The 72,089-nt window shown below is 41.0% G+C and overlaps 1 long non-coding RNA gene across 1 annotated transcript; it reads left to right on the forward strand.

The window, feature by feature from the left end:
• Nucleotides 1-20,154: 20,154 nt before the first annotated feature.
• On the forward strand, nt 20,155-57,202 carry LOC140128997 (uncharacterized). The gene is made up of 5 exons (XR_011855238.1): nt 20,155-20,233; nt 47,926-48,116; nt 48,305-48,503; nt 52,648-52,692; nt 53,780-57,202. It is a non-coding gene; the product is annotated as an uncharacterized lncRNA (long non-coding RNA).
• Nucleotides 57,203-72,089: the final 14,887 nt, after the last annotated feature.

The raw sequence follows: 72,089 nt of genomic DNA on the forward strand, positions 1-72,089 counted from the left end.
GCAAGTATGATGGAGATCCTAAGTTGTGCAGGGGCTTTATACCCCATTGCTCCCTGCACATAGAACTCACGTTCTTCGGAGAAGCGTCCCTTGGTGTAAGCAAAGCTTCTCCATGCCTGACTATTCCGGTGCTTCTCAGCATTGGCACCTGCATCCAGATTGAGGTCGCTGCTTTTCTGGACTTTGGTTCTGCAGGGAACTTCATGGATGCTGCTCTGATCTCCCGGCATCACATTCCTGTGGTCTGCCTCAAGAAATCTCTGGTCATCTCCTCAGTAAGAGGACAAATCCTCTCTGACCCGTGTCCGTTACCGCATTGAGCCTATCTCCATGCAGGTCGGAGCTCTTCATAAAGACAGACAGTCTTTCTATGTTCTGCCTTGCTCCACCTTGTCTCTCCTGCTAGGCCTTCCATGGTTGTCCTTGCATTGTCTATGGGGGTCTTAACAAGGTCATGATTAAGAACCGGTATCCTTTGCTGTTGATCACGGAGCTATTTGACCGTCTGCGTGGAGGTTTTCTCCAAGCTGGATCTATGTGGAGCCTACAACCTCATGCGGATCCGCAAGGGTGATGAGTGGAAGACTGCTTTTAACACTCGTGATGGACATTTCGAGTACTTGGTGATGACGTTTGGACTGTGTAACGTGCCAGCCGTATTTCAAGAATTTGTCAACGACGTCTTCAGGGATCTGCTTTATACTTGTGTCATAGTCTATCTTGATGACTTTCTGGTATTCTCCCCGGACTTTGAGTCCCACCAGTCCCACGTACGGCAAGTTCTTGGACTCCTCCGGTTCAACCGCCTCTACACTAAGCTTGAGAAATGTCAATTTCACCAGCGGAGTCTACCTTTCCTCAGCTATATTATCTCCGACAGAGGTCTCCAGACGGATCCAGCCAAACTGTCTGCTGTTCTACAATGGCCGCTTCCGAAGGGTTTACGTGCCATACAGAGGACCCCGGATTGGACTTCACCTTACATCTCTGCTGCCTGCCCCGATCCTGTGCCTGAACCTGACTACGAGACTGTCTCCTGCTAAGGTACCTCGACCTTGGCTGCCACCGCGGGCTAGTCGCACGTGTGGAATGACCTGGTGGTACCCTGCCGCAACAAGTACATCACGCTTTGCTGTGGGCTCTGGTGAAGACCAAGTGCCACTTAGACTCCAGTCCCAAGTGTCGGCTTGTACAGCACCAGAAAAAAACCCACATTTTCGTAACTTAATACATGGTAAGATACAAATAGCAAAAATACCGCATATGAATCATCCTCACTATGTATACAAAGCACCAGAATCTGCCTAATTGTATAGATACTGTACAATAGCTTATAGTAAATAACAGGCACATTTACACTATTACATACAAATATGCCAAATCATGGCACAACCATGATTTGGTTGGTCTGCACCAAAAATTGACAGTCCCCAATATTTGGAGTAAACATATTTCTAAAGGTGTTATCACCATAAAATTCAATCAATAAAGGTCCATATTTCATGAGACAAGATAGACATATTTGTATAAATTTACAGACTCTTACGCACATTTATACACTTATGCACACACATTTGTGAACGGATATATACATTTATACACTTACACAGATCTGTCTCATTAGCTGCGACCACATGGGACAAGTACACAGCAGGAATTAGGGATGAGATATCCCTAGTTCTGTCATTCTGCTGCCCTCTCCTCCAAAATTTCATGTCGCATGTGCACTGGGACTCATTTACTAAGGGTCCCGAGGCCGTATTTTCGTTGGGTTTCCTGACTTTTCGGGGATTGTGTCGCAATCCCGTCGGCTTTCACGCAACACAAATCGGGGGGCGGGCCGTCGGACGGATTCGGACTAAGCGCGGGATTTAACATTCAAATTTGTGTCACAAGCCAAGCACGTACATGCAACGGGAAGAAGAATGTGAACTCCGCCGGACCTGAGCGGAGAAGCGACACATGCAGGATATCGGGTGCACAATCAACATGGATCACGGTACAGTGCATCAACATCGTGGAACACACCTCGGGGATCGCGACTCGGACAGGTAAGTAAATGTGCCCCATTATGTTGTAAAATGCCTCCTCCATTCTTTAGTGTCTCAGGTCAGATGCTAGGGCCCACTGACACTGTGGGCCCCATAGCAGCTGCTATGTAGTTACGTTTTGATACCATAACACACACCATGTTTGGAGGCCAAAAGACAATGGGGCTCATTTACTAAGGGTCCGCGCACTGAACAACGTCGGATATTCCAACGATTTCGGATTTGCGCCACATTTAAAATGGTATTGTGTTGCACGCAATCGGATTTTGGCGCAATCGTGTCGGCTTTTATGCAACACAAATCGGGGGGCAGGCCGTTGGACGATCCGTCGGATTCGGACAAACCGTGGGATTTTACTTAAAAATTGTGCTGCAAGCCATGCACTTACATACACAGAGAGGAATATGGTGAACTGCAGCGAACCTGATCAGGGCAGCGACACACTCAGCAAGTCGGACAATGCACTTTCGGGATCTCCTCCGGACCGGGTAAGTAAATGTGCCCCAATATATTTTACCCCCAAAACACCAAACCAATGGTGAAATTTAGAGGTGAGAGTAATATGTGTAACTGCTAGCTGTACTTCTTACATCTAGCACAAGTCCCCAATCACTTTATATGGGCTTGTGCACAAGGTTGTGGATTCATGGGCTGCAAAAGATAGAGTAGGTCCTATTTCTGCTTGGACTGTGGCCCATGCAGTCTTCTATTATTGTCATTAAGGCGGGATTGGCTCCCACCCTTCCCCCCTACGACGTGCAATCAGTGATGACACCATTCGCTGTTGTTAACTCTTTAAATGGCGCGAATGTCTGGGCTCGTTAACCCGAGCCCTGACACAAACTACTAATGAAGTTCGGGGTCGGGTACGGAAAACCCAAACCCACAAAGCATTGTGAGTACTCCAGTGCTTTGCCAGTTTTTGGTGTAGAAGCCCTGATAAATGTTTCCCACTATTTGAAGGAAATTAAAGAAACTTGTGACTATTTGGGGCTTTTGGCTTTTTTGGGTGCAAATAAGAAAATTTGCATCTTCAAGTATTTAAACTGTATTCAGTAATGTTTCTACAATGATGACGATTATTATTATTCAGCAAATTGACAACCGGGGTTATAGCTATAAAGCAAAACCCTGCCACTCCAGCTGTTTTCTAACCAAAAGTGGCCAACCTAATTTATTAATTTTACCATTTTTTGTGACAGCGTTTTAAATGCATTAAAAAAGTCTAAAAACACAATTCTGTAAATATTTTCCTCCTCACAGAATTTGAAAATATATGCAAGGAAGCAACACTGCTGAGAAGTTTTGACAAGGGCAAGATGCGACATTTCATCTCCTCAATGGAACAATTTTCAAGCTCCATTGAGGAGCTGAAATGTCACATATTACCTATAGATGAATAAACCTTCACAACTTCTCAGGAGTGCTGCTACCTTGTGTATTTTTTGGAGATTGTCTACATTCCCATGAGTTGGATCTGATGAAGTCTGCACCCTGGCTGGGACCTTGATGCCTCTGCTCTCTGTGCTGCTCCATCATTTGTTTTGTTTTTCTGGCTCATAGAATTTGATATATTATTGTATATAGCTTAAGGCTTTTAACAAATTCCTAGCATGCACTTGCCTTCATACTTCGGGACAAATTAAAAAAACGTTTGTGTTGCATCAAGAACTCAAAAGGTCGTAGTATAATGATACAGGGAGAAAAGAAATCCTGTGACCTCCCTTGAGCATTCATTTAAATGGTGTCACTTCACATGGCTTCATTTTTTGGATCAGCAAACAAAAATGTGAAATTAGTCAATTTGGGTCACGATACCAACTACAGGCCATTAGATAACTGTGGTTTAGGGTCCCAAATCACCCTATATGAACTCTATCCATGAGAGCAATAAAAAATACCAAGGTTTATATTTAGATGGGAGTCTGAAAAGGCACATCTGGATCACCCTGCACAGGCGCCTCCTCTCACGATGCTTCATTGAAGCCAGCATATTGCTTCATTGCACATGCACCTAGGGCATATGTGAAGTAAAGCCTGGGTGTACTATGCCAGCTTCACTTGCGGCATCCTGCAGGTCCCAAGAGCTCTGGACCAGGAGCATAACTTTAGGGGGTGCAGTCGCAACAGGGCCCAAGAGGCTTAGGGGGCCCATAAGGTATCACTTTCCCAAATGAGAAGACTAGTACTATAAATCATACATTATATTTGTGGGTGTGGCACAGATTTTGTACTGGGGCTCATCAACTTCAAGTTATGTAGTTGCTTCAGACCCTAGTGAGAATAATGCAGTCATGTAAAAAGCTCCTATAGGGTGATTTGGGACACTAAATCAAAAGTTCTTAAGGACCTGTGAGTGGTTAAGTGTCCCAAATCTACTTAACAGGTTCTATTTAAGCATTATAGAGGACAAGTGAATGATTGGGAATAAAAGAAAATGGACTCAAGGGATAGGAAAATTCTAAAAGTAAGTTGCACGGTCACTTTCTCTCAATCTAGTACAGTAAGTTTGGTATGCGGGATAAAGGAGATTGATGGACCACAACCTGGACTGAGGTTAGCAGCTTGCTCAATTCCCCCCTTTTGCGTCATCTTACCCATTGGAGGCCTGTAGCTCATAAAGTGGCCACTAGGTGTGCTTACTGCTTATGTAAAAAAAGAACCATTTATATTAAGAAGCACACTCATTGCTGCATAGAAATAAGCACATTGTGGTGGAATAACGGTTCTTCTTTAGTGATGTGATGCTCTTGCAGGTTGCCATGGCAAGTCCTTTGAGTATTGCGTAGGTCCTCTGTTTAGATTGCACAAAGAAACAGTAGACACATCGCTCCTTATTGGCAGGCATCCATTATAATGTCAAGAAGTTAAAGAGCAGAGTATAAGCAGAAAGAAAGCACAGTATATGACTTTTTTTTATGTTTGTGAAGATCTCTCTGCGTGAAATCTTTCCTTAATCCTAATATTTCGTAACAGCAACACTGACTAGAGTGGTTTACGTGAGTCACCCACACGCTATAGTGAGGTATTTTTTTTATGATTCTATTGCCTATTAACTTTTGCTATTACTAAACCTGTTGGACTTGCATTAACTCCTGGAGTTGGAGAGGGGTATGACAAATCTCCTTTATGAGAAAAGATGAAAAGAATTACATTTATTTAGTCTGGAAAAAAGACAAAAATATAAATTTTGTACTTTCCATAATAATTAACAATCACTGAACAATTATCATTTTCTTAGTACAGCATCCTTAAATTCTATTTTAACCTTTCCCTCCCTATCCCCATCCCCTGCCTAACGGGTGAGAGAAAAAAAAAAAAGATAAATAAATTAAAATGAAAAATACATTTTTAATTTTTTTTACCCTTCACAATTCCTGAAATTTTTTCCCTCCTACCGACAATATCTTCCTCCATCTACACAAAGAGCCTTGTCTAGTGTAGTTAATTTTTTCCCAGGATTTAACCATTTTAATCAGCCCTATCCACTCCTCATATGAAGGACTTTGCACACTACCCCATTTCTCGCTAGAAATAAGATTTTACTTAGTACCTGTTTCTTCCAGACATCTTGTCTTGTCTGTCCAAATCATATACACCCAAAATAGTCACTTGGACTGACCCTGGTAGAGATATACACAACTCATCCTTTATGAATTGAAAAATTTCCCTCCAAAAAAGCCCCAATTTTGGACAGAACCAAGCCACATGCACAAAATCCGCCTCCTCTTCCGCACATCGACAACAAGCAGAGCTTTGTTTAACTTTCATATTATGTTATAGTTTGAGTGTATAGTACAATTGGTGTACAAAGTTAAACTGCACCATTCTGTGATTACATGATAAAGATGAAAGAGGTATTCCCTTATAGCAATTTTTCCAAAAACCGTATTTACTTTTCCAATATCCCTTTCCCATTTTTTACAGGAGGGAAGGCTTCCTTTTCCATCCATACCTATATATATATATATATGATATTACTTTCTTAGTGACCTTAGTGTTCCTCAAAAATTCTATACAATTACTTACCCCTAAAATAAATCTCCTCTTATCCTCTGTTTTTATATATGTATAGTATTGCTGCAAATATCTAAAGAAAAAACTCCTATCCCCTTCTGTGCCCTTTCTGTGCCAGAGACTCTTCTATATTTATTATTCATGCATCCAATATATAATATATATCACTCCCTTCTGTGTCCAATAAGGCTTTCCCGACATACTTCTAAATTTTTCAAAGTTAAAATTGTCCCAGATCGGTGTAAAGTATAGGATTCCCTCCAAATTAAGTATCCCTTTTAATAATAATCTTAAAAAAATAATAATCTAATGATATTGCAATAGCTGAACCTCTATGCAAACCATGTGTTAATTCCCCACTGTCCAGCAAATTGAAGATCGTGTCACTATATCCAACACTAAAATTAATAAGCATATGGAGCGCACTAGAGTTTCTTCTGCTAACTAAATATTTCTATTGTGATGCAATGTAATATCCAAACACCCAAGGAATGCCAAACCCCCCTTGATCCACTGTCTTTCTCCCCTAGATTAGCTCATTGAAAATAGAGTCAACTAGAGTCAAAAACTTCTTTGTGTACATGATGGGCATACCGCTAGCGGATACAATAATTGGGGTAATAAAATCATTTTGATCAATCCAACCCTATCCGCTCTCGAGAATGGCATTTCAACCAGCTGGAGATACTATGTCAAAATTTACTCAGGATTGTTATTATATTCAAATCCACATACCTACCAGGGTCTGCTGTTACTATCACCCCCAGATATTCAAAAAAAATCATAAAATGTCCAGTTCAATCCGAGAAATAAATACTTCACCATCTAATGCAAGTAACACAGTTTTCTTTAATCCTGAAAACTGGCCAAACGTATTCACCAGCTTGAAAATATCTCCCAGCGTTTCTTCAGGTCTCTGTATAGTCATCAAGATACCTTATCCCTCTCTCCCCTGCTCTACCACCCCCTAATCCACTCTGCTTCTCTTATCATAATAGCCAATGGTTCTACAAATAGGGCAAAGGGGAGAGAGAGGGGGTACCCCGAGATAAATAAAAGGCATTCAACATCATACAATTAATACTCATTCTGGCCTTTGGGGAGCTATAAAGAGTGCGAACCCAAGCTATAAACCCTTTTCCAAGACCAAATCTCTCCAGGACTTTCCACAAATATCACTACTCCACCCTGTCAAATGCTTTAACAGCATCCAACAACAGGATGGAGCGGTTTTCTCCTCTTCCTAACTGAATATCGGAGAACAGCCTATGTAGGTTGTAGTCCGAACCCCTCAATGGAATAAATCCATTAGTAGCCAGGAGTTTTGCTAATATATTCACGTCACAATTTAACAAGGAAATAGGTCTGTAAGCACCCATATCTAAAGAGTCTTTATCCTTTTTCAGGAATAAGACTATAGATGCTTCTGCCATTGACTTCGAAACCGACCCCTCCCCAAGTACTGCAGAGAAGACCTGAACTAAAATAGGAATCAGTGCCTTCTCCAAGCATGTATAAAATGGAAAAGGTAGTCCATCCAGCCCCGGAGAGGAATCTTTGGAAGCCTCTCTAATTGCTTGCTGGATTTCTTCCCCCGACACCGGACCCCCCAATGATGTCGAGGAAGTAATCCAATTCACCATCTGACCTATTCAACTTTGATTGATATAGAGTGGAATAAAACTTACTAAAAGATTCTAAAATATCCCCTTCCAAAAGGATCTTTCCCTCCTGGCTTCGTATGAGGAATATTCTATCATTTTGTCTACTCCTAGCGAGCCTGACCGAAAGCAATTTTCCTGGTTTTCCCCCTTTTGAAAAATTTCTCTGTCCAGAAAAAAAATCTTATGTTGGCCTTTTTTTGTGCAAATATGTTGTACGAATTCTGAGCCTTTAATAACTCGTCTCTGTTCTCTAATGATGAAATTTCTACCACCATAACTTGTTTCAAATCTACCTCGTTCTCCAATCGTACTTCCTCCCTCCCAGACCATTAATGGATTGTTAAGAACTTTATTTAGTTCCCAGAACTCTGGTATGAGTACCGACATCCTCTCCTCGTGCTGTCCAGAACCACCAACCAATGGGGGTTCAGCTGGAAGGGCCTAGGCCCTCCCGTAGACGCCCATTCCCCCTTATTCACTACTACATTGATCGGTGCATGATCAGATATAATGATAGACTCATAATTAATTCAAACAACATACATCAGAAAATGATCATTTGCTAAACATAAATCTATTCTGGACAGCGTGGAGTGTGTTCGGCTCATACAGGAAAAAGCTTTTTTATCTAAGTATTTTATTCGCCCAACATCTTTCAGATTCCATTCATCACAAAACTCCTTCAGCACTGTTTTCCTTCCTGCTGTTTGGGATCCCTTCATACTCAGCCTGTCTAACGAGTTTTCCATACAGGCATTAAAGTCTCCTAAAACCACTCAGGGGCACTCAGGCTTATCTGCAATGATTTGCATTAGCAAATGTAATACCTCATAGGAAAATGGGTGTGGTATATAAACAAATGATAAAATACATAGTGTCTTACATCTTACGTGGATAACCTGCATTTACAATCATCCAAATTTCCTCTCCTTTCATCTGTATTGGTGTCCTCAAGATGCCAATATGATTGAAAGCTGTGCACAAAGCAATGGGGCACATTTACTAAGAGTCCGAATCGCTCTCTTTCGTCGGGTTTCCCAAAAATTACCGGTTTGCGCCAAATTGCCCTGGGTTTTTGCCGCACATGATCGGATTGTGGCGCATCGGCGCCGGCATGCATGTGACGGAAATCGGGGGCCGTGGCTGTCGGAAAACCCGAAGGATTCAGAAAAACTGCGGTATTTAAAAAAAAATGTGTCACTTGACACGCACTTACATGCACCATGAATAGGTTGGTGAACTCCGACAGACCTTGGCACAGCAGCTGCACCTGGTGGACATCAGGCGCATGACCTTAGTGAATCACCGGAAGACCCGAATCCTTGGCAGAGAACGTGCCGCTGGATCGCGCCAGGACCTGGTAAGTAAATGTGCCCCAATATGTTGTTGATTAAATAGCTGTGATGGCACTGTGTGATAATTAAGTGGGTTTTTGGCTGCAGTTTGGGCACTCTTCCTCCAAAAGGTTCACCATCACTACCATCATAGTATCATAGTATCATAGTATATAAGGCTGGAAGGAGACGCAAGTCCATCAAGTCCAACCTTGTGTTTTATCCCCATAACCCGTGATATTTTTTCTCTCCAGAAAGTCATCCAGGCCTCTCTTGAACATGTACATAGAGTCCGCCATAACAACCTCCTGCGGCAGAGAGTTCCACAGTCTCACTGCTCTTACAGTAAAGAACCTTTGTCTATGGTGATGGTAAAATCGCCTCTCCTCTAGGCGTAGAGGATACCCCCTTGTCCTGGTCACAGGGCGAGGTATAAAAAGATCTTTGGAGAGATCCTTGTACTGTCCGTTCAGGTATTTGTACATTGTAATGAGGTCTCCCCTCAGTCGTCTTTTTTCTAAACTGAATAATCCCAAATTTTTTAATCTGTCAGTGTATTCTAGTTCCCCCATTCCCCTAATAATCCCGGTTGCTCTCCTCTGCACCCGTTCCAGCTCTACTATATCCTTTTTATACACTGGTGCCCAAAACTGTACACAATATTCCATGTGTGGTCTGACCAGGGATTTGTATAAGGGCAAAACTATGTCTTTATCATGAGAATCTATTCCTCTCTTGATACATCCCATTATTTTATTTGCTTTAGCAGCAGCCGCCTGGCTCTGGTCACTAAAATTAAGTTTACCATCCACTAATACCCCCAAGTCCTTTTCAGCTTCAGTTTTACTAAGTAATTGACCGTTTAGAACATAATTATACTTTTTGTTTCCATGGCCCAAGTGCATAACTTTACATTTATCTACATTAAACCTCATCAACCATTTCTCTGCCCATCCCTTTATTACTTTACACAGCTTAGTATCATCTGCAAATATTGAAACTTGACTGTGTAAACCCACTACAAGGTCATTAATAAAAATATTAAAAAGAAATGGCCCCAATACTGACCCCTGTGGCACTCCACTGGTAACATCAACCCAATCTGAGAATGTGCCATTAATGACCACCCTCTGTTTTCTATCACTAAGCCAATTACTTACCCAAATACACAGATTTTCTCCTATTCCCAGCAGTCTCATTTTATATACCAACCTTTTATGTGGCACGGTGTCAAATGCCTTTGAAAAGTCCAAATATACAACATCTACAGCGTCCCCCAGATCCAGTCTTGAACTTACCTCCTCGTAGAAACCAATCAGATTAGTCTGACAGGACCGATCTCTCATAAACCCATGCTGACGCTGGGTTATAAGGTTGTGCTCAGTGAGATACTCCAGGATAGCATCTCTAATAAACCCCTCAAATATTTTCCCCACCACAGCAGTTAGACTCACGGGTCTGTAGTTTCCAGGATCGCTACTTGATCCTTTTTTGTATATTGGTACCACATTTGCTATGCGCCATTCCTGTGGAACATAACCAGTCCTCAGTGAATCTTCAAATATTAAAAATAACGGTTTGTCTATCACCGTACATAATTCATGCAGAACCCGGGGGTGTATGCCATCTGGCCCAGGTGATTTATCTATCTTAGTGGTTGCGAGGCGGCGCCGTACCTCTTCCTGGGTTAAACTGTTGACATTATAAAAAGAATTAACATTATTCCTCATTGTGTCTTCCACCAGGGGATTTTCCTGGGTAAAGACAGTTGAGAAGGCGACATTCAGTAGATTGGTCCTTTCCTCATCTCCTTCCACCATGACCCCCATGTTATTTCTAAGGGGACCCACACTCTCTGTTTTTAGTTTCTTATCATTTATATACTTGAAAAATAATTTGGGATTATTTTTGCTCTCCCTGGCAATATTTCTCTCAGTCTCTATTTTTGCGGCCTTTATCTGCTTTTTACAGGATTTATTTTTCTCTCTATAATCCTGTAATGCCTCATCGCTACCTTCACGTTTTAGCACCTTAAACGCTTTATCTTTCTCGCTTATTGCTTTCCTTACAAGACTAGTTAGCCACATAGGGTTTTTCTTGTTCCTTTTATGCTTTTTCCCATAAGGTATGTGTTTCTCACAGGACTTTTTCAGAATATATGAGAAAAAGTCCCATTTTTTGGGGGGGCTTTTGTCTTTGAGAACATTATCCCAGTCTATGCCTTTAAGGTCTTCCCTTAGTTGCTGAAAATTTGCCCTCCTGAAGTTTAGAGTGTTGGTTGCCCCATCACTAACGCTCTTAGTAAAGCGTAATACAAAATCAATGATATTATGATCACTATTCCCCAGGATCCCCCCAACCTGTAGTTTTGATACCCTATCAGGTCTGTTGGTCAGGATAAGGTCCAGCAGTGCCCCCCATCTTGTTGGCTCCAGGACTGGTTGCGACAAGTAATTGTCTTTTGTTGTTGACAAGAACCTGCTGCCTTTGAAGGACCTGCAGGTTTCTGCCCCCCAGTCGATATCTGACAGGCTTCAGCTGACACGTTTCGCTTACATCTGTTAGTAGATTACAACTGTATTACAACTGATCAACCAGTAGGATGAGCAGAGAGGTAAGTCTTTAATTAGTCTATATTTTGCAGGACTTGGCAGCCATTTGTTCCTCTGAAAGGGACTTATACTGAATGTTTTCACCTTCGTATATAAATATGTTAAGCCTTTTAGCATGCTGTGTATTTAGTGCATTGCATATTCATGGTGATAAGTTCTTAAATTATGTAATTTTATTTTTTATTTGCAATATGTTCATCGATTTTATGTACAATATATTTTCTAATACACTAGAGTTATTTCATAGTGTTCCAAAGGTGGTTAAAAATCCTATTTAAGAGTGGACATTTATTTCAAGACTATAATAATAGCAATGATTTTCAAGGATCACAATATGTCAAATCACATACTGAAAAACACTTGATTGATGATGTAAAAATAAGTGCTACAGGATCACGAACAGTCAACAGAACTATGCTGTCAACAGCCGTAAACTCATACAGTATGCAAGAGTGAACTGGAAGTCCTGGCTTCACTGAACATCGCATACACAGGACCCAACTCATGGTCTGCAAAGGCTCTCTTTAATGTTTTTATGTTAGGAAACAGATCAAATTGCCAAGAAAATGTTCCCTTGTCGGTAATCATGTTTTTTTCAATAAACATGATGTCATCAAACCTTGCTATGTGAACATGAATATTGCTATCCGCTTGAAAAGCCTCCTATGTGTGACCCACACGCTCTGTTAAGTGGAAGCACATACACACATTTATATGTGACACATCTTAAAGTTGGCCTTGTGATAATTGTTTATTTTGGAAGTCTGCGAAAATTCAAGAATGATAATGTATAAGGCTTTGTCAAATAAAACATTATTCATCCATTGGTGCACCAAAACACAGAAATTAAGCAGCTATTTGGAAGTCCTCAAAGGTCATTCATTGACTTCAGGGATCCACAAACAAGGAAACATTGTTGTATGTACAATTTGAATGTAAAAAAACTGAAACTTGAGTATCTTAGGGTATGTTGTGTTCATGTGTCATACATGCTGTGGTCATGATGTGGCTATAATGTCCATGATATGGACAAAAAATGGAGTGGTCATGCCAATTACCGGAGACTTCCATTTACTCTTTACAAATGTATTGTTCCAAGGTAATAGCAAATCAGTTTTGCAGGTTATTAACTAGAAACTCTTATTGAAGAATTTTTGCTAGAATTGCTTTGGGAGCCATTTTTTCATGTGTGCAATATTTTAGCATTTATTTGATATATTATTTCACATTCAAATTTGAAATATCTCTTCAAAAATTTGATGTATGTGTGTCTCTGAACTCTCCGAATAGGTTCTTGGTGCAGTGTTTTGAAGTTGTAAACCACACCGAGGGCTGTGGATGTAGAGTTTAGTTCTCTTGGCTATGCTTGGTGTATATTCTGTGGGGTTGTTTCCTCATAAAGCCTAGTGTGTGTGTACGGTCTGGTTTGAGTAATAGCTGATTAAATCCAGAAATTCAACCAATACTGGCTATATTGATCTCCTTAACCCCTTACCGACGAAGCCACTTTTCACCTTCCTGACATGGCCCATTTTTTTCAAATAAGCCCTGTGTCACTATAAGTGGTTATAACTTTGGAACGCTTCAACATATCCAAGTGTTTTTTAAATTGTTTTCTCGGGACACTTTATACTTCATGTTAGTTTAAAACGTTTTTGTAATATGTTTTTGTTTTTTGTTTATTTATTAAAACACATATATATATGGTGTCAATTTGGAAAAATTCTCGAATTTCAAAATGTTCTACTTTTTCAACACATAGTGATAACAGCAAAATTACTTTATAACTAACATTAACCAAATGTTTGGTTTATGTTGACTTGGTATTTTATGCATTCCATCGGAACCAAGGACCCACCCCTGGTATGCGCTGTGTGGGGAGTCCAAATCAGTACATATGGCCCTTACATGCTGTGGTCATGTGTGATTGTGGCGTGTAAGGGGTTAACACCCTTGATCAGAGGAATCTTCAAACGGTGGTGTTAGCAATGTGTATCGGCCAATATATACAGCCAACAACCGCAGCTTCTAATTCATCAGTTTTGCTATTGCTGTATTTTAACCCTTGCTTCACTTTATGAGTAGTCTTTGTCTTATCATTCCGTACTTCGCTACCATCTTGGTTTTGACTCATGTATCTTGACTTTGCTTTTGTCTGTCTATCTGTTTTTCCAGTCTGTCATCCAGTTTTGTTTATAGTGTGATTGTGTGATCTCATGCGTCCTGACTGCACCATTACCAAACCATAACCCTAACACGTGGATGTTCCATTAAAAAACAACATTTTATTGAAGAGAAACAGCACAATATCTGACTTCAAACAGGGGGGATTGAAAGTAACTAATCCATGAACTAGAGTCCAGCATCAATGTGCCATAGTTTCCTAGGATTATGTTGTTTCACATTCCTAAGTCTCCAATAGCTCAAAGAGTTTTCATTTTCTAATACTTGAAAATAAATGTAATACAATTTTTTACAAATAATGTTGGCAAATAATTTGGGAGGATTGCCTTTATATTTAAACATTTTAGACTCAATTTTTAGGCATTTTCATTTGTATCCAAACTGCTGTTTTCATATTATTGTAACAAAGGAAAAAAACAGGGAGCAGATTTCTGCACTTTGTATGTAGTATGTGAAGCTAGAAATCCAGCTCTGTCAAGCACAATGCCTTTACTGGAATTGTACCATTGTATCCAACTTTAGAGAAGTAAGGACCAAGTAAAAGGAGATACATTTTATTTTCCACACCATAACATGATTTACACAGGCTCTTCAGCACATTTCTTTTAATGGTCTTTATGCACTTTAATGGTCACAGTGGTCAAAGTCCTATCCGAATAATATCTGATGCTGAACTATGAAATATACTTTGTAAATGGTTTTTCAGTTGTTTCCCTTTCTTTTTCTTTTAGAGTCATCTTTCCCTCCAATACTCACACAGAAAGCAAAGAGTTAAGATGAAACTAAGAAAGTTTATAACAACTTAATGATGACATTACTTCATAGATGTATCTCCTCACAGAGCTGAATTATCATCTGAAATATTCTCAAGCTATTTAAATACCTTTCCTTATTGTCTGTATGTACAAACTTGAGAATGATTTCATTAAAAACTGCTCACTGCTGTATAAGAAAGGAGCAAATAAATGGGACAGAGGAGCTTTCTTCTTAATAAAGTAAATTGCAAAGTTAATAATCAGCGCCTGCACTACACTAAAATTTATTATTCCTGCAATGGAGGCGTCATGTATAAAGAATTCTGGCATTCAACTCTAGTCATGGATTGACTAAACCAAACAAAAAGGATGTGCTGATAAGTGGGATTTTGTTTCATTCTGTCCTTACTAGACTGAACAATGGTTTACTACTATCCTAGCCGTCTCAATTGATTTTCACCCATCCCATCTGTCTCCTGTGGATTTCTCTATGTTGCAAAAAGTTAATTTAGCTGAATGGGCAGACTCTTCCTCCACTTACATTTCTGCTCTGTTTGATCTCAGAGATCACAACCAATCATCTTCTAGATCGCAACTCTGACATCTCATAAAAGGTTTGCTGGCTATTCATTCCTTGCTTTCTATAAGGCTTATTTTGAACTGGAGAAGTTTATATTAACTTTAGTATTTTGGATTCTTTGACCATTTTTCTGTTTTTTGAGTGCCTGTGGATTCTGTACTGCATTGTTCACTTTGTTTTGCACATATTTGGTAACTATGCTTCCATGTTTGTACTATCCATTCTTTGTCTCCTTGTTTCCAAATTGGTGTAGCAAGGGAGTGTTGACCAGTTGTCATGTACCACTTAGAGGAGTCTGGTAAAGCTAGGAAGCAGGTTTTAGTCTTAGGGCTCACTGGCATTGTCTGTCCTCTAGTCCCTCCAAGTAGTTATCTTACAGGTGCAGGACAATGTCATTGCTTTAGATTAGAAGGGATAATAATCTGTGGATGACTGGGATTGTGTGCTGCTATTATTCTGTTCTCATCTCTGCTTACACATAGTAAGGCATAAAATGTATCTGATACAAAATGACCTTGTTCCCATAAACAAACGAGCAGAGATAATGAAAGCAAAACTCTGAGATATGGGCTGTAAAGTTATTTTTATGTGTCATTGTATGAGTCATATTGTGTATCCTTTTGAACAAGAAGTACAAGAATGAAAAAAATGTGTATACTATTCATTTTCATTTAATAAAATATATCACAGCTCTGAAATCAACCACATCACTTTTATCTTACCGAATAACAACTGGTGTCCAGCCTTTGTTAATAATGTTCCTACAGGACAAAGGCTGTTACTTATCAAGCTGCACGGCTGTGATTTCAGGGAACATTGGCAGAAAAAGCCTGTTCAAGCTTACAAATTAATATGCATATTTTGGGCATTTGGTGCTATAAGTCGTCATAGGAGCTTACTGGTGTTTATCTTGACTTCTGTATCCTGGATTCCTTGACCCTGACAATCCATTTTGCACTGCAATGTCCTTTTGGTTTTGAGCTGTATTTGTCTACTCCTCTTCAATGTTTGTACTATCCAGGCTTTGTCTCCTTGTTTGCACTTTGGTGCAGGAAGGAACATCGTCCAATTGTCATCTACCGCTTAGCATTGGCTGGGCAAGTAGGTAGGGACAGCTGGGAAGGGAGTGTAGCCTTTGGGCTCAGCGTCCTTTTCTTTCCTCCAGCCATTCCAAGCCATTTCATTACTGCACAACAAATATAAACATAACATGTGCACTAACATCAAAGCATAAAATACATAAAAATATGAATATATGAAATGTCGCAAAAAAGTATTTTATATTGGGACCTGAATTTATAAAATACATAGCAAGTGTTCTTCCAAATGTGAGATGAACATAAAAAGCAAAAGAAATAAAAAAAAAAGCTGAAGTTTTACAACAAACAATTTATATATATGGATTTTATATATTTCTGTAAGTGTTCCTTATTATAAATCATTATTCGAAAGATTTGTTTAGTCAGGGAAATAAAGTCCCAGATTTAAGTTTTCTATGTTTTTTAAAATTGACAGTACATTTCCCTTTGGTTTTATTTCTAAAGAACAGTTTTCTTCAGAAGTAACATTGCAAACCTAAGCCATGCATTCATATATCTTAAGGAGATCAACTTCTTTGAGTCTAAGGGATCATTTATCTTTAGTCTGGAAACTTGCTGTTTGTTTTTTTAAAAAAATTGGTGGGGGTGACTAGTTTGATTTATCATAGAGGGTGTATAATAGGGTATATGAGTTTGCAGATTTTTAATAACCCATTGTAAAGGTTTTGTGTGCCTTGTGGGACTTTTTACAAGCACTATGCAAAAATAAGTGACCATCTCAAACCAACATCTGGATTCCAAAAATAATTCAGGTGCAACACTGGAAAACTCGGTCACAATGAACTTTGCTGGGATGGTGAAAAAGTTGCAATATAGACGCGCAAATCTACTAATGTGCCCAAAAACATCATAAGAAGTGCAAAACAAAGAGAAAAGAATGTGATGAATTCCCGCCTATGAGAGTATTTCTTCAAAAACAGATTGATTTTCCCTATGGTGCAAACCTCCTTTTTTATTCGCTCTGATTATATACCAGGAAATCTCCTGCCGTTTACACTGAACATATACTGAGCGGCGGAGACAAAGTTTTTGCTTCCATCTGCACAGTATATGTGATATACAGTGCAAAACACAGGATGGATAACGTAGCATTTTACCATCCTGCTGGCTTCAGCTGAGAAGTGTGTATACAGCGGAGGCAATTGAAGCCGATGGGAGACCAGCCTCCTCTGAACGTATGCACAGGCATGTTCCCCAGTGATGTCACTGTCCATGTGAGTACAGTGACATCACTCGGGTGACACCCACAAAATTCTGGTGTCAATTCCGGTGTCAATTCAGACTGTGCGCCACATTTATTACTGCGGCTCAATAGAATTGTGTCTTACGCCCATTAAACTGAGTGTATCAAAAAACCGTCCATGAGCCAGTATTGAATATTCTGTCACACTCTGCATGCAGTGCAGTTTGCATCACTATTGATAAATCTGGCCCTATGTCTACCATAGCTTCTAATGCCTGAATTCAACCTGTATTGTCTGAATTGTCCTTGTAGGCAACTTCTGTAGTCCACATATAGATAGCTGATGCTTTAAGTGGCAGAATTGAATGCACTATGCAGATAAAATGTGAGTGCCATGTTTTGTTAGACTGGAGCTGAAGTCATTTATATAATAATAGTACTTTAGAGGAAGGCGGGAGGATGCCACTGTGATTACAATTCCGTAACTTCTTCTTCTGAAAAGGAAAGATCTTGACAGTACGACAAGAGCTTCTGAAAGAACCCCCAGTGATTCCCTTCATCCCTCACAATGCACTGAATAGCTGATTGAATAGAGCTCATCTTAAACTTCCTTTGTCATGGCCTGATAAAAAGCATTTGAAATCCTAAAATCAATTTTTCTTTTCCTCTTACTTCACCAGTTCTATCTCCAGTTTTTCTTAATATTTAATAACTTAGAAAAACATCCTTGTAATACTTGTATGCCTACTGGTAGCAAAACATAACTGTATACTAATTTGAACTGCATGGAAACAGATGAGATTTCATTGATAGAATAGCTAATTCAGGCAGTCCCCGCGTTATGTACTAGATCAGTTCTGTTGAATTTGTGTGTAAGTCGGAACTGTATATTTTAAAATTGTAACTCCAGACCAAATTTTTTTGGTCTCTGTGAAAATTGGATTGTCGTAAGAACCAACATTAACAATAAAGCTTAACTGCACCTTTGATAACTCTTATAGCTGATCAATGAAGCCTGGGACTAAAGTACAGTACATTACAAAGGGACGTTTGTAACAAGGGGTCGTCTGTAAGTCGGGTGCTCTTAAGTCATCGACCGCCTGTATATGACCCCTGTAAAGCCAGTAGGATCTTGTCATGTATCAAAAGTTGTATGGACTCTCGTGATAGGGATATAATATTACCACTGTACAAGGCATTGGTTCGGCCTCACCTGGAATATGCTGTCCAGTTCTGGGCTCCGGTCCATAAAAAGGACGCCCTGGAGCTGGAGAGGGTTCAACGTAGAGCCACAAAAATGATAAGGGGAATGGAGGAGTTATGAGGAAAGATTAAAACAACTAGAGTCTGGAAAAGAGACGTCTACGAGGGGACACGATAAATTTATATAAATATAGGAATGGTCCATACAAAATCAGATAGGGCCTTTTAGTTAACTCCTTAATTACACTAGTTTAAGTGGTGATTTGTGTTTTTTTTTTTTTTCCATATAAGTGATTTCACGCTGATGCAGTTTGGGCTTATGGACACATACAGATTGGTTTTCTCTTCCTGGCTCCAGTGATTTGGCACTGATGACCCTAATGAACCATTATTTTCAATGGGCTTTTTCACGCTTCAATTTTTCTCCACTAATCAATGGTCAGTGGAAAAAAATGTAGAGCCAGTCTTTTTTGTCTACACCAACAACATTGGAGCAGTGGAAAAAACTGAAGTGTGAAAAGGTCTGTTAAAAAGAATGGATCAGTAAGTCATCATTGAAAAATCATTGAAGCCTGGAAGTGAAAACCCATCTGTATGTGTCCGTAGGCCAAAATGGGTTCAGGGAAAAATGTTGTGAAAAAACTCCAATGTGAATCTGCACATTATTGTTAATAAATAGTGATATGAGAACCCGAAACAAAAATCAGACTTCAGCCAGAAGTTAGGGATTCTGGTTTGGCTCAACCACCGCCAGTAATCACAGGTGCCTTCGGCAAAGCCCAGACCGATAAAGGATGTTACTGGCAAGGGTGAGCATTACCTGAGAGTACTGAACCCAGCCTGAACTAGAACAGGTCCGCTCATCCCTATTAATAAATAATGTTGTTTTTTTTTTTATTTCAAAAGGTTTTAAATCACTTAAATTATAACAAAGGACAATTTTGAGCAGCAAATTTAAAAGAACTGAATAAAATTAATGAAACTAAACCACAATTGAAAAATTCATATTCTTCCACTTTCACCTTAAAAGGCAGCTGAAATCAGAAGAGATAATACAGGTGAATATTACAAGAACCCGTTGCGTGATTAGATCACTTTCAGCAGCTGTACTATAGAAGAGATTACACACTGCCCACGTATAAATGGGTGCCTTCAGGAATGTGTCTGCATGTTCTACCTCTTGCTCAGGCCATGGGTTAAATTCCAATGTGCGTTCCACTGATGGCTGATCTATTTCTAGTGCACTTACTCCGGGTAGTGAACGGGAATTAATGTCCTTATTACTGTTCAATTGTGTTGCTTCCTTGAACTTATTAGCCGACATAAGTAATGTTCTCCTAGCTTAATACCACTGGAGTGTTTGAGTTGTGAGTAAATGTTCAGCTGTTGGGATTTGTCCGTCACTGGTAGAGTCTGCAGTGACGTTATCACATGGGTTATACAAGAGTTTCTCTGCAATGTTTACTCTGTCCTAAGAGGTGATGACATTTACTTTCACTTATCCATATCATAGTGTGACATTAGCAGAGGCATTTTCAACCACACTTACAGTGAGTACTTACTTATTAGTGATGTTTCCCAATATTCCACTATATCTATCTATCTATCTATCTATCTATCTATCTATCTATCTATCTATCTATCTATCTATCTATCTATCTATGTCATCAGCTATGTATTCACTCAAGCTGTTTGATATCTGTCTGTGCATCTATGTCACAACCATCCAACTGACTTTCATTGTGTACCACTTCTGCATCTCATAACTATATATGCATTTATGTATCCCACATCTATCCTAACTGTTTCTTATCTGTCTGTGTATTTATGTGACTATGTATGTCATCGACCTAACTGTTACTTTCTACTACAATTCCCAATAATTTATGCCATATCTTTGCATGTATGTATGTATCTATCTATCGGTAAAAGAAAACAGCACTCCAGCATTCAAAAGTCAAAATAGGGTGAGATTTATTTAAACAGTGGCAATGTTTCAGTTTGACACTGAGCACTTACAGATTCATTACATTAATATGAATTTGATATAGATGAAAACTTATAGAAAAACTTATAGAAAACTTATAGATGAATACTCGAGCATAAGCCAACCCAAGTATAAGCCGAAGGCCCCTAATTTTACCACAAAAACCTGGTTAAACCTATATTTTTTTTTTTACTTGAGTACAAGCCGAGTTTGGGTTTTCAGCACATTTTTTTTGTGCTGAAAAACTAGGCTTATACTCGAGTATATATGGTAGATTGTGAGATCTAAATATGAATTGCACATGAAGTACATTATGAAGTTAACATGTATTTTTATATGAATTGTCAATATTATAAGCATGTGTTTGTGAAATGTATACAAATTATGCACTTTTCATTTTAGAACACGCCCACTGGTTTAAATTTTGGTATGATGTATTTCCTATAAAAACCCAGTGATATTCATTTGTTAGCTGCATAATAAAGGTGGTTGACACCGAAAGGTTGCCACTGTTTCAATAAATCTAACCCTGATTTGACCTTTGGATGACTGGAGTGCTGCCAGTGTTTTTCCTACCATTATTAATAGAGGACATAGCCGGGACCTTTGGAGGCCTTGCACCCATGGACTTGAGTATAAGCCTAGGGTGGGAAATGCGGTATATAGCTATTTTGCCCCCTGCCCCCCAGTATATTGCCAGCCGGCCACCTGCCCTCAGTATATACCAGTCACAGCATTTGCCCCTCAGTATATTGCTAGCCAGCCCTATGATTCCAGCATATAGTGAGCCTCCTGCCCCCAATATATAGCTAGCCAGCCCCCAGTATATAGCCAGCCAGCTTCCAGTATATAGCCAGCCCGTAGTAAAAAGTCAGTCCTTGCCCCAGTATATAGCCAGCCCCTTCGCCCTGTATATAGCCAGCACCTGCCCCCTGTATATAGCCAGCAGCTGTCCCCTGTTTATAGCTAGCACAAGCCCCCTGATATATAGCCAGCCCGCAGTATATAGCTAGCACTACTCCTGTAAATATTCAGCACCTGCCCCTTGTAAATAGCCAACCAACCTGTCCCAGTATACAGCCAGCCCCCAGTATATAGTCAGAACCTGCCTCTTGTATATAGCCAGTCAGCTCGCCGCAGTATATAGCCAGCCAGCAAGCCGCTAGTGTATAAAAAAGTAAACTCAATACTCACCTTTCTGCCACTCCTGCAGATCCTCTTGTTGATTCCAGTGCCCTGGCAGTGGCAGGTCTGTGCATGCCGGCGGCGCACATACTATTATGTCAGCCACTTGCTGACATCATAGTGTGTGCACCACCAGTGACTGGTCCCTTTCTGGCCATGTACCCACCATGATGTCAGCAGCGGTTGACATCATAGCGTTTGCGCGGCCAGCACACACGGACCTGCTACTCCAGGAAGAAGACTTGCGGGAGGGAGTTGGAAAGATAAGTGCTGGGTTGATATTAGGTCACATAGTATTTTCCTCCAAAGAGTTGACACATCCCACTACAGTCACTGCATGGTTTCTAAGCTGCATAAAGCCGCATACACATCTCTTCACGTGCATGTGACCTTTGGCAGCTGCGGTAACTTAATGAAAAGAAATAAAATAGAAGAATATGAAAAACTATCCACCTTTGTAGATTAAGTAACTGCTTCATTTGTGTAATGTAGTTGAAAAGGCATTTAGACATTTTGTATTGTCTTTAAACATCTGCATTGTATTAGATTGAGTGGAGATAAAAATGACTCTAAACTGAAAGTCTATGAACATTTAATGTGCAATTAAATTTTAATAAAATCTGTGAGCGGCCATCTGAGACTGAACATTGTGTAATTATAGACTACAAGTTCTGACCAACCTGCCCCCTCCAATAACTGCTTTTCCTCATGTATCTTAAATTCTGGTGATAATATCAAAAAAGCCCAATGAAAACATAAAAACACATAAAAGACATATAAAAAACACTTTGTGTGAGCCTATAATAATTCTATGAAACTTAAAGGGGTATTCTCCTCTGGGCATTCACATTTAGTTTGATAAATCTGCCATATATAAAAATTTCTTCAATTAGATGTTATTAAAAAAAATGTTCCTGTGTGAAGATAATTTCTCATAAATATAGTCATTTTGTCCCTTAGAAACGAGATGGCTTCCTCGGATACAGCCACCTCTGCCTGAGAGATTGCACAAAGAAACAAAAAGGTTTTGTATATGAAATGTCCGGGAGTTACTGCAGGTCCCACAGCCGTCCTGTGGTAATGATCGCTGAACCCAGGTGGTCAGGAAGGACTCTATAGCGCAAGTCTGGCCACCGCTGCCAGAGTGTGACGTGGTCGTAACCGAGGAAGCTATCTCGTTTCTAAGGGACAACATGGCTATGTTTATACGAAATTATCTTCACACAGGAACATTATTTTTAATAACATTCAATTGAAGAAATGTTTATATATGGAAGATTAGTGAAACTGAATGTGAATGCCCAGACGAGAATACCCCTTTAAGGTTCATTGCTCTTTAACAGGAAGTTATCCACGATAAGAGGGATCTTCCAGAATGTAAAAAATGTCCAAGTAGTGGTCTTAAATGACAAATAATTACGCAGGTATGTTATTAAAAAGCTGTCTGATAAATTTCATATAATTTCCATGTATTTTGGTGTGTTGAAAATGAAAAAAAAATATTGAAAAAAATCCTAGACGTCAAGACTTGCCTCAAACCTATAGTAACTATAGGTAAACTTTGCATACTTCAGACTAAAACTTGTTGATCAAGATAAAGATTGGGTGCAAATTGTGTGATGTTGACCTGCTAAATTAGCTCAAGTGTAAGATAAAGGTAAGAGATTTCCGTTATGCGATTCCTATGGCATGACAACAAAAAAAAAACATAGTTATGACTGTTAATTTTGCTCATGCAATGTGAAAGGGTATAATTCCATATGGAAGCTTTCCATGTCACATCCAAATCCTCACCCAGCAATTCATCCCATTCCTCATGGCACAGATATACCAGTGACCAAGGTCTCTGCTATCTTGGAATAGATACTTAGCTACAATGAAGGTGGAAGGCGGAAAGAGATGAAAAATTAAGTTCTGACTTTGAAGTTGATACAAGACCAAAGTTTTATTCAGAGGAGAAGAAAACTGATTTAGTAAGACTTGAGTCTTGAAAAGGAGTCTGTTCCTTACTGTGCCAAGTAATACACGTTGTATTATCATTGTGTTTATCGAACCAGACATTAGAAGGCTTTTAATAGATAAAGAGTTTGTCAATAACATGATAGATCCTCAAAAAAAAGGGTGGATTTAATTTAAAGAGGTATATACAAGTATATAGTAACAACTTCTATTCTTTTAAAATCCACTTTTAGCTTCGGCTTTATCACTGTAGCAAGCACTGCCACAAAACCATTTTTGTGGCAAGCAGTAGTCATAATAATGGTCCACATAAGTAATAAATGATGGCTTTTTACAGAATTTAAAAACCAAAATTCAATATTTTATGGAGTATTATGGGGCTCATTTACTAAGGGTCGTGCTGCGTACTTTTTTTGGAGAGTGCCCATTCTCCAATGTTAAAATGGTACATGTATTATAGAAGTGTATGCGCTGGGATTGTGGCACGCGCAACCCTATTGTGGTGTAGCTGTGCTGGCCTCTATGCGACTCAAATTAGGGGGGCTTGTCGTCAGACGGTCTGACTGATTCGGACTGAGCGCAGTATTTAACTTTTAAATTGTGTTGCACTCCCTATTTTAAAGATGCACCACAAAAAAGATGGTGAACTCTGTCCGACCAGTGCAAGGAAGTGACAGATTCGTGATTTCTGGCGCACCGTCTTAGTGAATAGTCGTGCGCTGCATTATAGACAGACAATGCACTTTATACTTTCTGGATCCCTTCTTCAGTTCATGTGATAAAGGTGTGTAGCTTGGTCCAAGAAGGCAATCTGAGCCAGATTCAGGAAGCAAACAATGAAAGATTCCATTCAATGACAGCAAATTAAGTAAATCCTCAGGTATTATGATATACCAGAAATAGAAAAGTTCATCTCACTACTCTTGTATGACCGTCCTGCTGTTTCTGCCGATGAACGGATGTGCTGTGCGGGGACCAGAGCTAACTTATAAGAAAAAAGAGAGTTTGCCCAGCACCAGGTCAAAGGAAACTTCAGTAATCTTCCATAATAAAATTCCACTTTATTTAAATAACTTTAAAAACAGTAGAGACGTCCTATAACATAGCAAATCTAACACTTTTTGGTCCTTCGTCATAGCCTATTAGTATGCTCTGGCACAGATTTGTATGGACTATTCATATATTTATATACATAAATTGTGAACTCTTTTAGTCGTCTCGTTTCAAAACTAAATAAATCTAATTGTTTTAATCTTTTCTCATAACTGAGACCCTCTATATCCGTAATCATTTTTGTGTTTCATCGTTGGACCCTCTCCATCTCCATGGCATCCTTTTTATGGACTGGTGCTCAAAACTGGACGGCATATTCTAGATTAGGCCAAACCAATGCCTTACAGGGCAATCCTGGAGGAAAAACTGTTAGAGACTGCAAAAAGCATGAGACTGGGTGAAGGTTCATCTTCCAGTAGGACAACAACCTAAAACTTCAAGCCAAAGCTACAATGGAATGGTTGACATCATAGCATATTCATATGTAGTCACTAGTGGACCCGAATAGTGGCAAAGTTCTGGTCCATACAGAATTTGCAAAGTTCGGCACTCAGAAGCCTGGAGACCAAACAAGCACTAGTGTTTAGGATCTCGGTCCATTTTTTGGAAATTGCTGCCATTCAGTCACTTAGCAATTACAGGTATGTCCTCTGTAGGCATGCCTGTGATTGGCTGGGCTGAACATGTAACTCTGCAGCATAAGAGCGCAATCACATGTCTAGATGTCATTATAGTTAGTTACAGTTAGATAGGCAGGGACTACTAAAGAAACAGCTATTGTCATTTTTAGGGCACTTAGGTATATTGAGGAGGTTGCTTAGGTGTATAGAGGAGTGACAGATAGAAATTTTAAGTAACTGCAATTATGAGGGTACTCTGAAGATCTGCATTAGGCCATTTAAAGGCTGCTATAGTTCAGAGATATTCTCAATGATTATAGAGGATAATACAGCAATACTTGGAAAGACCAGACAGGAATGCTAGCATTTTCTGAACCATTCAGCACCTTGAAAGTGAAATAGTGATGACGAAACACAACTGCCAATGGCTGTGGCTTTCTGGGCTGTGCAGATGGAGAAGGAGGGCAGCGATGAGGGCTTATGGTAGAAGAAGCAAGGGGTAATGATGATGTCCTAGAAGCGACATTGGAAAAAGGTAGTGATACTATGGATAAAGCAGTGGTGGCCAGGCAGCCAGAGCAGCCAGCAGAACAAACAAAAGGGCTTTTCTCAGAATGCAGAACACAGAACGTGTGCTTTTTTTTGCAAGCTGTGCCACAAGTTCATAAAGCATAGCCAAAGGCTGATCAATCTGACCACCTCATGTATAACCATTAACCTGCAGAGTTAACATGAGCTGCAGAGTCTGAGACACCAACAAAGCCTGGAAACACCTATGTGATGCTACCAACACTTCCACCACCAGGAGCATCACCATCACCAAACCTGGCCACGCAATCGGTTCAGTTCTCCGACCCCCAATTTATGAAAAGAAAGCAAAAGTTTTACCATTACGTACGTTAACTTTCATTATGAATAATTTTAAAAAATTCCAAATTTCCAAAATAAAATTTCCAAATTTCTTGCCTTTGAAATGCTCCCATGCAAGCGCGTGGAGACATTTTTGGCTCCCATCTCCTTTACAAACCTAAAGTTTTGAGGTCCCTGGGTCAACTGTCTCTGCGTCTGTTCCCAGACCCTGCAAAGATGTATATGCACTCCACACTTTGCAAAACAACTAGAAAAAGTTTCTACTTCACAAATATTAAAACTTTGTTCCTGACTGATGGGACATGATAACAGGCTGAAGACATAGAATACTGAAGACATATGATGAACATGCATATAATGTTGCTTGCTCCAAGGAATGCAACCTGTATAGTGCAGCTGGGAATTTTAATTTGAAAGCTTTCCCAGCTCATGTGTGTTGCAGGAAGTTAATACTGAGAGTGTTGATTCATCTAGTACAGTGATGGCCAACCTATGACACGCGTGTCAGTGCTGACACGCATAGCCATTTTCAGTGACACGCGGCTGCCGGAGAGTTAAGTTTCATCCTCGGCTCCTACACGGCCAGGTGCAGTAGCCGGGAGGCTGAGAGATTGCCCAGCACATTGTAATAAATAAATGTAGGATCAATCAGACAACCTAGGATTAAAGTACCCTAGAAGTTAAATAATTATACATATTTGTTATTTAAAACTATAAATATCACAAAATGATGTTTTTTTTGTCAAGGTGACACACCACCCGAGTTATGCTTGGTTTTTTGGCGAATTTTGACACACCAAGCTCAAAAGGTTGCCCATCACTGATCTAGTAAGTTATGCATAGTACCATGGACAACTGCTTAGTCACAGCAATGAATCTGACACCAAAGCCATATCTCCCCTTATACTGAGGTAATATATTTTTATATTGTGCAATCACTGAGATGTGTTAAAGAAACTTGTGAAACACTCTGGTGGGAGAAAACGACTAACAAAAAAGTGCCAGAATTTTGGAGGGATTTATAGCATCTATGAAAGCATCTAATATGCAACTATGTGCTCACCTGGACCATAACTCGGACATATCACACAGCTGGGTGGGGAAGGAATGGGTTGAGTGCTCCACACCTCTCCGTAGAAAGCCAATCGGCTATGCAGCAAATCAGGACTTAATAGGACTTTTCCTATATTTGAGACACTGCCGCCCAGCTCAGTCATGGTGTAATCAGACACAGAGGGGCAGATTTACTTCCCTGGTTCTGTCGTGATCCAGCAGCGCGTTCTCCGTTAAGGATGCGGGTCTTCCAGTGATTCACTAAGGTAGTGCGCCCGATGTCCACCAGGTGTCGCTGCTGCGCTGAAGTCCGCGGGAGTTCGCCGGAGTTCACCATCCTATCCTGGGTGCAGGTAAGCGTGTGTCAAGAGACACATTTTAAAAAAAAAATTCCAGTTGTTCCGAATCCATCGGGTTTTCCGACGGCCACACCCCCCATTTCTGTAGCGTGAAAGTCGGTGCCAATGCGCCACAATCCGATCGCGTGCGCCAAAATCCCGATGTAGGTGCGGCGTTCGGACCCTTAGTAAATGAGCCCCATTGTGTTCACTGCACAGTGACCAGATGCCATACACCTCTAATGGGCCCCCAATATGGTGGTGTGAATGGGGTATTAAGGAAAATTAGAGATGAGCGAGCACTAAAATGCTCGGGTACTCGTTATTCGAGACAAACTTTTCCCGATGCTCGAGTGCTCGTCTCGAATAACGAGCCCCATTGAAGTCAATGGGAGACTCAAGCATTTTTCAAGGGGACCAAGGATCTGCACAGGGAAGCTTGGCCAAGCACCTGGGAACCTCAGAAAAGGATGGAAACACCACGGAAATGGACAGGAAACAGCAGGGGCAGCATGCATGGATGCCTCTGAGGCTGCTTAATCGCACCATTATGCCAAAAGTATGGGCAACAGCATGGCAATGACAGAGTGACCGAATGAGGTTAGATAGCATCTAAAACATCCAATAATTGACCCTGACACTATAGGGGACTATGCAGAGGCAGCGGCAGCAGCGGCAGGCTAGAGAGTGTCTTGGCAACATACCCCAAATGGACTCAGGCTTAAAACCAATGGGTGGCAGAGAGGAACCAAAGGAGGTGAGCAAGAAGCGCTCAAATAATATCGGTAAATGATAAAAGTTTGCCAGTATATTTTGTGGATTACACAGCAGGGTGGCGACAAAGTTAACAAGTTTGATGTGGAAGCCATGAAAACAACCCAAAATTCTGCCTGACACAGCTCGTTTGAAAAGGGGACCATGTATGGAGGCAGTGAACTAGTAGTAGATTAAAGGTGCTGCAGTTAAAACTATGTTAGTTGGTTCTTGGGATGGAGTTGGCGCTCCGCTGCCAGGCAAGCTTTCGCCAATCCAAGCCCCTGTCTCTAGGCTACTCCCCAAACAGCACTTCTAAGAACCTTTTGTATAAGATCAAGTGTAGTAGCGTTCTTATAAGTTTCGGATATGGCGGGTGAGGGGAATGTAAACAGATGCGCAAGAAGCGCTGAAATAATATTGGTAATTGATAAAAGTTTGCCAGTATATTTTGTGGATTACACAGCAGGGTGGCGACAAAGTTAACAAGTTTGATGTGGAAGCCATGAAAACAACCCAAAATTCTGCCTGACACAGCTCGTTTGATAAGGGGACCATGTATGCAGGCAGTGAACTAGTAGTAGATTAAAGGTGCTGCAGTTAAAACTATGTTAGTTGGATCTTGGGATGGAGCTGGCGCTCCGCTGCCAGGCGAGCTTTCGCCAATCCAAGCCCCTGTCTCTAGGCTACTCCCCAAACAGCACTTCTAAGAACCTTTTGTATAAGATCAAGTGTAGTAGCGTTCTTATAAGTTTGGGTTCTGGCGGGTGAGGGGAATGTAAAAAGATGCGCAAGAAGCGCTGAAATAATATTGGTAAATGATAAAAGTTTGCCAGTATATTTTGTGGATTACACAGCAGGGTGGCGACAAAGTTAACATGGAAGCCATGAAAACAATCCAAAATTCTGCCTGACACAGCTCGTTTGATAAGGGGACCATGTATGGAGGCAGCTATATGGACTACTTTCCGAAGCAGCTATGGCGATGACGTGTGGAGGTAGCAATGGAGACAACGTGTGAAGGCAGCTAAAAAGACGACGTGTGGAGGCTGCTATGGAGACAATATAATTTGGATAGTGCCTGTATGTGGCAGTCCAAAAAAGTTTTCAAAGCAGAGGAGCAGGTAGCTGGTCCTCCAAAAAGATTAAATAAATTGAGTGCCTGTATGTGGCAGTCCAAAAAAGTTTTCAAACCAGAGGAGCAGGTAGCTGGTCCTCCAGAAAAATTACATAGATTGAGTGCATGTATGTGGCACTCCCAAAAATTGTTTAAAACAGAGGACAGGGTAGTTGGCCCTCCAGAAAAATTAAATACATAGAGTACTATAGCCAGAGCCAGTTGGCCCTGGCAAAAAAATAGCCAGTTTCCTCTGCTTTAGTGTACAAAGAGGAGGAGAAGGAGGACAATGAGGAGGAAGAGTGCATACATTATTCAGGTTCAGCTTCTTTCACCTGGTGGAGAATGGAAATGCGGAGAAATCCAGGCTTTATTCATCTTGATAAGCGTCAGCCTGTCAGCGCTGTCAGTCGACAGGCGTGTACGCTTATCGGTGATGATGCCACCAGCTGCACTAAAAACCCGCTCGGACAACACGCTAGCGGCAGGGCAGGCAAGAACCTCCAAGGCGTACAGCGCCAGTTCGTGCCACATGTCCAGCTTTGAAACCCAGTAGTTGTAGGGAGCTGTGTGATCATTTAGGACGATGGTATGGTCAGCTACATACTCCCTCACCATCTTTCTGTAAAGATCAGCCCTACTCTGCCGAGACTGGGGACAGGTGACAGTGTCTTGCTGGGGTGACATAAAACTGGCAAAGGCCTTGTAAAGCATACCCCTGCCAGTGCTGGACAAGCTGCCTGCTCGCCTACTCTCCCTCGCTACTTGTCCCGCAGAAGTACGCCCTCTGCCGCTAGCGCTGTCAGAAGGGAAATACTGTTTCAGCTTGTGCACCAGGGCCTGCTGGTATTCATGCATTCTCACACTCCTTTCCTCTCCAGGGATGAGAGTGGAAAGATTTTGCTTGTACCGTGGGTCCAGGAGAGTGAATACCCAGTAATCGGTGCTGGAATAAATTCTTTGAACGCGAGGGTCACGGGATAGGCAGCCTAGCATGAAATCTGCCATATGCGCCAGAGTCCCAACGCGCAAGAATTCACTCCCCTCACTGTCCATTTCCTCCTCCTCCAACTCCTCCAACTCCTCTTCTTCTGCCCATACACGCTGAACAGTGAAGGACTGAACAATGGTCCCCTCTTCTGTCTCGCCAACATTCTCCTCCTCTTCCTCCTCATCCTCCTCCACCTCCTCCGATATGCGCTGAGAAACAGACCTAAGGGTGCTTTGGCTATCAACAAGGGAATCTTCTTCCCCCGTCTCTTGTGACGAGCGCAAAGCTTCCGACTTCATGCTGACCAGAGAGTTTTTCAACAGGCCAAGCAGCGGGATGGTGAGGCTGATGATGGCGGCATCACCACTGACCATCTGTGTTGACTCCTCAAAGTTACTCAGCACCTGACAGATATCAGACATCCACGTCCACTCCAAATTGTAGACTTGAGGAAGCTGACTGACCTGACTACCAGTTCTGGTGGAAGTTGACATCTGGCAGTCTACAATCGCTCTGAGCTGCTGGTAAACTCTGGATAACATGGTTAGTGTTGAATTCCACCTCGTGGGCACGTCGCACAACAGTCGGTGAGCGGGCAGTTGGAGGCGGCGCTGCGCTGCCCTGAGAGTGGCAGCATCTGTGCTGGACTTCCTGAAATGCGCACAGATGCGGCGCACCTTCGTGAGCAAATCAGACAGATTGGGGTAAGTCTTGAGGAAACGCTGAACTATAAGATTTAACACATGGGCCAGGCAGTTGCAGAGCTGCCACCAGGTTTTGGCCGTTGTCACACACAACCATGCCTGGCTTCAGGTTCAGCGGTGCCAGCCACAGATCAGTCTGCGCCGTGATGCCCTGTAATAACTCTTGGGCGGTGTGCCTTTTATCGCCTAGGCTCAGCAGTTTGAGCACCGCCTGCTGTCGCTTAGCGATGGCACTGCTGCTCTGCCTAGAGCTACCGACTGATGGCGCCATGCCCACGGATGGTAATTCAGAGGAGGAGGTGGAGGAGGGGTGGGAGGAGGAGGAGGCATAGTAGGCCTTTGAGACCTGGACCGAGGTAGGCCCCGCAATCCTCGGCGTCGGCAGTATATGACCAGCCCCAGGGTCAGACTCGGTCCCAGCCTCCACCAAGTTAACCCAATGTGCCGTCAGCGATATATAGTGGCCCTGCCCGGCAGCACTCGTCCACGTGTCCGTGGTCAGGTGGACCTTGTCAGAAACGGCATTGGTCAGGGCACGGAGGATGTTCTCTGACACGTGCTTGTGCAGGGCTGGGACGGCACATCGGGAAAAGTAGTGGCGGCTGGGGACAGAATACCGAGGGGCGGCCGCCGCCATGAGGTTTCGAAATGCCTCGGTCTCTACCAGCCTATAGGGCAGCATCTCCAGGCTAAGCAACTTGGAGATGTGGACATTGAGGGCTTGGGCGTGTAGGTGGTTTGCGCTATACCTCCTTTTGCGCTCCAGCGTCTGGGGTATGGAGAGCTGAACGCTGGTGGATGCTGTGGAGGATCGTGGAGGCGAAGATGGGGTTTTCGCACGGGAGGTGTTTGGGCCGGGGTCCTGGGCAGGGGGCTGACTAGCAGATGACACAGGGGAAGGAGCAGTGGTGTGCCCGGCCGGAGGTGAACGGGCTTGGTGCCATTGAGTGGGGTGTTTAGCATTCAGATGCCTGCGCATACTGATGGTAGTTAAGCTAGTAGTGGTGGAACCCCTGCTGATCCTGGTTTGGCAAAGGTTGCACACCACACCTCATCATCCTCCGATCCCTCAGTCTGCTCCCCCCTCGGACTTCCTGCCCTGACAACAACTTCACCACTGTCTGACAACTGTGTCTCCTCATCGTCCGACACCTCTTTACACACTTCTTCCACTACGTGAATAATGTCATCATCACCCACAGACTGTAACTGGTGGAAAACCTGGACATCGGAAAATAGCTCAGCAGCAGGACAAGTGGTTTGTGACTGTGGGAAGGGTCCAGAAAACAGTTCCTCAGAGTATGCCGGTTCAAATGCCAAATTTTGGTGGGAGGGGGCAGACTGGGGGGGGGGGGAAGGAGGCTGAGGTGGAGGAGCTGGAGGAGTGCCGATTTCGGTGACATGGGTGGACTGCGTGGAAGACTGACTGGTGGACAAATGGCTAGAAGCATTGTCCGCAATCCACGACATCACCTCTTCGCACTGTTCTGGCCTCAACAGTGCTCTACCACGAGTCCCAGTAACTTGAGACATGATGAACCTAGGGAGTGTACCTCTGCGGCGTTCCCCTGCTCCCCCATCAGCAGGTGGTGTCTCAACCCGCCCAGGACCACGGCCTCTGACCCCTGCAGTAGTTGGACGCCCACGTCCACGCCCTCGTCCTCTACCCCTAGCCCTCGGGTTAAACATTTTCCAAATTAAAGTGTAAACTTGAAAAAAAAAAATTTTTGTGTTTATTTTTTTTTAGTTTTTTATTTTTTTTTAACAAAACGATGCTATCCTATTGCTATGGCTAGTTTCTAACCTACACTGACAGCACACAACTGGATTTTGTGCTTTGCAAGATGAGTTTGAGCTATAAAATGAAATAAAGGTAAAAAAAAAAAAATCAGCAGACTCTGCCTAATTCTACTCAAACCCCTAATAAATTGTCCCACTTCGGTGTTTGAGGTGGATATGCGTGTCACTAAGAGCTAAACACAACGTTCGCAGGTCTCCCAGCAAATTCCTCGCAGTATGGTACTAGCTGCACTACTAGTGCCAGCAAGCCCAGCCACAAGCAAACAAAAAAAAGGAAAATATAACGCTATTGTAGGCCTAAGTAAGCCGTTGGGGTTCTCCTATGGCTATTTTGTAGCCTACACTGAAAGCACACTGCTTTGCAAGATGAGTTTGAGCTATAAAATGAAATACAGCTAAAAAAAAAAAAAATCTGCAGACTCTGCCTAATTCTACTCAAACCCCTAATAAATTGTCCCACTTCGGTGTTTGAGGTGGATATGTGTGTCACTAAGAGCTAAACACAACGGTAGCAAGTCCCCCTGCAAATTCCTCACAATATGGTACTAGCTGCACTACTAGTGCCAGCAAGCCCAGCCACAAGCAAAAAAAAAAAAAAAAAGTATAACGTTATTGTAGCCCTAAGAAGGGCTGTTGGGTTCTTGTAGAATCACTCCTGCCTAACACTATTCTAATAGAACACCCTAACGCTTTCCCTGACCAGCAGCAGCTCTCTCCCTAGCGGCATCCAGACACAGAATGATCCGAGCAGCGCAGGCAGCGGCTAGTCTATCCCAGGGTCACCTGATCTGGCCAGCCAACCACTGCTATCGACGTGTAAGGGTACCACGTCATGCTGGGTGGAGTGCAGAGTCTCTTGGCTTGTGATTGGCTCTGTTTCTGGCCGCCAAAAAGCAAAACGGCGGGAGATGCCATTTTCTTGAGCGGGCGAAGTATTCGTCCGAGCAACGAGCAGTTTCGAGTACGCTAATGCTCGAACGAGCATCAAGCTCGGACGAGTATGTTCGCTCATCTCTAATGAAAATATGAAAAATAATGAAAAATAGTCCGTTGATGTACTGCGTCTTTGCACTAGCTGGCAGTTCCTGGCCCAGCTTTCTATAGGCCCTATGAAAATACATGTAGCTTGACATGGGAGCTACAGAAACACTGTAGCTCTCTAAGCTGCACTGTTGCTGAAAATCCTGAGGGAATCATTAAAGATTTGAAGTTCAACACATTTTTAATTTTGATTTTAATTTTTTACTGTTCTGAATTTTATCAGTTGGTAGTCTCCTGGTAATTGAGGATCATATAAAGTTTCTCATAAAATAGAATTAAGATATACTTTCAAATTGAATGAACAGATAGTTACACTAAGAGCCTTGACATTGATTTATGATATTAATGTCTGGGAAGCTTACTTGGCTCTCCCAAATACATATGTTTCATTCTCCGTACATTCCTTCGTTCTTGGTAATTTCAGGGCATCAGCACAATATCTTCACACATTCACAAATTCCTCTGCTCTCCACTGGCAGATGAGAATGCAGTTACTTAAATATACTGATGTGACAAGTATAACATCCACTTTCTTTTATCAATCTTTTTTCTAGCTTAATTTGTCATCTCGGTCTTTAAACTGATTTACCCAAAGGGCATAAATCGGTCATTTCCTTTCACTCTATGTAAAATATATGTTTTCTTTGTAAATGTGTACATTTGATGAACTGTGTGGTTTTACATATGACTGCAATAACCATGAAACAGTGAACTCTTATTCTAAAATTTACTGCTTCCACTTAAAGCACCAAGGTCATCTTAGAGGAAAACAATCTGAAATTTTTACAGTCCCGTTTTGTCATAGACACTTCTAGAGTTCTTGGAGGTTGTGATTTGAATTTTTTAAATTAGTTTTTTAATGACAACTTTATTTAAAGACAATGTTTAAGTGTATGAAGAGTACATTTCCATAATCAGGATACATGGAAGAGTGATCCAGAAGTAAAATAAACCTTGCAACATTTGTAGGACGTGATGTGCGTGAATGTGGAGTGAGAGGAGGTTCGCTTTGTGACCCAACAATTTGGAGTTAGCATACCATACATACTAACCAGGAAAAAAGAATACAGAATTCCCTTTATGTTATGTGAATTTAACTGTGATTTAGAACAGTATGTTCACTTGATACCATGATGGAATGCTAGTCTGATTGCATGTGGATTGGTGTTTGCTCTAGTGTATATGTTTCCGCAATCTAAGATATCGCATACCACAAGTGTGGACGTAAAATGTAAATTGTTTCTGTAAGTATTTAATATCCAAATTTGAGATTCAGCAGCTCAGCATTTCGTTCCAAGCCGTATGTGTGTTCTGTATCTAGTCTTCTAGCTTTCCTTGGCAGTAGGACCACATTAGAGAATGGGGATGGCTTCCATTGCCACATTTCCAGAAAGTGTTCATATAGTTCCCAAATTTTGTCATTGACATAACAGTACAGCAGTGTTGTTGTACTTCCTTTTCTAGCTCTTAGCAGCTTTATACAGTCATATTGGCTTGGTCCTAATAACATAAAGAATTTGGTCTGATATTTTGGGGGATCTGTTTTTTACTTTTTCCTTACAATTTATATTAATCCCCACATTGGGTGTCATTTTCATCATACTGTACAAATTGTTTACAAGTCTTCTTTCTGTTTTCACAGGTCTGTATAAAAAACAGTAGAACATCATATAAGTATCGCTTTCCCTCCCATGCTCTCCGCTCCTGTTCTGCAACTGGCCTCCACTTTCACTTCCATATCGTATTAGGTCTCCCCAAAAAAAGCATTCATTTCCATCTTCCAGCCTATTATATTATTTACCCAGTAGAGGGGAGCAGATTTTTTAGTTCCACGATACAGTGGGGCACAGCTGTTAAGTAAATACCCCACCTAATAGGTCTCTAATGTGCAGGACACACTCTGCATCGAGTACACTTCTGACCATGCACAAGCATTCCAGATACCTGAGCTTTACCTGTTAAGGTCCGCCCATCGGGGGCGTGTCTGAACACGAGCCTCCAATGGAAATGCACACAAGCTTGTGAAGAACATGGAATTATTGAGGTGGCAGGGTGGCTGAGTGGCTGAGTGAGTAACACTTCTGCCTTGCACCACTTGGGTTCTGGGCTTGAATCCCACCCAGGTCAACATCGGCAAAGAGCTTGTATGTTCTCTTCTTGATTGCATGGGTTTTCTCCAGGTCCTCCATTTTCCTCCCACACTCTAAAACATACTGTTAGGTTATTTAGATTGTGAGCCCCATGGGGACAGGGACCCATTTGACATGCTTTGTGCAGCGCTGCGTAATCTGTGTGCGCTATATAAATAAAGAATTATTATTATTTACTGCCATCAGTGTTATATTGTACCATTGTAATGAAAATACATTTGACCCCTTTTAACCCCTTAAAGACTAAGCTCATTTTCACCCTTAGGACACAGCCCGATTTTTCAAATCTGCCAAATGTGTCACGATATGCAGTTATAACTTTGGAGCGCTTTATCTTACCAAGTTTATTTTCAGACAGTTTTTTCATGACATGTTGTGCTTCACATTAATTTGGTGGAAATTTTAAATATGTTCCTATTTTTCTGACTTCTAAATGTTATATTTATCATACAGTTAGTATGATAACTAACCAAATTGGTTTCTAACTAACATTAACCATATGTCTGCTTTGTGCTGACATAATTTTTTATATGTTCATTTATTTTATTAGGACGTTAGGAGGCTTACAGTTCGAACAGCGATTTTCCAAATTTTCAAAAAGATTTCAGATTCAATATTTTTGGAGGACAATTCATCTTCATAAGGCTTTTCAAAGTTCTATTTATTAGAAACTCCCCACAGATCGACCCATTTTTAAAACTGCCCCCCTCAAACTATTCAAAATAGTCTTTGGTAAGCTTGTTAACCCTTTAAGCTTCTCCCAAGAATTAAAATAAAATGGAGGTTCTTATTGGACTTTTTATGAGTAGGGAAATACCCCACATGTCAATGTAAGCTACTTTAGTGGCGCACAGGGGAACACAGAACAAAAGGAGCCAATAAACTTTTAGAGGGTAGATTTTGAAGACATTGGGGCAAATTTACTTACCCGGTCCATTCGCGTTCCAGCGGCGGCTTCTCCGCTCTGGATTCGGGTCCGGCCGGGATTTAATAAGGTAGTTCTTCCGCCGTCCACCAGGTGGCGCTGCTGCGCTGAAAGTAAACTCATCGCGCCGGAATGCACCGAGCTGGACCAGGTGAAGGTAAGCGGTCCTTATGCGACACATTTTCGGTTTTTAAATGCGGCGGTTTTTCCGAATACGTCGGGTTTTCGTTCGGCCACGCCCCCCGATTTCCGTCGCGCGCATGCCAGCGCCGATGCGCCACAATCCGATCGCGTGCGCCAAAATCCCGGGGCAATTTAAGTACAAGCGGCGCAAAACGGAAATATTCGGGTAACACGTCGGGAAAACGCGAATCGGGCCCTTAATAAATGACCCCCATTGTTTCCAGGTGCCACTATATATTTGAAAAGTTGCTGAGCTACGAGAACAGTGACCCTCTCCCATAAATCATCCTATTTTGTAAACTACACCACTCAGCTGATTTTAATGTTGATAATGAGCTTTTTACAGATTTTACAGATGTTTTATAGAAAGCGAAAATCTTTTTCCAAAAAATCTCGCTTTTGACCCAAAATTTTTATTTTTAGAAGGGGTTAAAGAAGTTAGTTTAATATTAGTTTGTTACAGAGTTTCTCTTGAATGCAGTAATATCATGTGATCACAAGCTGCTATATGGGCACACTGCAGGGTTTGGAAGAGAAGGAGCGTCTATTGGCGGATTTAGCTGAAACAGATTTCAGGTGCTATGTCGCATTTGCTAAGCACCTAATATAGTAGGGCAGTAAAAACCTCTAAAGAGCGGACCCTGTTGTTAACCTTTATTATCTTTTTTTGGGGTGTCGTCGCAAACAAAATCCTATTCAGTAATTGATTTTTACATTTTTTTGTGGTTTATACACCAAATAGCATAGATAACTTATGTTCTATGGGTCAGTACAGTTACGGTGACATGCCATTTATATTGCTTTTTTATGTTTGACTTGTTGTACAAAATAAAAACTCATTTGGAGAGAAAAATCCATTGATTTTGCATTGCCGTCTACTAAGAAGCATAATATTTTTTTATTTTGTTGAGTGAGCTGTTTTATGGCTTGTTTTTGTGGGACAATTTGTACTTTTTATTAGTATCATTCAGGAGTATATGTGACTTTTTGATCACTTTGATGTTTTTTCATTTGTTGGATGCACAGAAATCATAATTTTTGCTTTAATTTAGTTTTTTTTAAGGCGTTCACCAATTATTTTATTTTATTGTACGGGTTGTTACGGATGTGGCAATACCCTCTTTGTGTGGGCCATTTAGGGGACTTTTATTTTGTGTTAAAACATTTTTTACTAAACTTTTTCTTTTTTTTACTTTTTTTCCTCTTTTTCTGTCTCCCTCTGGGACTAGAACAATGGATATAAATGGACATAGTCTGAAAAATTTAATTGAGCAATTAAGTAAATTATTGATCATTAGAATAGAAAAAAAATCCCTAGCACCCTACAGGGAGGAATTTCCTTCAATCTTTAGTTTAGGTGTGCAACCATTACCCTAAGCTGATCTGTGGGGTGCTAGGTTGCGAGCACCCCCCCCCCCCTCCAATCTGATTTTAGAACCTATTTCAAGGATATGTGGTAATATGTTCTGTACAATAATACTACAATGTCCCCTTCAGCCGAGTTATATTCATTGTGGGTTTTGATGACAAAACCAAAAATCTACTTCTACTTGATACTTCTCTTTTCTAAGTATAGACATTTTTAGCTTGATATTATTTGAATAGTACACAGAATGTTCCCTTTCAATTGTACAAAGTTTTCAATTGTTGATTTGCAAATAATATTTATTTTAATATGAGGAAGTTGCTATTTAACCCCTCACAAAATTGGCCATGTTTGGCTTTAAAGGACCATATTTTATAATTTTACCCCATTAACCAAAGTAAAGTTGTTGCTAGGGTCAACAAGCAAAGGATATAACAGCTAACATGAAAGGAGCAAGTGTATCTTAAATATGGCATCTTCAACTGATTTACAGTTAAAATAATCAAATAATGAATGTTGGTGAAGACATGTCTGTTGGACATCCCCCACCAAGGTCTAGCCAATTCTTGGGGCCTGGAGGCAGCCGGCACCCAGAATACTGGAGTGTCTGGCAATTGCAGCCTTGTGTATGCTGTGGTCACGGTGCTTGGTATGAGGACTAGTGGGCTGACCTACAGCCTGGCAGGTTTCCAGCAGGTGGTGTGTGCAAGAAATATGGAGGGAGAGGCTTTTGCAATGGATTCTCCCTGAGGAAACCCCTGAGGTGTCTGTAGAATGAGTCCCTGGGTGATGGATGGGAAAGCCTGTAGTGGTAATCAGTCGTATCCAGGGATCAGAGGCAACGTTGTGCAAATAAACTTGCAGTTCTTTATTGAACAGCATATTCCTTAAGCTGGAAAGGTCACGGAGAGCCGGTCCACAGGAAGGTTACAAACAGCCTGAAGGTAGATGCAGGCTGGGCTGGTTCAGATGAAACTGAGTCCGGATGGTGGCGCTGCAGTTCTGGCCTTAAGTCTGCGGACTTGCCCTGGGTGCTAGGTAGTAGACCTAAGGCACTAGAAGCTCCTGGGATTAATGGCTTAATGTGTGCTGCTCTCTCTCTCTTGACTCTGCTGTCTGACTCCAAGATGGAGTCACTCTGACCAGGTCAGCCCTCTGCCCAGCAGAGGTTTTTATACTCCCATTGCCAAGTGGTAGCACCTCTCCAAAACACTTCTAGCTTGTGTTACAGAAACACCCTTGGATAATTACATTAACCAATTAACTGTTGCCTTGCCAGGCAGTAGCTACAGCTGCAATTACGCTATATTCCAGTTCTTCCTACTTCCTACAGTAATGGGCAAAAGTTTTGAGAATTATACAAATATTAATGTTTACAAAGTCTACTGCATCAGGTTATATAATGGCTATTTTCATATACTCCAGAATGTTATAAAGAGTGATCATCTTAACAGCAATTAATTGCAAAGTCAATATTTGCCTAGAAAATGAACGTTTTCCCCCAAAACACATTTCAACTTTATTGCAGGCCTGACTTAAAAGGAGCAGCTAACATCGTTTCAGTGATTGCTCCATTAACACAGTGCTGGAGATCAATCTGTCATGATTAAGTAAGAATCACACCACTGGACACTTTAAAAGGAGGCTGGTGCTTGGCATAATTGTTTCTCTTCTGTTAACCATGGTTATCTCTAAAGAAACACATGCAGTCATCATTGCACTGTACAAAACTGGCCTAACAGGGAAGAGTATCGCAGATAGAAAGATTGCACCTCAGTCAACAATATATCGCATCATCAAGGAATTCAATGAGAGAGGTTCTATCGTTGCCAAAAAGGCTTAGAAGGACCAGTAAGTGCCAGGACGGTCTCTTAAAAGTGTTTCTGCTTGGGGATCGGGCTACCAGCTGTGCAGAGCTTGCTCAGGAATGGCAGCAGGCAGGTGTGAGTACATCTGCAAGCACTGTGAGGAGGAGACTCTTGGAGCAAGGTATGGTGTCAAGGAGGGCAGCAAAGAAGCTACTTCTCTCCAGAGAAAACATCAGGGACAGACTGATATTCTGCAAAAGGTACAGGGAGGGGACTGCTGAGGACTGGGGTAAAGTCATTTTCTTTGATGAATCCCCTTTCCGATTGTTTGGAACATCTGGAAAACAGCTTGTTGGGAGAAGACAAGGTGAGCGATACCACCAGTCTTGTCTCATGCCAACTGTAAAGCATCCTGCAACCATTCATGTGTGGGGTGGCTTCTAAGCCAAGGCAATTGGCTATCTCACAGTCTTGCCTAAAAACACATCCATGAATAAAGAATGGTACCAGAATGTCCTCCAAGAGCAACTTCTCCCAAACGTCCAAGAGCAGTTTGGTGATCAACAATGACTTTTCCAGCATGATGGAGCACCTTGCCATAAAGCAAAGGTGATAACTAAATGGCTCAGGGAACAAAACATAGAGATTTTGGATCCATGGCCTAGAAACTCCCCAGAACTTAATCCCATTGAGAACTTGTGGTCAATCATCAAGAGATGGTTGGACAAACAAAAACCAATAAATTGTGACAAAATGCAAGCATTGATTGTGCAAGAATGGACTGCTATCAGTCAGAATTTGGTCCAGAAGTTGATTGAGAGGTGCCAGGGAGAATTGCAGAGGTCCTGAAGAAGAAGGGTCAACATTGCAAATATTGACTTGCTGCATTAACTCATTCTTACTGTCAATAAAAGCTTTTGTTACTCATAATATAATTGCACTTGTATTTATGTATGTGATAAAAATATCTGACAAACACACATAAAAACCAGAGGGCAAGAGATCATGTGAAAATATAATATTTGTGTCATTCTCAAAACTTTTGGCCATGACTGTAGAGAAGTTATCAGTCTCCCTAACAGCTCCTGAACTGGAGAGGGTTTTATACGCAGCTACCAGCCTGCCTGCAGCCTGCAGTTGAAAGATTGATCCAGGTTTTATACTATTTATATTTCGTCATGTCCTAAAGTCAGGAAATAAGGGAAATAGCAAGTTAAAGGTGAGGAGAGGCAGAAACAACTGCCTTAAACTCCGCCCTTTCAGTACTATTCTCAAGATTCCTGACTGCCTGTCATCATTTTAAAAGTTGATTTTAGGTATAAAAAGATCTTTGTAAAAGCCTCTGTATTGTCTGTCTATATATTTATTATTTGCTATCTATGGCCTTCAACTTTTAAAATTATGCGTAAGAGCCAGAAAACTTGGCTGGTAGGCTGCCTCCCCCTTATTCTTCAGAGCTTCTGCCTCCCACTGCCTGATGTAATCTCAGGCAGCAGAGGAAATTTCAGCAAACAGTGTGAGGGAAAGTGCTCCCTGCACACAGGGGTGTAACTGGGAGAACATGCAGATTTTTGCATGGGGCCCCCTTTCTCATAAAAAAGCATATATACATATCGGTATAGACAAGTTTATACACTCACATACATTTACGCACTCATGTACACACATATATATTATATACAAACACAAAGTTCTAAACTTATACACTCATTTTTATATACTCGTGTATACTTATACACACATTTGTGCACTAATTTATACTTTTATACACTAATACATATACAAACTCATATAGTTTATACACACACAGTATGTACACATCCATACATTTATACAAACATACCATATATAAACATCAAATGTGCACACATATTGTACAGTATATACTAGAGATGAGCGAGCACTAAAATGCTCGAGTGCTCGTTATTCGAGACAAACTTTTCCTGATGCTCGAGTGCTCGTCTCGGCTCGAGTGCTCGTCTCGAATAACGAGCCCCATTGAAGTCAATGGGAGACTTGAGCATTTTTCAAGGGGACCATGGTTCGGGAATAAAATGTGTTATTTAATTGAAAAAGAATGTCTTCTGATAAGTTAGCAGATGTATGCAAACATCTGCAATCTATTCTTCACTGTTCCGCGTGTATATTATCTCCCGAAAAGTTAGCAGATGTGAAGAACAGTGAAGAATAGAATGTCCCGATATCTCCCTGCTGCCCCTGCCCCGATGTCTCCGTGCTGCCCCGATGTCTCCGTGCTGCCCCGATGTCTCCCTGCTGCCCCGATGTCTCTGTGCTGCCCCGGTGTCTCCGTTCTGCCCCTGCCCCGATGTCTCTGTGCTGCCCCGATGTCTCCGTGCTGCCCCAGTGTCTCCGTTCTACCCTTGCCCCGATGTCTCTGTGCTGCCCAATGTCTCCATGCTGCCCCAGTGTCTCCGTGCTGCCCCTGTGTCTCCGTTCTGCCCCTGCCCCGATGTCTCTGTGCTGCCCCGATGTCTCCGGGTTACCCCGATGTCTCCGTGCTGCCCTAGTATCTCCGTGCTGCCCCAGTGTCTCCGTTCTGCCCCTGTCCCGATGTCTCCGTGCTGCCCCGATGTCTCCGTGCTGCCCCAGTGTCTCCGTGCTGCCCCGGTGTCTCCGTTCTGCCCCTGCCCCGATGTCTCTGTGCTGCCCCGATGTCTCCATGCTGCCCCGATGTCTCCGTGCTGCCCCAGTATCTCCGTGCTGCCCCAGTGTCTCCATTCTGCCCCTGCCCTGATGTCTCCGTGCTGCCCCATGTCTCCGTACTGCCCCAGTGTCTCCGTGCTGCCCCGATGCCTCCGTTCTGCCCCTGCCCTGATGTCTCCGAGCTGCCCCGATGTCTCTGTGCTGCTGTTCCCCCGATGTCTCCGTGCTGCTGTTCCCCCGATGTCTCTGTGCTGCTCCCTGGTGTCAACGTCCTGCTCACCGTGTTCTTCAATGTGTTCTTCACACATATATATATTGTTCTTCACATACTATTTTGTTCGCACTGTTCTGCACGTATCTCCCGACAAGTAAGCAGATGTGCCGAACATCTGTAATCTATTCTTCACTGTGTTCTTCACTGTGTTTTTCACTTAAATGATCCTGTGTTCACTGTTTTTATTCTATTCTTCATTGTTCTTCACTGTGTTTTTTTAATTAAATGCTCTATCTCGAGTATACTCGCTCATCTCTAGTATATACACATTGGGGCACATTTACTTACCCGGTCCAGTCGCGATCCAGCTGCGCGTTCTCTGCTCTGGATTCGGGTCCGGCCGGGATTTATGAATGTAGTTCTTCCGCCGTCCACCAGGTGGCGCTGCTGCGCTGAAAGTCATCTCATCGCGCCGGAATGCACCACCTCGGACCAGGTCGAGGTAAGCGCTCCCCAAGCGACACTTTTTCGGTTTTTAAATGCGGCGGTTTTTCCGAATACGTCGGGTTTTCGTTCGGCCACGCCCCCCCATTTCTGTCACGCGCATGCCGGCGCCGATGCGCCACAATCCGATCGCGTGCGCCACAATCCCTGGGCAATTCAGGTACAATCGGCGCAAATCGGAAATATTCGGGTAACACGTCGGGAAAACGCAAATCGGGCCCTTAGTAAATGACCCCCATTATATACATACATATAGTATATATACATCATATACTTATACATACAGTATACACTCACCGTTTATACACATACATTCAGTATAAACACACCATATACACACGTAGGGGGTTATTTATCATACGCCAGCACTCGACAGCTCGCTGCTGATTCGGTTTAGCCGGATACATGAAGAGGCGAGGGCCCGGGCAGGGCCTAGCATGGAAATAAATGCAGCGAGACATGTGAAAATTTGCCAGCTGCAGAGATTGCACATGAGCTGGGACAGGAATGCCCGTGTCAGCCCACTCCTCATCGGCAGCGCTCCACTGGCTTGAAGGTGGTGGATTGGAGAAAATAATCGCAAGTGCTAGCTATAAACTAAAATTAGCGATTATTTCTGTGCTTCTATGCCACTGACGTGGTGCAGAAGCCTTGATTAATATCACCAATACTGAGTATATGTACAGCATATACACACACACTGCACATACATACAGCATATAGACATACATATAGTAAATATACACATATATACATACACACCATATACAGAATATACATAAACACTTATACAGCATATGCACATATATACTTATATATGCACACACACACACACATGTATATATATATATATATATACTCATGTATGAGCTGAGTTTTTCAGCACAAAAAATGTGCTGAAAATCCTCAACTCGGCTTATACACGAGTTAATTACGGAACTGATACTTTAAAAAAATTATATAGTCCGACGGCTTATACTCGAGTCAATAGGTTTTCCCATTTTTTGGTGGTAAAATTAGGGGTCTCGGCTTATATGCGGGTCGGCTTATACTCAAGCATATACAATAAATATATATATATATATATATATATATATATACCGATAAAGTTAATTGCTCTTTTTCTTTATGGTCCTGGTGGGCAGAGTTCGGCATCGGAAGGTTCGGCGGGCTGTGTGGGTTTAGTGGGGAACAGGGGGAAGCGCGGACAGGTGGGGCTTTACTTTGGGCTTTAGAAGATGTGCCGGACGACGGGCAGGAGGCTGTGCCGGACGGCTGGTAGGAGGAATGTTTTATACCACTTTGTGATCTTGTATCCAGCAACAGGAAACTCAGACACCAATACTTGAAAGTTAAAACTCCATGTCTTTATTTTCGGACCGTAGTCTTGGATACAAAAATTGACAGCTTATAAAGTATACATCAGCAACGCGTTTCAAATGCACTGTGCGTCCATAGTGTGTTTGAAACGTGTTGCTGATGTATGCTTTGTAAGCAGTTCCCCGCACGCCATACATTAGCATTAGTATTAGTAGATCATTTAGATACTACAAGAGGTTGTGATATGAGGAAGAATTCATGGCACACAATCAGACTGTTGAGTTGACAAATGCAATACAAGCAGCTCCCCGAAGAAGTGCTCCTTGAAGGAAAGTGCTAAACATGAGATTGGGTTCAATGATTATAAAAGAAATGGAGTCACAAGATGTTCAGCTTGAAACTCAGAGTTTTGCAGAGTTATAGAAGTTGTTGAAATAATGGGGCTCATTAACTTAGGGTCAGCGGAGCGCATTTTCATTGGGTTTCCTGATGATTTCCGTTTTGCATCACATTTAACAGGGGATTTTGGTGCATGCGATCGGATTTTGGCGCATCGGCGCCGGCTTGCACACGACACAAATCAGTCTATGCGCGGGATTTAACATTTCGCATTGTGTCACAAGACATGCACTTACAAGCACCAGGAAGAAGAAGGTGAACTCCGGAGGACCTTTATTTAATTATCAATTTGCCCCATTGATCATTAAATAAAAGATCTTGCTTTTTGTTCATAAATTCTGTGATAGGGAAATGTACCATATATTGTTGTATGAGGAAATAGAATCACTAGACTTTCTTGATGGAATTCAGAGTTAGGCTGGTTACACTGATATCTGTGGTGGCCCGACTACTGTATGTTAATACTGTAGTGGTTGATTTTTTTTTTTTTCAGTAATAAATGAGAACTCTTCTCATGGAAAAATAAGACATCCTCAGGTGTCTCTTTAAGAGTAAAAATGAATATAAGACACTCCTTTTTTGCCAGTGTCTTCTTTTCAGGGAAGTACAGTTTGTACAACAGATAAGCCCTCATGTAAATGTAAAGTATCATGGAATTTCAGAAGTACATCGTGGATGGTAAGAAAACAACAGCTGGTAATAGGGGAACAGCTGGCACTATAGGTACATTGTACCTGAAATTGTGGTACGTAGTGGCTTGTACTGGTAGGATATTGAGGCTGATATTGTAGACGGGCAACGTCGCTGGTAATATGTAAAGGCATGGTTGACTCCTGCTTTCAGTCAGAGACTGAATGACAGAGACTCAGAGGGCCCCTTTGCAGTGAAGTCACACGGCTGCATTAAAAATTCAGAAATTAAAACCGTATCCTGTTCCCTAAATTATTTACTAGTTTATGGTCTCAAACAGTCCCCTCATAGTTATTTTATATACAGCCCACTATGTTTATTTTTTAAAAAGCCATGGTAACCCCTTTGAATTCATTAGATACGGCGTCCCTCACCCCCTTGATTCCTTATGCACAGCCTTATGTGACCCCCCAGCAGCTCTGGGCCCTGACACTTGCACTGGTATGCCCAGTGCTTGCACTGCTGAGTATAGAGGCACTGTGGTGCTTGAAACCTCAGAATACAGTACTTAATATTGCTGTAACTTGGCCACCAATGTTTACTCTCCAAAGTCTGTGCTTGTAATTGCTTGTTTCGTGCTAGAAATCAATTATAGTTATTTCTAATAATTAGGTTTTATCTGTACAATCAACTCCCTGGCACAGTAGGAAGTACTGTAAGCTTTCAGATTGCTATCTTATGTAGACAGAATCTGTATTAGAAGGAGTTGAACTAACTTAGCATGACTAAGAAGAAACACTGTTTCACATATACATCATTTTTGATCAACTTTACTTTACTTTTGTGTAACTGTACATGATGTTGTTGCTTTGTAATTTCTTTTGAAAATAAATTAACTACTTGTGTTTGTGTTTGTTATAGGACTATGCTACCTTTGTGCCATGTAGGCCTGACCACCATTGGCCACCTGTGGAGTAGGTGGTCTCGTGCGTTCCTGCACCTTGCAAGTGTACTTTTAAAAAACAACACTATCAGTATAGGCAGACCTGACACACAGCATCAGTCTTATTTTACACTTTAAGGCTCTCAGTAGTGTTGTGCCTATTTTTAGCAAAACAACAGACAGGAGCACCGTTTCACCTTTTACTTGAGCTATTGATCCATATGGTATTATACTACTAGTGTTTCCTCCTTGTCCTCTCCTCTGCTACTCTCTTCCACATTTATTTTAGCTACTCGACAGAATTGTGTTGCATGTTTAAAGGTGCACCAAAAAAAATCTGGTGCACAAATCCAGAACAGTGCCTGTAATCAATAATCTGGTGCACTCTGCACATTAGTAACAAACAAACGGGATATTCCCACAAGTTTATAAATGTAATCAGGATAACAAAATAATACATTCTCTAATTCACTGTTATTAACAAAAATACAACATTTCACTGGTATAAGTCTAACCTGTCTCTATCAGTTCTGGTGTACACAATTTCAGTTGCCCATAGACATGACCGTGTAACTTTGGACTTAGGGTCAGGGAGGCCATCTTGGATTTCTGTGTGATGCCGTGAAACTGAGTCTTGCTCTCTCTCTTTGCTTCCTGCACTCTAGCCCCGCCCCCCTGCAGTCCAGGACAGAGCTCACACTGACACGCAGACTGTATTCCTGCCGGCAGCAGCGTGAGGAGTGTAAAACTACTGACAGACAAGTTCTTTATATGGGGAGGCACAGCAGGAAGGCACAACAGATCCATGTGTTATGGAATAGCAGAGTTGTAGGAGAGCTGTCATTGTGTGCAATAGGTATCTCATCTCTGATCTGCTTAATTTCTCTTTCTGTGTGTTAGATACTGGTGAATGTTCAGAAGTTAAATGAAAGTGTATATAAATCTTGTACCCTGAAAATCTAACCACATTGTCAGATCACAGAAATAGATGGATTTATAAAAATGATTGTAGAAATCTGAGATTTTTTTTCTTTCATGGGAAAGTCCCTTAGAGGACATCTACCACCAGGATGAAGGAAAGCAAGCACTGGACCAGGCCTGAGGTACTCTTCTAAATTCCGCATCCACAGCCAATCAATCCACAGCCTCATGTGTGCCTACAGAGAGGAAAGTTCTCAGCCTGTTACCTGCTGCTGCCTTGGACTGTGTGCTATTAAAGAGACTGTGGCCCGCATTTACTAAGGTACTTGTACTTTTGGACTTTACACGTTCTTTTCAGTGCAAACTGCTTGCACATGTATTTAAGAAGTCCTTGTCTCACATATGTGACACAAATTTCATCCTGTGCACAGTTAGACCGTGTGCCACATCTAACATGTATAGTATGACAAAAGTGTGTTGCACCCACCATGTTAAAGGTAAACCAAAAAAAGTTGCTGCACTCTATCAGGGCAGTACAGGAAGAGCCAGATTCATGAAGAACGTGCGCCACAATTCATGAATCTAGAGCCAGCAGCACTCTACACAGGCAAACTGCATGTAGTACACACTGTTTTAAGGAAATGTTTTTTTTAAGATTCCTGTCTCCATGTGTGATCCCTGGCCTACCGCTAACACCACAGGCCACAGGCCAAACACACCATATACAAAAACACACATACAGCATGTGCATGTATATATAAAGAAATACATATATAGTTACTTGCTGTTTGGGTGTCCAGGGTGGCCGCAGTCGGGCAGGTGTTCAGGTGGGTGTTGGGGTGGGCGACCCGGCGGGCAGACGTTCTGGCCGGCATTTAGGTGTTTGGGCGGGTGGTTTAGGTGTTCGAGCTGTCTAGGTGTTTGGGCAGACTGGGTAGTCTAGGTGTTCGGGCAGGAGGGCGGGCTAGGTGTTCAGGCGGCTGGGCTAGGTGTTCGGGCTGGTGGCTGTGTTAGGTGTTCGGGCGGGTGGCCGGGCTAGTTGTTCGGGCGTGCGGATAGGCTAGGTGTTCAGGCGAGCGTTTGGGGCCCGTCTGGGTGGGTGGTCGGGCTGACGTTCTGCCGGGCAGGCCGGCATTCCATTAGGTTGGAAGCCCGGCGTTCATTGGGTTGGGGTGGCACTAGGGCGTTTGGATGGGCCAACGTTTGGGCAGGTGGATGGACTGCTGTTTGAGCAGGCGGCCCGGCGTTTGGCTGGGCGGGCCGGCCTTTGAGCAGGTGGGCCGGCGTTCAGGTGGACTGGCGCTAAGGTAGGCCGGCGTTCAGGCAGGTGTTCAGGTGGGCAGACAGGCTGATACCTGTGCCGGCCTATGGAAGGAGGAAGTACAGACACAGAGGAAGGGGCCCAGAGGTTTGCATCAGTGAATTATGACCCAACATTGCATCCCCAAATGGGCCCGGTTGGGTCAGGTGTTATACCCCTGATGGTTCCTCATCAGCTTGGACAGAGGAGCTATAGAGGAGTGCAACACATAAAGATTTTCAATTGTTTTGTTTCTTCACCGTTCTGTGACCTCCCCCTCTTCCTGCTTCTCTCTCTTGTCCATGGGGGCTTGGACAGAGCCTTTTCACCTGGGCCAAGCCACATATTCCTGGTGCTAGGCCTCACTACAAACATAACACATTTGATTCCATTGCATTGCCTTACGTATTTGTTACTTTTTCTGACATTCCTTTTTAAATCAATACTTTTATTTTAAGAAGTTATGATTTGATAGCCAAGTGGGTGTTACCAGTTGAGGATGTTTCCCTGCATAGTCTGACACTGCTAGTACTTCACATACAGGATACCAGTGTACAAGTCAGTAGAGGAAAAAGGAAGAGTCTTAGCTAAATGCTATCCCAAGTAATCTCCTTATGTGTCATACTTTTCATTGCAGGTTATGTGCATAATTCATAACATCCATATTCACAAAGTTATGTTAGAAAGAACATAAGAAGACTATAAAATGTGATATGCAGTAAATCATTAGCTATAATTGTTGAGGTATCTTTGGTTCTTTTTAAACACTTAACTACCCAATTATTAAACCTTCTCGTGCTGAAAGATCAAAGTGCCTATAGAGAGCCAATGTAAACATGAACTCACATCCTGTTTATACGTAATGAAAACGTTATTATAGCGCTGAGCATGTCGTGTCCTTCTCGCTTGGGTGCCTTGTAGCTGCACTATTGGGCTTTATGTCTTAATGCTATAATTTCTTGTACCATATCTAAATCAATTATTTTATTAATCCTGTAGGGCTCACTCTTCTACTGCATCTTCACCTCTTCACATACATTTAACCAATTCCTATCCACAGTACTCCTTAGGTTATGGGTGTGTTTTTGCCTAGGATTTTGAAGGATACATGTGCCAAATCAAAATAAAAACTCTAGCAGAATGTGGGAGATGGATTAACCCCTTCCAGGCGAGGCCCTTTTTTGTTTTTGCATTTTCATTTTTCCCTCCCCACCTTCAAAAATCCATAACTTTTTATTTTTCCATGTAAAGAGCTGTGTGAGGGCTTGTTTTCTGCATAAAAAATTGCACTTTATAGTGATGGTATTTAATATTTCATGTCGTATACTAGGAAGCAGGAAAAAAATTCCAGGTGCAGTGAAAACGGTGAAAAAATATATTTGCGCCATATTCCTGTGGGTTTGGATTTTACAACTTTCATTACGCACCCCAAATGACATATCTACTTCATTCTTTGGGTTGGTGCGATCACAGGGAAATCAAATTTGCATAGGTTTTTTAATGTTTTCATACAGTTACAAAAATTAAAAGCTCCTGTACGAAAAAAAAAAAAATCATTTTGCCATCTTTTGGCGCTAATAATTTTTTCATAATTCAGTGTACAGAGCTGTGGGTGGTAATTTTTTGACAATTTACCATTGTATAATCACTTTTTATTGCATTTTTTATATTTTTAAAATTGTCAAAGTGGCATTTTTTACTTTGGCCGCTATTTTCCATTACAGAGTTAAACGCCGGGAAAAAACGTTATTATATTTTGATAGCTCGGACATTTTGGGGTGTGGTGTGCCTAAAATGTTTATTATTTTTATTGTTTATTTATATTTATATCAGTTCTAGGGAAGGGGGTGATTTGAATTTTTAGTTTTTTTCAATTTAATTTAAAAAAAAAAAATTTAAACTTTTTTTTTTTTACTATTTTGCAGACTCCCTAGGGTACTTTAACCCTAGGTTGTCTGAATGATCCTACCATATACTGCCATACTACTACAAATCGCCGCCAGGATTTAAATGCCTTCAGCAGCTTTGCCGGATGCATTTGCAGGCTTAACAACCGCGATCGGTGCCCGCACAGTTTAGGACAGTTTGGTTTCCATCTTAAGTCAATGATAATGATTGATCTTATCAATCTGTCCATGCCAGGATTTTGAAATAATTTGTACTTGAACTGCTATTGGAAGTTTTAGAGCATTTTAAGCAGCTTTTGAGCTGTCCAAAAAATGGTTTTGTTCTCTGTAAAAAGTGGGGCATGGCCTACTTGGAAATATTCATTGCTCCACAAAATTCAGTCCATGCTCCAGAAAATTCAGTCCATGCTCCAGAAAATTAAATATTGTGGTGCAGCAAACTAGACCAGCTAATAGGAGGTGCAAGGTACGACTCACCAGTCTTATACTGCGCCAGACTAATCAGCCAGCATCAGGCACAGTGGGGAACATCTACTAAGGTACTTGCACTAGTTTTCTGTTGAATTGCTTGAACAGATATTTGTGTTGCACATGACTGTTTTGTGTTGCTCGTGACTGTTTTGTGGCGCAGTTGTATTATGCTTCTTTCTACACAAATTTCTGCAATGAAGAAGGGTTCCAATGCTCAGACGGATCGTGCGCCAGTTTTATTATGCAAAGTCCAACAGAAATGTGTTGCACGCCTTATGTTAAAGGTGCACTCCATTAAGGCAGTGCAGGAAGCCCCAGATTCATGAAGAACGTGCGCCATAAATCCTGAATCTGGCGCATTCTGCACTATACACAGGCAAACTGCATTTAGTGCAGATTGCACTGTTCTTAGTAAATGTGCCCCAGTGTGTTTTATAAACTTCTGTATCTTTTTAGTATTATGTGACATTTAGTGAATTTTGTAATCTACTTTATTATCTATAATACCAGAAATTAACAATTTATCTTATTGTTTAAGCATGGACACAGGCATGTAAAATGAAAAGGCGTTGTCTGTGTCTATAAATATTCTCAGTTTAGGAACTAACTAGTAAATCTGACATTATCCTACATTAGCTGTCACTTACACATACATATCACACTGGAGTTTAATCCTTTAATGAACTCCAGGTAATAAAGTGTATGAAGTAATTGTTGTAAATCTCTGAGCAGTTACCTGATTTAGATGGTATCTTCATCATGATCTGATGTTTACTGTGTGTTTACAGAAGGTGCAATTTTTTCTTACTGATGGCCTTTCTGATCTGTTCTAGGTAAGTAAAAATTTAAAGGGGCTGTCTTATCATAGACAAACCCTTTCACCCAACGTTCTGCATGAAGTTTGAATTAAAGAACTATATACTGTAGCTTTTTAGAGCTCCTCTGCTCCAACTGACAGAGGAGAGACCTAAACAGGTTTCCCTCTCTCATATGTAAATGCTTTAATAAGGCATGTAGATGTAGAGAAAAAATATTCCGACTTAGTCATAGCTGAATGGTGGTGTGTATTTGCCGTGTCTTTATGCAAGTATGGCTAAAGTAACACTAACAGTATAAAAGATGCCACAACAAAACCTCTAAATTTATTCAGATTCCCGATTCGACCACAAATATGATTCTGACCTTTAACCAGACCTGTCAATTAATCTTGGCCCTGACAAGACATCTGTTTTACCCCAAAACGTTATCTTATTCCAGATAACTAGCTTAATTCTTTCTTTAGTCTGTTTCACTATATTCATTTATATACCCTTTAAAGCTACAAATTAATTAATATCGAAACCTATTATTTGTTCAGACAAAAAACTTACATAAAACATAGTGAAGAACCCCAATTAGACCCAAAGTTAATTTGCCCTAAAGACCTGTAATCAATGAAACCCTTTTAGAGATCCTTTTCACTACAAGTCCTATATAGTAGCTTCCAATATGGCTACAACCCTGAAGTAGATGTTGTGGAAATAAACCCTATAAACCCTGGTGACAACTAGAGTGGACCTGAACTTTCCGTTCAAGTTGTGGGTTTAGATGCGTCCCATGTGACCTGGACAAGTTGCCAGATTAGCGGCAAAATGTCAAATTTGGCAAATTGCTGCCCTTGACCGTGTTTGTCATGTTTGTCCACAAATAGTTATGAAGCAAATTGATCATAAAGAAAATTGGTTGTAAAATAAATTCTTCACTCAGCATGTACTACAACTCCCCTGATTGATGTCTAAAGCTTTTTTCAGACTCCAGAGTATTTACACTCCACATATATTATAAAAGCAGTCATTTCTCCATGAAATAGCAAATCAGGTTACTACAGGGAGACTATGCCTAATATTTCCACTCTATCTCTTTTTTCCTGCATGTTAAAAGGGCTTCTTCATTTGGTTGGATCTGGACTGTGAAATAAGGGCCATGTCGTGTTTACAAACCGAACTCTCCCACAGAAGAACTTCAAGAATAATTCCTGTATCTCCTTTGTACTACTGGTCTCACACTGTGATGAAGATGTATGATGCCCTACATAAGGATATACGATTTTCAAGGAATGACATGTAATGCTGTAAAGTACCTTAAATTGTGTGTTACCTTTACCAGATAACCTGTTATTGTTATGCCAATTGGTTGTTAGGACGGCTGCCAACCTTTATGGAGGATCCCCTGTCATAGCAGCATCTGTAATAGGCCCTCTCTACAGCAGTGCAAATATACTATAAAGCATCAGTATCGTAGTATAATGTATCAATGATCAGACCCCCTAGGGTTCAAGTGCCCTAAGGTGCTCCAAAAAATCTAAAAAAAAAAAAAATGGGTATAAAATTGATTATTCCCTGGGTTGAAGCCCATAATGTACAAAACATCCTGTTATCCAATCACCACTTTTTTGCCAGTTTGTCACAAATAAAAATTTAAATTAAAGGGTATATAGTCCCCAAAATGGGGATTTTTTTAAAGGTATTGAAACATAATTGAAGATATATAAATTTGTAATCTACTTGATCATACTGACTAAATACCAAAATTAAAGAAGAGTCATTTGGTGCGCCTAATGAAAGCTGTACATTCGAAAAACGTAAGATGGCACTTCTGCATTTTTTGTTATTTTAAAGCATTTGGATTTTTTTCCAATTTTCCAGTACATTGCATGGAATATTAAATTCTGAAACTAGGAGGTACAGTTTGTCGCAGAGATATACAGTTCTGTAAAACGGAAAATAAAAACGTTATAAGTTCTGGAAGGTGGGGAGTGAAAAATGGAAACAAAAAATTTAAAAAAGTACAGGTTATTAAGCTTGTTGAGAACTTTCTTCTTTGAACTACAAATCATCCATGAACATATACATTAACACTTTTGCTAAATTTTAACAGTGAAGAACATGTAGCTGAAATAAATCACTTTGGAGAAAGGTTTTGTAGCACGCTAGTATTAAAGAATGCCTTAAATGAGTTTTGCACTATAGGTTTCTTCAGTGATGCATTTTACTCCTGGCTTTATACTGCTTGACATTTTCTGTCTCTAGTGTATCCGCAAACAGCCATCTAATGTTGTACAATTATTGACATTTATACACTTCATTAAAGCAGCTGGCAGAAGACTGTGTTTAACAGTCTTTAGCAATATCATTACAAACTAAGAATTAATGTAACCTTTAAAAAGCTATTATTCTGTGCAGTAAGTCAAAACCAACAGTTGATTTAATATATTCAGCAGGTAATAAAATGTTATCATGTGGTACATAGGAAGTGCTGTACGTATTTGGTTTGTGTCAGTAGCCCTTGGCTAATGCAGCGTTGGCAAAACTTTTCCCCACCCCTATGAATTCTGTTATTAGGGTAAATAAACCTGACTGATTTCTATATTCATCTATATCCGGCACTATATGCTAATGCCATAGTATTACCAATGATGTTGACATAAGCAAAACACATATTTATGAATGTGTCGCAGGATCTGATCTCGACTACTTCTTTTGCTGCATCAGATTTATCATTGTGATGATGAATTCGGGTGCAGTTTAAGTTCTACATTTAGATCTGCTTTTAGCTGGTCTAAACTGAGAGCCACAATGTGCACAGACTAATTTCCATCAGACCTCGCCTCCTTTCACCAAAGATCATGCCTCCTTTAAAGAAGGACATGCCCCTTTGGTGACGAGACAGAAAAAGGGGAAAATTGTAAAAAAAGCCTTCATAAATGTGTCGGAAGGTCGGTTTTGGTAAAAAATGACACCAGAAGTTTGGCCAAAGTGGATTCATGAATTTCCATCATGAACAATATTATCAATAATTGTATGAAATATGATGGGTTGGCTCCTGGCTCCATGTTCCTTGTGCTCATGGAAAAATGTAGCTAACTGGTATAAAATAAAATTTCCGGCACCTCATGGATGGTGCCCAAAAAAAGTATAACAAAAGTGTGACAGAAGACCCTTTTTTGACTCTCCTGAGCCGTCATCAGCTAATGACCGCCAGTATGTAGGACACCGCACAGGACAACACAAGTCCACTATTAGAAGATAGAATCTGTTATTTCCACTTCCATCACATTTCAAAAATATCACCATTCCCGATCCTAATTAAAATATTAGATGATATGAAAGAACCAAAAAGACAAGGAGACGACATTACAGAGGGAAACCTTCTGGATTCATGAGTTACAAACCCTAGACCCAAATGGCCTTCATAGGGAATCTATCTACAGGCAGTCAACGACTTAAGAACACTCGACTAACAGACGACCCCTAATTATAAAGGGACCTCTGGGTGTTGGTAATTTACTGTACTTGAGCCTTAGGCTACAATGATCAGCTGTAACAGTTAAGCTTTATTGTTAATCCTGGTTCTTATGACAACCCAACATATTTAAAATCCGGTTGTCAAAGAGACCAAAAAAATTTTGGCTAAGGTCACAATTATAAAATATACACTTCCGACTTACATACAAATTCAACTTAAGAATAAACCTACAGAACCTGCCTGTATGTAACCCGGGGAATGCTTGTATATGAATGTGTTCACTATATTTTGGCATAATCCATGTATGTATATCCTCAATAGATCCTGTATAAATGTTATTTGTTACCGTTTTTGTAAAATATTGCCATTACAAGTAAATTTACTAATGTTAGAACAAGTCGGGCTATTTAGCACAGCCGGAGTTGTACGATCAGGGGACACAGTACATGATCAGAGTCACGTGACACCATTATGACACCATTAGATGCCTCTGTGAATTGGTTTGTATAAAGAACGAGATGACCATATAGTTGACCATATAGGTGTAAAACACTTTTATGCATTCTCATTATTTCTGTAGACCATTTCCCAATAGAAACATTACAAAACTCAAATCTTATTCTCTTTCATGAAATTTGCCAATATTCCAGTCGAGGGTCATGGTGAACAATGTGAAATAATAGTGGGATTTTCCCTGCCATAGAAGAGCACTAAGCCTCTGTTGAGAGATCCTGAGAAAGACTCCATCTGTAATAATTAACCAGTCTATTCCCAATTCTTCTAAGGATTTATCACCATGGTGCAACCAATAGAGCAGCTGATGAGGGATTTTGTTAAGATGCAAATTACAGGAAAGGGTGTTGAACATCTGCTTTACAGATTAAGTTTATTGCACAATATTGACAAGAGTCATTGACTTGCCAAAGACTGTATTAGATCACTTCAGTTAATTAGATAAGGTGATGTGCATTGAGTGTCCTGTTAATATATGTAACCTAGATTTATGGTCCAAAATAGGCCTCATGGCCACTGACAACATGCTCAAGGTATTTTTATTGGTAATCTGTAGATCTAACATATTCATTCTCTTGTTATGAACGTATTGAAAATAAAACTGGTTAAAATACTACAGAATTGAAAAATGTAAAATTTGATATTAAATTCAATTTTGGACATTTTTATACCTAAAACATGCTGGTTGAAGAATGAAGAAGAGGTGGTAAGTAGCAAGTACCACTGAAATGGTTCAAATTAGGATATGGAAGAAAATGGAATGACCTTTGTTATCACTTGTTTTTTTAATAAAGGAAATCTACCATCAAGCATGCCCCTCCATGTGGAGGTCCAGGCGTTCACTGACCCCAAGCCCTGACAATAAACCAGGGACACTTACTCATAGATTCAGGCACCCTGACTGTGGTAATCTTCTTGTATTTATTATCCTTGGCTTCCTTTCTTCTAAAATCAACTTTTATAATTATGCTAATGAGCTTGAGAGGCTGTTTCCAAAGCCTCTCCATGTTGTAGCTTAAAAGGCTGCTGAGCAGAGCAGGTTTGCTGCACTTCCTGCTGCTGCTAGATTAGATAGACAGAAGGAGGAGGGAGAGAGCAGGGGGTTGGGTTAGTGACATGATCTACTCATTGTAACATCCTGTGTATCTGCAGCACTGAAGGGCTTAGTAATATCCTCCAAGCCCTTCTACTTCATTAGCATAATTATAAAAGTTGATTTTAGAAGGAAGGAGGGTACGGATAACAAATATAAGCATATTACCACAGTCGTGGTGCCTGGATCTATGAGTATCAGGATGGATTATGATGGTAGATTTCTCATAACCCCTTCCTGATTTTGGACATAGTAGTATGTCACGGTAAGCAGTGACTTGCCTACAAATGACGTCATGATCGCACATGACCACAGCTTTAAGAGGCTTCTGAAGGCCACCCGGAGCCGCGTATCCGGGTGGGGTTTGATTCTCCAAAGGCAGTTGGGGGCTGGACCCTGCCACCAGGCAGAACCCAGCTGCAACACAATGAGCACACTCAGTGTGTTACATAGCATCTGTATTACACTGTGTTTAGTGAGTAAGAGCTTGAACAAACGAATAGAGGATCGCTTGTCCAAGCCAACCTATAAGAAAAAAAATAGTTTAAAACAGTTAATAAAGTACCTTAAATTTAAAAAAATTATAAAATGAAGTAAAAGTCCCCTAAACACACAAAAAAACTCCCACATATTTGGTATCGCTGTGTCCTTAACCCCAAAGCGCAATAAGACGTACCCTTACGTACCCTTGAGCCCTCTTCATACTCACCGGGCATTTGCTTGGTGTTAACACTTTGATCCGTGTGGGCGCCGCCATCTTGGCTCCGATCGTCCCTCCCCGTGACGTCACCGGGGAGCGGCGATCCGTTGTTCGTTGATCGAGGCTATCTATTACAATGTGCGATCTGCACATTGTACTAGATGGTGTGCAAAATCCGCATATACTGCCATACTGTAGTATGGCAGTGTATGGTAGGATCAATCAGACAACCTAGGGTTAAAGTACCCTAGGGAGTCTTAAAAATAGTAAAAAAAATAATTAAAAAAAAGTAAAAAAAAAAAATTATATTAAAAAAACATAAAAATTCAAATCACCCCCCTTTCCCTAGAACTGATATAAATATAAATAAACAGTAAAAATCCTAAACACATTAGGTATCGCCGCATCCAAAAATGCCCGATCTATCAAAATATAATAACCGTTTATTATATTCACTGTGTTTTACCCCATAGCGAAAAATGGCGCCCGAAGTGGCAAATTGCATTTTTTAGCCATTTTAAAAAATAGAAAAAATTCTATAAAAAGTGATCAGAAGGTCGCACAGTCCTAAAAATAAAAGCGTTGAAAATGTCATCAGAAGTCGCAAAAAATGACATCATCCACAGCTCTGTACACTAAAGTATGAAAAAGTTATTAGCGCAAGAACACTGTAAAATGAAGAAGTTTTTTCTGTACAGGAGGTTTGAATTTTTGTAAATGTATGAAAACATTATAAAACCTATACAAATTTGGTATCCCTGTGATCGTATTGACCCAATGAATGAAGTAGATCTGTCATTTGGGGTGCACAGTGAAAGCTGTAAAAACCAAGCCCACAAGAAATGGCGCAAATGTGTTTTTCATCATTTTCACTGCATTTAGAATTTTTTTCCCGCTTCCCAGTACACAGCATGGAATATTTAATACCATCACTACGAAGTGAAATTTGTTACGCTGAAAATAAGACATCACACAGCTCTGTACATGGAAAAATAAAAAAGTTATAGATTTTTGAAGGTGGGGAGTGAAAAATAAAAACGCAAAAACGAAAAAGGGCCTGGTCCTTAAAGGGGTTATCCAGGTTTAAACATTTTTTTATGGCTGGGGAGGGCTATTTAAACATTATAAACATGTACTTACCTCCTCCGGTGCTGCCGATGTCCCGCGCCGCGGCCCGTCTTCTCCGTGCGCCGGTTTCATTACACCGGCGCACAGGGAGCTTCCGGCCGGCCGGATGCTCCCATGCGCGCCATCTCCCAGCGCTTACAACGCTGAGAGATAGGGACAGATGGGAGGAGCCGTCCACAACGCGGACCGGAAGCTCCCTGTGCGCGGCTTCCGTGCCCCTGTTTGTTTACAGGGGCACGGATCGAAGGGACCGCGGCGCGGGACATCGGCGGCGCCGGAGGAGGTAAGTCCATGTTTATTATGTTTAACTATCCCTCCCCAGCCCGGCCATAAAAAGATTTTTAAACCCGGATAACCCCTTTAAGGCGTTAATAATTGGTACAATAAATTGCAAACCCCTTTGCTGAACACCGTAAAGAAAAATCTAAAAATTTGCTAAAATTCTTTTGTAAAATAAATTCACAAAAATGTTCTAAAAAGTGAGTATTGGCATACTTTGTGGAGCCTATTGGTATTGTATCCAGTGAGAATGTGTAAATATTTTGAAAAATAAATTCATTTAGCTGAAAAAAATTTAATTTTAAAACTTCATAAAAAGTTATTTTACATACATTGATGGGTGTTGTTTCTATAATAAGAGTAATTTATGGGGGTTTTACTATAATTTAGTCCTCTAAAAGTGACTTCAAATCTGAGCAGGGCCCTGTTCATGTTTTTTATAAAAATGTGAGAAATTGCAATAGTTCTATGGCTCATAACATTCTACAAAATGGGTCGTGTCAGGAAGGTGAAAAGTGACTTTGATGGCAAGGGGTGAAGCAGCCCCTAGCAACCACATATGGAAAGCTTCCACTTCTGAAACCTAGAGTTTTTCTTTTATTAGAGGTCACCTTTCCATTCCATGCACAGAATGAAGGCGCAAGGCAGTGGTTTATAGTGCTGATTTTTCTTTAACTATACTGTTTACCTCCTGAATAATTGCCTTTGGGTATTTACATAGTTTATGCCTTTATAATTCCAGTCCTGCTGAAAACCTGATTAACAGCTCCAGCATGTAGAAAAAATCTTCTCTCTGTCTATGGTTGACTACAAGGTTTAGTAAGTAATCCAAGTTCAGTATCTTCTCTTTTCTCACATGGTAGGTGTAATTGCACATCTGTATCATGGTTGGCTTTATATATTATGACTACAACATAGTTTTTATAAAAGTCGTCAGGTTTAGATTTTGTTATGAAGAAAAAGCCCGATATCCATCTAAATGAATAATTTATTAAGGGACTACTCATATATATCATTAGCAACATAACAATTCGAGGTGTTCCGTTGTGTGTGATAAATGGTTTTAGTTTTAGAACAATTTGGGGCTACATTTATGGTTTTTTTCAATATGGTTTATTATGGTTTTCTGTTACTTACTACAAGAAGTGTCCAGGCTTGATCTTGCGCTATTACCTGTATCAGTGACCCTCTTCCTGAATACTTTGTACAGTCCACCTTAGCAGTGGTCACTGCTTATCTCACTTAATTAGGTCTCCAATGATTTTCTCACAGCTACAATGATGAAAAGAAATAAAGATTTATCAGGCACAGACTTAATAACACCCGACTTCTAGTGAAAGATGGACCTCTCTGTCCACTGTGACCTCTAGTGAAGCTTTATGGATGCCAGTAATTTTCTGCACTTTAGCTCCAGGCTTCAATGGCAGCTGCAATGTGTCTGCAATGAAGCTTTATTGTAAATCCTTATTAGCATGAGAACCCAAAATTTTGAAAGTTCAATTATAACATATCCAAAAAAATGTATTAGGTGCTAAACCTATAAAACATAAACCTGCTTCAACTTAAAACTTAATTTGTATCCCAATAACTGCCTGTAATAATAATAATAATTATTATTATTATTATTATTATTATTATTATTATGCATATATTGTAAGATATAAAATTCCCAAAAATATGTATATTTGAGGTCTATTTAGACAAATATTCAATGAAACATTTTTTTTCTGAGATTTTATAATTACTATTTTAATCCTATTCTTTAGTAAAGTTTTTACCATAATAATAATAATAATTATTCCATTATTTATATAGCACACACAGATTACGCAGCTCTACACAGAACCTGCCAAATCGGCATCTGTACCGAATGGGGCTCACAATTTGATCAACCAAGTATGTTTTGGTGTTTTTAAAATCCATATGTTTGCATTCATCCTTTTATTTTAGAAGTTTGCTTGCATATTTCCCCTATTTATGGTTTTTGACTAATCTATCAACAGAATTGAACCTCCAAGTAATTACATCATAACATTGGGCTCTTTCTCCCCACATGTGTCTTAACCACAAATGCAAACCCCTTAACCTCTTTAATTGAAAGTTCTAGGTATGTAAATGAGAAAGCAAGTACTTTGAGAGTTCCAGCTATCCAGCTATAATTCTGCCCAGAGATGTTAGTGAAGCAAAGGAGAATTTGTTTTTGGATCAGCAAAGTAATGCAATTATAGTATCATCCCCTTCTATAGGACTCACATTGGACTGGGAGAGGATAACTAAGCAGAACTGATCACAGGTAAAAGCTGTTTATTTATTGGTCATGGTCAAAGTCCTCTAAATCTACCTATCACAGTTGGTGACTCGTTTTATAATTAGAAGGTCGAGTAGTTTTGAACACACATACATTTGCTCCATATAACCTGTGTGTAGTCTAATAGGGGTTGATTCATCAACCTGTCCACACCAGAATTCTGGAGTCATTTCCACCTAAAATGCTCAGTGCCACCTTTCTAGACCATTTTCAAATAGTTTTCTGACTTGTCCAAAAGGGATGTGTCCACTGGGAAAGGAGTATGTTTTTACATCAGCGCCAGCAAATTCAGTTTAAGCGTCAAAAAATGCAGACAATAACTAGACAAAATAGTAGATGGTGTAAATTACGACTCAACAGTGGTAAACTACTCAAGATACATCATCCTGAAGAAGGCCCCATGCACACGATCGTCAGGGGGGTGCCTCATGCTGCACACATGAGGCACCGTATCGCAACATGTGCTATCTTTACACGTGTTACAGCGCCATGCACCGTGTATCTCTATGAAGAGGGGAGTGGTCATCCCTCCTCCTCTCCATGACGCCGGACATATACCCGCTTGGCTACGGCCAGGCGGTCGCACGTTTGTGTGCATGTAGCCTTAGACTGTGGAGTATAAATATGCACTGGTCTATTCACCAACACTTTTTATACATCTCCCTCATAGTGTATTGTATGGGTACACATGCCAATAATGAGTAATGGCTAGTTCCATCATTATGATATCATGATAAGAATGATGTATAAACCTTAGCCATCCAGTATCTGAGTCATCAAATTATTAAATGTTTTATCGCTAAGTATTTGTTACACATCTAATTGCTAACGTGCTCTGTATTTAGAAGCCATAAACTTGGTGGTTCTCCCATCTGAAATACCTCAGGTGAAAAGAATGTAAGGTATATGGCCCGATTCACACATAGACACTGCGCTACTCACAGCATAAACATTTCTTTTGTCTGCTACTTTTAATTCCAGTACAAAAATAGTGATACAACAGGAAATGTTTCTAGGATTGCTTGTATGGAAAACGTAGTGGGAAACTTGTTTTCCTGTGTATAAAAAAAGTATGTGGGTTTTTTGTCCAGGAAACCTAAATAGGAGAAAGAATGCCATGTCAAGAGCATTTTATGTAGGGCTATGATCAGGGAATCAGGGGCTCCGTCACAATACATTTAGTGTTGAGTGGACCCGAACCGCAAAGTTCAGGTTTGTAGAAAACTTTGCTGGTTTGGGTCCTGGCCCTGGCCCTGAAATTCATTAGAAGTTCCCTACCAGGTTTGGCTCAGCCCCCACCATCAACACCCAGTGTGAAGATGCCATCACCGAGGGGCGTTAACTTTTAAGATGCCACTGGCAAAGTTGCCAACAGCATTTAAATCTCAGTGGCCACACACATCAGCACTAACCAGCCAGCATTGCAGGGCACTACCATTTTTGGGAGGATAGTTGCTCTCTGATGACATAATCAGGAGCGACAACCATTTTGACCCATAATTGTGTAGAGGTATGACTTTTGGATGAAAAAGATAACAGTTGTGCATGCACATAAGGTGTAAAATGATAAAAAGAGATTTGACGGGGGCACAAAATTGGTTTGTTTTGGCCCACATTATTCTTTATGGCAGCCTTGTTTTTATGGCTTCTGCTTTAAAGGGTGTTCCCACGATGACAAGTTTCTTACATGTACTCAGAATAACAAAATAATTCTCTAATTCACTGTTATTAACAAAAATACAGCATTTCACAGATATAAGTCATACCCGTCTCTATCAGTCCTGGTGTACACAATTTCAGTCGCCCCTAGACACGACGCTGTAATTTCTGACTTAGGGTCGGCTCGCCAACTTGGATTTGTGTGTGACGGCCATGATGCTGAGCTTCCTGTCTCTGCACTGTAGCTCCGCCCCCTGGAGTCAGCACGGAGCTCACTCACTGCTGAACACTGATACACAGATTCTGATTTCCTGAGGCAGAACCAGCAGCATGGGGACAACGACAAGCTACACACAGATAAGTTATTTATCTGGAGAGGCAAAGCAGGAAGCCAGGCACAGCAGATCTAGCATGTTGTGGAATAGCAGAGATGTAGCGGTGCTGACTGTGTCATTATGTGCAATAGGCATCTAATGGATCTCATCATCTCTGATCTGTCTCTTCTCTCTCTAAGTGTCAGACACTAGTACAATGTTCAGATGCCAGATGAAAGTGTATATAAACCCCATTGTCAGCTCACAGAACTAGATGGATCATGCTTAGAGAGTCCCTTCCTACACCCTGGAATTTTGCACTGAGCAGCCTAGGGAGTGATAGGAGCTAAAACAGCAATAAAACTGAGTAAATTGTGAAGTAAAGTATTAAATATTATCTTTATTGTGTTAACAGCATTAGGGGATTCCAATTTGAGAATTTTCTTTCATGAGAAAACCTCTTTAATGCATGTTCACATGTTAAATAAATCATTATAATTTGATAATCTTCATGCCATTGAAGTCATTATTACTTAATTCATCCACATAAAGATAAACAGTAAAAGAAGTGGTTATCAAAGTTATTCATTCATACATACACAAAAAGATTGTGAAGAGAACTTCTTGCTTTTGTGTCAGAAAAGGACAGAATGGGGCAGATTTACTTACCCGGCCCATTCGCGATCCAGCGGCGTGTTCTCTGTGCTGGATTCGGGTCCGGCCGGGATTTAATAAGGTAGTTCATCCGCCGTCCACCAGGTGTTGCTGCTGCGCTGAAAAGCATCTGAACGCGCCGGAATTCACAGAGGCCGGCTGAGGTAAGCGCGTCCCGAGCTACACATTTTCCGTTTTTAAATGCGGCGGTTTTTCCGAATTCGTCGGGTTTTTGTTTGGCCACACCCCCCCCCCCCATTTCCGTCGCACGCATGCCAGCGCCGATGCGCCACAATCCGATCGCGTGCGCCAAAATCCCGGGGCAATTCAGGTACAATCGGCGCAAATCGGAAATATTCCGGTAACACGTCGGGAAAACGCGAATCGGGCCCTTAGTAAATGACCCCCAACATGTATGATGCATGCACAGTGACTTAAAATTACATCATAAAAGCATAATATAAAGCAGCGCTACAAATTGTCTTAATTTAAAGGGAAAGTGCAATGATGGACACTTATCCCCTGTCTACATGATATAGGATGAGCGTCTGCTTGTTGGAGGTTGGACTGTAGGGAAAGCCATCCAGTGTCTATAAGATCTTCAGCATCTTCACTAAGTAATGGAGCTGTGGGCTGATAATCACAGCTGGTAAAGCAGTCATGATCATTCTCTAATAAGACCTGATTATCCATGATCTAGTGTCCTGTAATTCTGTATCATGAGACATGTGAGAGCAGAAAGTGCTCGGTAATGTATTATATGGAGAAACTATGTCCAGGATAATCACGGTGTAAAGCAGATATGTGGGAAGAGCACATGGATAGACACATGGCTCACTTCCCGCTCTTAGTCACAGCTGTCTTTCATGCCTTTGTCACCTTGCTTGAATTTTTCGGCACATCCTGTCTACCATTTATGTACTGGGATCCTGAACATTTCATTCCACACAAGAGACTACTTTCTCACCTAATGTGTTTCAGATAGAAGTCTTCCAGCACATAGCAATGATTCAGAGGGATTACTGTCATTCCAAATGTTCCTACTTGATAACTATTATCCCAAGGGAAGTAGATTGACTTATGTCATGTTGAATGACTCTATAGGAAACATAGACAACAAAGAAGCTATTATCGTTTCACAGTTATACAACTCTATAATGACCATGTGCTAAATTAATTGGTTTAACGGGTTGGTCACTGTAGACCCTCATTTCTTTTTTCTCACATATGTAGTATTTCATCTAGCCTCCTGGCAAGACAGGAGAGCCTACCATACAGAGAAAACTCATCTATGTTAATGGCCACTGTGTGATTTCTTGTTTCCCCCTTGGTGGTGCTGCAAGTCAATTAAACAAAAAGATAGGACAGGCACTACCCAATATACAATGCGGTGCTACAGTCCACGTATCCAATAAGTACATGTACCCAAAACAAAGAAGAGAGGAGATACGTATAATGGACTAAGGTATCAAAAAAATTATTTTATTAGTACCAAGAAACATATAATCATGACAGAAAACCACACAAAAAAATTTAAAAACACTAAAAACAGAGCACCCGGGGGTGCACTGAGCCTCCCTGGACCGGTGTGTCCAGGGCTCCCCAACCCTCAGCTGACCACTTAGAACAGATGAAAAGATGGTCTCAACAACAATATTGAATATCTGAAGCACATAGGACTGTGACAAGAAGTACGTGCATAAATAAAGTGACCAGTGCAAAATGATTATAAGATAGAGAACAGTCCTATAGATGTCTGCCTAAATACGTAGAATATACAATACCCGGAAAGAATCCACATAGTAGGATAGGGAGGCAGATGGGCTAGGTCAGAGTGGGGAGAGGAGGAGGAACGAACCCCACGCGTATCGTCACCTGCTCCGGTGACTTCCTCAGGGGTATATGGCTCAATAGGTGAGTGGTCCTGTTTATATGCAGCTCCCCCGCCCACAAAGACAAGCCCGACCCAACACACAGATAGCCGAATCACCTGCAGATAAGCAAAGTATACCTGTAAAATCAGCGTGTAATGCATAGTACCACGCATGTCCGAAAGTAATCCAAGTCACGCGACCGGTCACATGATCGGAGGTATCCGAATCACATGACCAGTCACATGATCGGGCCACCGGACTAAAAAGGAGAGACAAGTAAGTGCACTTACGTTAAGGGGTTTATGAAAAACCCCTTCCTGCGCCGAGTAAATGGAATATGATCACAAGGTAACATAGATCCGAACCGATTAAGAACATAAAAGATGAAATTAAATATGTATTCTACCTATGAACACTATAGTAGGATAAGAAAGTGCTCCGTGCATTTGAAGGAAAAATTAATAATAAAAATAAAAAAATGAATATATATAATTTAAACAAATAACATTTAAATATCAGTACCGTGTCCCAACATGATGATCCCATGTTTAAAGTATTTACAACCCTATGCATCATGAAATATAAAGTAAGTATCAAAAGGTAAGTGAATTAAACAAAAAGGTTTCTTTTTGACAAATAAATCAACAAAATGTATCCATATTGAATTATCAAATAATGATACAATTTCTGGCCGTACCGGACCAATATATACCTAATTACGGCGAAATATGGCCCTATAGAAGAGATCCAGACATAAAAAACGGCGAGAGGGCATACAACCAAGTGAGAGCACATATAGTCTACAGATCTAGTCCCCATTATTTGTGCAGTCCAATAATGGAGAAGGGGAGTACTGTACGTGATGATAAAAGACCAAAAGAGGATTAAGATTGGGGCCAAGCCTTGGCTTTAGTATTTGGTGGTCAAACAACAATGCATGACCCGGTGTTGCAAGAACACCATGGACATAGAAATTGTGAGGTGATACATGCATCAATAAATATAAAAATAGGTATTTGCAATAAACATAGATTATGTCTACAGGTAAAACGACAAAAAGGTGCGGGTCGGGCCCGTCCCACAGGCGGAAGAACCACAAAGAAAATAATTAATTACAAAGTACAAAAAAATTTCAATAACAACAATTATTTGCAGACTATCGCATAGATGCAGCAACACGCTGTCCAAAGCAAATCCGGGAGGTTGCCCCATATGGTGCAGATATGTGGCCTAGTGGCTCATATTGTTGATGAACAACTGGTCCATCAGTAGTTGGAGTTGTGTACAGATGAAGTCAATCGTGAAGAGCTTTTGAAGATTGCTCTTCACGATTGACTTCATCTGCACACAACTCCAACTACTGATGGACCAGTTGTTCATCAACAATATGAGCCACTAGGCCACATATCTGCACCATATGGGGCAACCTCCCGGATTTGCTTTGGACAGCGTGTTGCTGCATCTATGCGATAGTCTGCAAATAATTGTTGTTATTGAAATTTTTTTGTACTTTGTAATTAATTATTTTCTTTGTGGTTCTTCCGCCTGTGGGACGGGCCCGACCCGCACCTTTTTGTCGTTTTACCTGTAGACATAATCTATGTTTATTGCAAATACCTATTTTTATATTTATTGATGCATGTATCACTTCACAATTTCTATGTCCATGGTGTTCTTGCAACACCGGGTCATGCATTGTTGTTTGACCACCAAATACTAAAGCCAAGGCTTGGCCCCAATCTTAATCCTCTTTTGGTCTTTTATCATCACGTACAGTACTCCCCTTCTCCATTATTGGACTGCACAAATAATGGGGACTAGATCTGTAGACTATATGTGCTCTCACTTGGTTGTATGCCCTCTCGCCGTTTTTTATGTCTGGATCTCTTCTATAGGGCCATATTTCGCCGTAATTAGGTATATATTGGTCCGGTACGGCCAGAAATTGTACCATTATTTGATAATTCAATATGGATACATTTTGTTGATTTATTTGTCAAAAAGAAACCTTTTTGTTTAATTCACTTACCTTTTGATACTTACTTTATATTTCATGATGCATAGGGTTGTAAATACTTTAAACATGGGATCATCATGTTGGGACACGGTACTGATATTTAAATGTTATTTGTTTAAATTATATATATTCATTTTTTTATTTTTATTATTAATTTTTCCTTCAAATGCACGGAGCACTTTCTTATCCTACTATAGTGTTCATAGGTAGAATACATATTTAATTTCATCTTTTATGTTCTTAATCGGTTCGGATCTATGTTACCTTGTGATCATATTCCATTTACTCGGCGCAGGAAGGGGTTTTTCATAAACCCCTTAACGTAAGTGCACTTACTTGTCTCTCCTTTTTAGTCCGGTGGCCCGATCATGTGACTGGTCATGTGATTCGGATACCTCCGATCATGTGACCGGTCGCGTGACTTGGATTACTTTCGGACATGCGTGGTACTATGCATTACACGCTGATTTTACAGGTATACTTTGCTTATCTGCAGGTGATTCGGCTATCTGTGTGTTGGGTCGGGCTTGTCTTTGTGGGCGGGGGAGCTGCATATAAACAGGACCACTCACCTATTGAGCCATATACCCCTGAGGAAGTCACCGGAGCAGGTGACGATACGCGTGGGGTTCGTTCCTCCTCCTCTCCCCACTCTGACCTAGCCCATCTGCCTCCCTATCCTACTATGTGGATTCTTTCCGGGTATTGTATATTCTACGTATTTAGGCAGACATCTATAGGACTGTTCTCTATCTTATAATCATTTTGCACTGGTCACTTTATTTATGCACGTACTTCTTGTCACAGTCCTATGTGCTTCAGATATTCAATATTGTTGTTGAGACCATCTTTTCATCTGTTCTAAGTGGTCAGCTGAGGGTTGGGGAGCCCTGGACACACCGGTCCAGGGAGGCTCAGTGCACCCCCGGGTGCTCTGTTTTTAGTGTTTTTAAATTTTTTTGTGTGGTTTTCTGTCATGATTATATGTTTCTTGGTACTAATAAAATAATTTTTTTGATACCTTAGTCCATTATACGTATCTCCTCTCTTCTTTGTTTTGGCTGCAAGTCAATTGAACAAGGTCTTCCCATAGATAACAGCTGGTTTCTTGGTGTTTTAGCAGGTGGACAACTTGAAATGAACTTACGGTATTACCAAAATTTCTTTTATTAAACAAGGGTTGTCTAGACCCCTTTAATTACTTTTATTTACTTTTATATTAAAGAGAACCTGCAATGCAAATTAACCCACCCAAAAAGCATTGTCCTTATAGCTAAATGGTTCCTTTTCATGCAACTCACTTGATTTGAGTCCAATGATAGTAATGGGATCTGGTATATACGGCTGCCAGGGAATATAGGATAAAGTTGATTTATAAAGATGTAAGGGAAACAATTTTTAGCTAAAAGTTTCTTATAGTTTTCTACAGACCCATCAGTAAAATTGATTTGCGGGACCCACCCTACTGCTGCGTAGAAATATTCCCTGTATTGGGGATGTCTAGGACATGGGATCTGTAGGTACTGCCGGGGGTGGCAGCGAAATAAAGAATAAAGCGATCCCTTTCTTCTTTCCTCCCTTCCAGTGCATGTTTCTTGATTTGTACACAGAGGCTGCAGGGATGAAGTTATGTTCACAAGTTACCCTTGTTTTCCTTTAATTCAGTTATAGTAACCCCCACTTATATTTAGATATAGTGCCCCCCCTTCCATGTTATTTACATTGCCCCCAGTACTTGCTATATACAATGCTCCCATTACATTTGACCCAGTTCCCCGCACTTTGATTTTATGTAATACATTTTTTATATTGTATGTCTTACAAGTTATGTACTGTGCCCCCTCCCTCCTTAGAATTTACACACTTTGCCCCCTCCCTTCTTATAATTTATATACTGTGCACGCTCCCTACTAATAATATAATCTGATCCCTCTCTTCTTATAATTTATGTACTGTGCCCCCTGCCTTCTTAAAATTTATATACTGTGCTCCCTCCCTTCTTGTAATTTATATCCTGGCCTCCTCCCTTCTAATAATTTATATACTCTCCTCCTATCTAACAATTTATATGTTTTCCCCCTTCCTTCTTATAGTTTATTTTATACACGGTGCCCCCTCCCTCCCTATAACGTATATATTGTGCCCTCTTTATAATTTATATAAAACTGTGTTGCCTCCTAAACTGTGGATGTAAAAAAAAAAAAAAGCATGAACTTACCACCACCAGAGTAGACGCCTGCTTCACAATCAATGGGCTAATTGTATCTGCTTCTTGTAGAATGAGATACTATCAGCTACTAGCTACAGTGATAGTACTCAAGTGCGCTTACTGCTTTACTGAGTACTAATGCTATCACTGGCAGAGGCCGATGGCGGCCCTGCCATAGCGTCAGTTGTACGGACCAACTGGTCCACCTTCAGTAAAATTGGACAAATATAAAGAAAAGTATAAAAAATTAGGTATTACTGTAATCACAGTGATCAATATAATAAAGCTAATATACACTCACCGGCCACTTTATTAGGTACACCATGCTAGTAACGGGTTGGACCCCCTTTTGCCTTCAGAACTGCCTCAATTCTTTGTGGCATAGATTCAACAAGGTGCTGGAAGCATTCCTCAGAGACTTTCGTCCATATTGACATGATGGCATTACACAGTTACCGCAGATTTGTCGGCTGCACATCCATGATGCGAATCTCCCGTTCCACCACATCCCAAAGATGCTCTATTGGATTGAGATCTGGTGACTGTGGAGGCCATTTGAGTACAGTGAACTCATTGTCATGTTCAAGAAACCAGTCTAAGATGATTCCAGCTCTATGACATGGCGCATTATCCTGCTGAAAGTAGCCATCAGATGTTGGGTACATTGTGTTCATAAAGGGATGGACATGGTCAGCAACAATACTCAGGTAGGCTGTGGCGTTGCAACAATGCTCAATGCTCAAGAGTGCCAAGAAAATATTCCTTACACCATGACACCACCACCACCAGCCTGAACTGTTGATAGAAGGCAGGATGGATCCATGCTTTCATGTTGTTGACGCCAAATTCAGACCCTACCATCCGAATGTCACAGCAGAAATCGAGACTCATCAGACCAGGCAACGTTTTTCCAATCTTCTACTGTCCAACTTCGATAAGCTTGTGCAAATTGTAGCCTCAGTTTCCTGTTCTTAGCTGAAAGGAGTGGCACCTGGTGTGGTCTTCTGCTGCTGTAGCTCATCTGCCTCAAAGTTCGACGTACTGTGCGTTCAGAGATGCTCTTCTGCCTACCTAGGTTGTAACGAGTCACTGTTGCCTTTCTATCAGCTCGAACCAGTCTGCCAATTCTCCTCTGACCTCTGGCATCAACAAGGCATTTCCGCCCACAGAACTGCCACTCACTGGATGTTTTTTCTTT

The sequence above is a fragment of the Engystomops pustulosus genome, chromosome 4, assembly GCF_040894005.1.
Source record: "Engystomops pustulosus chromosome 4, aEngPut4.maternal, whole genome shotgun sequence".
NCBI lineage: Eukaryota > Metazoa > Chordata > Amphibia > Anura > Leptodactylidae > Engystomops > Engystomops pustulosus.